Here is a 72,089-nt window from a genome sequence, read left to right as displayed (position 1 = left end):
ACTGAGTAGTGAGACACAACTAGTGGCATAAATGATTAAAAAAACCAAATTTTTGCGACACAACACAAGTAGCTAGCAACAACGAATTTCAATCACCGGATTCCTGATTCTAATCGTTCTCTTATTCCAGTATTTTATGGTATGATCAAACACAATTTTCTTTGCCAACGATTTCATCTGCTAACTGTTTTTAAAGTTTACAACTGTGGAATATTGTTTTGGATGATATATGAAGCTAACATGTGGGTGTACCAATGAGCCATGATTTTGCAGCACAGACACAACGATTGCAATGTAAAGATACGCCGGTATTTATGATCTATGTGCAAGCTGGCACCATCTTGGTCTTTAAAAGGCGCCCCTCCTTCTCCGATGTCTCTTCACAGATGTTTTCACATAGATAGGGCCCAAATATACCACTGTGTGTAGCATGGAGCTGATCATCATCTAGATTGGTTATATAATCTTCAAAAACCTTGTATGAGATCTTAAAATTAAATACCCAGGACATGAGTTTTTCTCGTTCTCAGTACATAGGAGTAGGAGGCATGAGGAACTTTGTAAAATCGAATTCAAGACTACGAAGTGCAAAATCCTGCCGTGATGGATTTTCAATCGGTGCGTAAGCTACTGAACAGAACCTTGTGTCGGGCCCAATGCCCCTGCACAATGGCTCAACAATTTCTCCTGGTCCGACTACTCTCCTCCATTTTGCTTGACTAGCAAAAAGGCTTGTGCGTTGCAATGGAAAAAAATAAAAAAGTACTCCCTAAGTCTAATGGCTCAAGACTATATTTTGCTGCTTCACTAAAATACTCTCTCTCTGCGCGCGCGTCACCGAGGCATTCCTCATAGCATCAGTTATGTAATTTATTTGCCGACGGTCTTAAACATACAAAACGATGTGTATGAAGTGCTACATTTCAATTATAAAATAATGGAACAACTGACCTCAAAGAAGTGGATTTGTGTCGGTGTCAATTACAGTGTCTTTTTCTCTGGAGACATGTTCATCCCTTCAGAAATAGATCAACATAAGAAAAATATGAACAACTATATTCATAGCGCATTGTTTATAAATGAAATGTTCATTACCATTTTATAAAGAATTGAACAATTTAAATATTTAAAGCGTTTTTATATTCACAGAATACCAATTTACCTCGACTGCTGATGTAGAGCTCTGTGGAGTGTACTTGTCATGGATCGACGGTGCATTCACAAAGTAAATTGCATGCTAAATCTCCTCTCTCCTTACTTACCTTCTTAGTATGATCCTGCCTACTTAGGTTGTGCTTGAGCGGGCAACTTGTTATATTTTCCTTCAGATTGCAGCTCGATCGGTTTCCCTATGGGAGGTTGTCGTCCATGACGGCATTGCCACATGACGGGAAAAAAATCTTATGAAGCCGGGTTTTTTTGCTTATAACATGGGACCATGTACATAATACGACACATGTTTAGCACACATCTCAATGCACTTTCTTCCCTGACTTCACATCTCCTTCAAATTCCAGGCTAGCGCGAAGGACGTTGCGCTGTTAGCCTTCTCTCCAATCTCATCAGCTCATCGTCTCCATGTATAGGAGGTTGGCTGATTAATTCACGGCGGCCACGTCAGGTCGGCTAATGACTAATTTGCTTCTACATTTATGCGTACATGGTTTGCTTTGGCTAGTTAACTACTTCCATGCAAAGGAAAAAATGCAGTAGAAATCAAAAGGGCCAGTTGGTTGTTTAAATGGGCCATGCAACCAGTTATTTGGCCCCATCGAGCACCAAGCCAGTACACCATGAGTTGCTAAAAAAATAGGCAGTACGGCATGAACCGATCGAGCAACCAGCCAGGAGCCAGCCCCCAGCGAGCTACTCACGCCAGACGCCATGAATCCTAGCTAGCGGCAGCAGTGCGGCTGCCAGACGGCGGACATCGAGCAAGCGGCTGCCGTGACGGAGCGGTGAAGCAATGAAAGACAGACAGTACGATGTACACCCCCGTTAGAGGCCCCAAAAGAAGGTCCACGGAAGTATAACACACCTGCTCTAACCTGACGTTGATGTACATCATCATCGATGTCCTTGTCGGCATCGTGTTCTACTTGGCCGTCCGCTACAGCCAGTCGCTCTTGTGCGAGTGGCGGGAGCTCCATGGCACCAGCCACGGCCCGCCTCCCGGAACCCACCTCGGGCTGAGGACATCACCGCACTTCTCACCTTCACATACAGAGACGAGTGGCGCCAACACCGTCACCCCTCGCCATTGGGAAGCTATGGTGGCTGCCGGAGCACCAATAGTAAGAGGAGGAGGGGCAGCAAGGGGAGGGTGATGTCGGTGGAGTGCGTGGTGTGCCTGAGCACGGCGACGTTGTGCGCATGCCGTCGGCGTGTAGGCAATTCTTCCTGGGCAGCTGCATCGGTACCTGGCTGTGCGAGCACTCGTCGTGCCCGGTGTGCAATCGTCGTCCCGGACACTGCCAGTTGTGTATCCACCTGGGATATAACAAGATTTGTGTGGATTTGTTCCCTATTCTTTGATATGTTTCGGTCCTATGCTTGTTGTGTGTCCCCCGCCAGGGTTAATAAGATTTATGTGGATTTGTTCCCTCTTCTTTGATCTGTTTCGATTCTATGCATGTTGGCTTCTGATGCAACAAGGCCGCTGACATATAAAAGTAGATGGAATCGGGTGCAAAGAAGCGGGGTGGGACTATTATTACTTTGTACATGCAGCGCGTCCTAGCTGGCTATACATGTTGGACGGGCAGGTATTCCCCTAGCGAGGAAGATTTAACCTTAACTGGGATAGTTGGGCCTGATTTGGTGTGCCAGGTCATGGGCTGTTTCGTTTGCTAACGAAACTGATGCAAAACTGAGGTACGAAGGGTGGTGAAACGGTGGACGGAGACAAAATTTAGTACCACCTCGAATATGTTTTAAATTCAAACTGAAAGCGTAAAATCATGGGGAAAAATGTATTGTGACGGTGAACCCACGGAGTCAATCCGTGCTTTATTATTATGGAGAGATAATAATATACAGTACTATTTTGTGCGGTGCATATCTTTTCATCCGTGCATGTATGGATCAATAAAGTTGTTCACAAGAAGAAGCGCAGTTCCCTTGCTTAGAGCATTTCCAGCCGCGCCCCCAACAGGCCCTCCCCAGCCGTTTTTGCCGTGCCGGCGCCAAAAAAAGGCCCAGTCCCGTCCCAGAAGCCCTTTTTCGCCGGCTCGGGCCAAAACTGGTGCCGGCGGACCCAGGCCGAACCCGGCGCCCTAGGGGGCGGTTGGGGAGCCGGCACAAGTGAAAAAGGCGCGTGGGTCCACCCTGGCGGCGACCCGAGGGCCTTTTCCCACCGTTTCTTGACGCTTTTCCCTCGCATTCCTCCCGCTCGCTCGCCTTCCTCCCGCCATTCCCTCCCTTTCTCCCGCCAAACCCCCTCCCGCTCGCCTTCCAGTCGCCGCCATGCCGCCGAAGAAGTACGCCATGCCGCGCGCGGCGGCAAGCACGACTGGCACCATGGCCCATCCGAAGCAGAGGAAGCGGAGGGCGCCGCCATTGAAGTCACCGGGCATGTCGAACGCCGAGTGGAGGGTGGAAGTTCAGCGACGCAACGCAGTCACCGCCGACCGGCGGAACAGGGCCATCGCCAAGAAGGCCCGCGACAACGCGGCGCGCGCGGCGGCGTCCTCCTCATCGGTCGACCACGCGGGGATGATGAATCCACCTGTCGTCAGCCACGCCCAGTACGCGCCCTGGGGACAGCAAGGCGTCGGATCTCCATGGGGATCGTCGTCGTCCGGCTACGCCGACGGCGACGCGCACGGTAGGTTCAACCCAAACGTAACCTTCCCCCATGGCCACCCCGCGACGCGCACACCCTCGCCCGCCTTCGTCGGCGTGCAGTACCCTCCATACAACTACTCGCCGCCCGCCTGCGCGTCCACACCGACGCCCCATCTCTGTCGTGGACCGCTGCCCTTCTCGCACCTCGGCGACACCGACGACACAGGAGCCGACATGGACGACATCATCGCGACAGGATCGACCGCGGCCGCCGCGTCTCCCGGATTCGCCACCCAGGACGAGGTAGTGGATCTCAGCGGCGACATGGAGGCCGAGGTCGGCTACGCTACGGCGAGGACGCGCACGAAGCGCACGAACCCGAGGAGGAGGAGGAGGACGACGAGGAGGAGGAGAACGAGGAGGAGGAGGAGCCGGCTCCTGATCCGACGAAGGGGCGCCAGAAGAAGAAGTGGGCGGCTAGGCCAGGCGATCCGCGCATCAAGTGGACGTCCAAGAAGGAGGAATGCCTCGCCGAAGCATGGAAAGTCGTCTGCCTCGACCCGACCACCGGCACGAACCAGAGCTTCGAGACGTACTAGGACCGCATCAAGGCCGAGTTCGACGAGCGGAAGCTCGTCGACCCCTACTTCAAAGGCGTCTACATGCAGCGCGGCTCCAAGGCGATGGCGAACCATTGGGGGCGTATCCAGGGGCCGTGCAACAAATGGCATGGAATCGTCGAGGAGGTCGCGGCTTGCCCGGAGAGCGGCGCCAGCGTTGAGGATCAGGTACGCACGACGTTCGCCCGCATCTCTTCGTCATCTACGCCCGCCGCCCGCCAACTGTTTGTTCCTCCGCGCAGTTGCTGCGCATGTTCACCATGTATCGGCGCGACAACCTCGACGCCGACTTCAAGTACCTCCATGTCTACAAGCGCATTGACAAGTGCGAGAAGTGGGCGGAAGTCCGACGTACCCTCGACAAGGCCAAGGAGACATACAAGCCAGACACGACGACTCCGGGCGCGTCAGAGGGGCGGCCGGACGGCCACAAATTTACAAAGAAGGGGAAAAACGCCGACGCGGCAACCGCGCGAGTGCAGGAGTCCATCAAGCATTGCCTCGCCGACGCCCAGGCCCGGACCGTCCTACATGAAGAGAAGACCGAGGCGCGGTGTAGGGATGGCAATGGGTAGGATATGGGCGGGTACAACCTCCTTCTACCCAAACCCATACCCATAGAAACTTTTTATACCCACCCATTTCAATACCCATGGGTATAAACTGACACTCATGCCCATACCCATCGGGTATCCTATACCCAATGGGTATCCATTGGGTACAATATATAGCATTCAAATTCTTAAGAGGTAGAGAAATGAGTTCAAAATTCAAGTGATCATGATAGAGTAGTATAGCATGTATGTGGCCTCCTCCAATGGGTGGCCGCTTGGAGGCATCAGGGGAGTATGAGCAGCGGTTGGTGGAAGGCCGACGTAGTGGAAGGCGGTGGTGGGAATTGGGGATCGCTGAATCGAGTGTTCGACAAGAGTCTGGTAGCGAAGAGTCGATATTTCTTATTTTTGAGGAGTCACATGGGATGTATGAGGAGTGGCGAGCAGGTGATTATAAGCCTATGAGCTATGACTTGTTTAAGGAATACAAGATTCAGGGTTGGACCATATGAGTTGAATGTTAACCCCACATGTTATAGGAGTTATTTTCATTTATTAATTTTTATTGGGTATTCATTGGGTTACCCATGGGCACAATATCTTACCCATGCCCTACCCATATATTTTGTGGGTATGGGTACCCATTACCCGTGGGTAGAAAATCTCTTCAAGTCTTGCCCATACCCAGTGTTTTCGGGTAGGGTACCCATACCCATGGGCAAAACTGCCATCCCTAGCGCGGTGGTCGTCGCTGATGACGAACAGCGCCATCAAGCTCGACCTGCTCCGGACCAACGTCGACCTGCTCCGGACGAACGTCGCCGCGAAGAAGAGGAACACCGACATGGTTTTTCTGATGGGCGGGGCGGACATGCTCCAGAGCAACGACGAGCAGCTCAGGGCGTGGTACATGGCGGAGCGCGGCCTCATCCTGAACCAGATGCAGGCGGCAATACCGACGATGCCGACGACGCCAGCTCCCGCGCCCACGGCCACACGGACGCCAAGCCCGAACGACGCCTCTACATCGCCGCCCAGCAGTACCGAAGCCGCGCCGACACAGCCCAGCACCGAAGCAGCTCCGACACAGCCGAGCCCGCGCACGACGACTCCGCCAACGCCTGGAGCCGACCCCGCCGAGTGATTCGTTGCGCACGCGAACTTGCGGCATGCGGCGCTTTGTTTTTTATAACGCCAGACTACGTCCAATCGCCGAATTTATGGCGCCTTTTATGAGCGGGAACGACCTAGTTTAAATTTCCCACATCCTGAGATCGGCGTTTGGGGACGTGACTGGGAGCTAGCGCCCCCAGACCGCTCTATTTAGGCGTCCTGGGGGCCGAACAGCTGAAGATGCCCTTAGCTTCTCCGTTGGCGACGCCTGAATGGTTGTTTTGGTTTTCTTGTTGGCACATCTTGTCGGCTACTCTGTCAGTGTTTGACCTGGTCTCGCGAGCGGAGGTGAAAGGAGTGGCTCAGCTCCACCTTCCATTTGTCGCAGCGCCGGAGACGGGCAGGTCGCGATCCACACCATACCAGCAAGGTGATCGGGTCACGTTAAATTTATCGTCTCCTCGATCGACGCGGGCGTGAAGCCGGTGGCGCTCACGGCCACACCACACGGCGCTGCGCTCGGGGCCAGCAGCCTCGACCCACACAAGACGACGCGCTGGCATGGGAAGGAAAGAAAGTCTGCATCCAAGCCAAGCCGAGCCGAGCCTCGTTGCACCAGCCAGTTTTGCCGTCGCCTGATGCGCATGGGCCACGCGTCACGCAAGACAAGGCTCGCTTTGTTCTGTGCCAACACTTGGAATCCGTCGAGCCCGGTGATGCAGTAACAACAACACCGTGCAACTTAAAACTACTACTAGTCTACTACTCCCTTCGTCCGAAAAAACTTGTCTCACGCGTAAGTATTTTTAGGAGTGAGTCATGCGGGAGCTATATCTTGCCTAATCTAAAACTAAGCAAAATCAGATGGAAAACTTTTATAAATGGCGCGCCGGCTGAACCGTTCCGCCGGACGCCTTAGGCACTCACCGCTGCTTGCGGGCCCATGCAGCTACTCGTCATCGCCCCACGACCTTATCCTCTTCTGCCGGACCACGACCCCTTCTTCTCCCCTGCTTCCGCACCATCGACGACGAGGTCTCGAACATGGCGCATCCTACTGCAACTCCGACGATGCTTTTTTTGAAAGCAGGACTGCGGGGGACACGGTGACGTCCTGGGAAGCTTGATGTTTCCATCGGTGGCAGGGAAACGGAGACCTCCCATGGTAAAAACGGCTATGGTCAAGAAGGTACGACGACGGCTATGGCGGAGCTATCACCGGCGACTTTTTGCTGGAACCAAGACTATGGGTGCTACAACCGACTATGGCGGAGCCACGGGCGGATTTTTTTTCTACAACCATTTAAGGATTAGCTGCAATCGGGTCGGCGGCGACGGCGATTTGCTGCAACTGTAGTCATTTTTTGCTACTACCGGTGAAGTGTTTCTCTACATCCATCAAGCAGAAGCTGCGATCCGCGACGGCGGCGACGATGATTTTGCTGCAACCCGTAATTGGTTGTTGATGCTACCGGTGAACTTTTTTGCTACATCCATCAAGGCAGAGCTGCGATCTCGCGACGATGGCGATGGTGATTTGCTGCAACCGTAGTCGGGTTTTGCTACGACCGGCGAAGTTTTTTGCTACATCCATTCAATGGCGTGATTGGCTGGTGGGAGTTGTCAATGCAATTCCGTTTAGCTAGCATCAAAGGCGAGGGGCGGCGGCAGAGCTACAACCGGAGCCGGTGAGAGCTGCAACTGCAGGTGCATCTGTTGCATGGGTCGAGACAGTGACGAGGACGACCGGCGAGGGTGGGGACTAACGACGAGGACGACCTGCGAGGGTGGGGGCCGACAACGAGGAAGGCCACCGAAGGGGAGCTGCGTGAGACGGCGAAGATGCGGGGAGCTGCGTGAGCAGGAAGAAGATCTGGGATAAATCTTTTTTTTTCCGCTAGATCAAACGGCCAGGACAAATGGCATCCTGCGGCTAGGGTGTGACCGGCCCAAACTTTGGGCCGGTGCGTCAGCGCAGATCACTCGCCAAACCAGATAGCCTATTGGGCCGGTCATCTGGCGATCGCCTGCTGCGAGGCGGTACTTTGTGTCTTTCTTATGCTTCTTTTCTCTTTAATGCACATCTGCCTTTCTCCATACATGTTGTACATTGTTTATACATTTTAAATTTTTTTTGATAAAATTTCAATATTTTTTAAAATACATGTTTTGAACTTTTTTGAATGCATGATAAACATTTTTCAAAAACACGTTGAACATTTTCTTTAATGGCACGAAACATTTTTTTTGCAAAATACGGAACGTGTTTTCAAAGTACTTAATTTTCCTAAAAAGTATATAAATATTTTATTTAAATCTCACGAACATATTTTTGAAACACGTGAACATAGCTGAATTTTAACCAGCGAGACGACGATGCTGCTTAACCCTACATGTCACTACTTCCTTGATGATTTCATCACGGTGCCTCCCGCCTTAAACCGCACTCAAGCGGCCTGACGCATCTCCTGCCATGCTCTGTCTCCTTCCATAATCATTTTCCGTCAAAATTGGTTCAACTTGATTGAATGATGAAGTTCTGATCCAAATTGAAAATAACATCAGATTCCAATTGTAACCAAATTAAGGAACCAACGTTTGTAGAAAATATAAAATCTATAATATTCGTTATATTGATTTGACCCTTGTGTAGGGTATATATAGAAATACATTTGAGGGGGAGAGCCTTGAAGTAGAGGGCAAGTCATACATGATTTAATATATTATATCTCTATCTTAAATACAATATACTTCTAACATCCCACCTCAGTCGTAGCGGGAGTGAAGCGGACGATGACAACTGAATCTAAAGTCTTGTGATTTCGTCGTCTTCTCCACTGCGCCATCATCAACTGCGTCTCTAATGGGTTGGCACATAGGGCGGTGACATCACCGTCCCCTTCTAGTGCCTCCCTTGCCTTTTCTAAATTCCCTCCCGCAGTCACAGCAGGAGTGGCGTGGATGCTGGTGACGACATGGACGTTGTTGGCTGGAGTTGTTGCCGATGTGTTGCTGTAGACATAGTCGTGTGATCGATGTCGAGGTCACCGATCGTGATGTAGCCATGGTCGTAGTAGTCATGATCGATGTGGTAGTCGTCGTGGATGATGCGGTCGATGTCGTCGTCTTGACGCGGTCATTGCCGTTGTCGTGGTCACGTCTTGCAGAAAAATCTGTCAGAGGATGCTAGTTGTTCATCTTGTGGACGAGACGGCGGCGGTGTGTCGACTTGATATTGTGAAGACCACGTACGTTGATGAAGACCTTGGCGATGAAGTGTCGGCGATGACGTAGCAGCAGCGTGTCGACGGTGATGCGTCGCTTAAAGGCGTCCCTCGCGGCAACCAAGTGTCTATGCCATGTCACGTTGGAGAAGTCGATAAAGAATTGCATCGCTTTTCACACCGGCCTGAGGTGTGGATGATGCATGTTGATGTTGTTCTCGACGAAGATTTTTTTTCCTTGGGCGCGATGTAGATGTACAGCTTGATGTCATGGCGTGGCTCGGCGTAGTCACTCGCCGTGCAGATGGTGTCGGTTGGCTCGATGAAGCTGCGTAGGTTTCTGATGTAGTGCTCCTGCCGTCCGCACTGCAAGCATTAAAATCCTTGCATAACCCATGCACGCACCTTTGGCTGGATTGGTTTCTCCTTGCTGCACATGCATGGAGAGTTGAAGTCTGATTTAAACTTTGATGTTGTAGAGGGCGACACAAATAAACCCTGACGTCGAAATCCCTGAAATCCATACCCTGACCTCATTGATCCCGGTTGTTTCTGACCTTGAGGCATTTTTAGGAGTGGATTTGATGACGTGGCACAGGGAAGGCTGGGATTTTGACTTTGACCAAATAAATGACTCCTATGTCAGCACTCCGCGCGGGCGTCGTCTTCTTCCCCGGAAGCAATGGCTTGGCCTCCGCCGCTCCGCGTACTGCATGGTGGGAACGCCTCGGCCACCTCAGCGACGAGCCCGTTCGTGGCTTGCCGCTGCTCGAGAAGCTGGCGGCAGGGGCGGAGTTGAGTGTGTTGGTATGCAGTGGTGCAAGTGAATGATGGAGCCCCGTGCTGTGGCGTTGCCGGCTACGCGTTACTGGCCGGCGCTTGTTCCATCCTTGGCGACCGCGCGCCTCGGAGTGTGCATGGACGACGCGCGCCTCCTCCCGCGGATGAGGTCACGGGGTGCACGCTTCTCCTGCGACGATAGCTTGCGCGATGGGGTGCCCGCGGAGGCTCTGGTCGGCGGTGTGCTCGGCGAGACGAGGACGCCAAAATGCCACTGCTTGCTGCCATGCTGATCCCGGTGTACATGGACGCTCGGGCAAACAAACGCTACATGCTCGTTGCTCCACCCCGATCGCCTGCGTAGCCAAGAACCCGAGCCCGGTGTACTCCAAGGCGGTGAAGCTCGTGGCTGAGAGCCCGAGACTACCACATCTTCTCCCACATCTTGTGTTCAATGCCGCGTGCGAGGCACCCTGCCGTGACCGCCTTGTCGTCGTCCTGGACAATGTTGGAGCATCTTGTTGGAATTGATGCCTCTTGTTGCATTGCTGAACGAGAAGGAAAGCCATCAGCCATGTGCATGCATGGCCCATGGTCCATTGCAGGTAATTGACTCACTCCCCTGATCCCAGTCTTCCCCGAGCCTCATGTGAATCCCCCTGTTTGGATACACACCAAAGGTCAAAAATGACCGGGATCGTTTAGATCAGGGTATGGACTTCAGGCATTCAGACGTCGTCGGGGTTCATTTGCGTCGTCCTCATCCTCAAGGTTTAAAATAGACTTCACTCCTTTCAAAAAAAAATAGACTTCACTCCATGCATGCATGCATGCATGGATCGGTGGGATCGTCGCTGTCGCGCGTTGCGCCCGGAGATGACGCTTGCTCGGAGATGGCGAGTGTCCATCGTCCGCGCAGGCTGCAGAGGGAGGAGCGTGGTCCTGCTGCGCGCTGCGGCCGGAAGAATGCGTGTCGATCGTTCAGGAGATGTCGGGCTGATGCGCTTTTTTTTTTGGAGCTAAAACGCCCTTACGGCTCTTTATTCATTAGGCGCTAGCATGTCTGACTGCATAATTTCAGTCAGCCACCCAGGGATTACATTGTACATAAGCATAGATACAGAAAGCTTTAATGCATGCCTAGCTACACGGTGGGCTGCCGAATTAGTCCGACGGCTAGCATACCGAAGCTTGAATCCCTGAAAGAAATTACTCATATCCCGCATCTCTCTGATGATATGGAAACAACTCGACTTCTGTGGGGCAGCCCATAAAGTCTGAATTTGCTGACAGTCCGTCTCCATTTCCACGTACTCAAGGCCAGAATCATGCGCTGTTGCAAGCGCATGTCTGCAAGCGAGAAGCTCGATCGTGAGGGGGTCCGAAACTCCATCGTAGCGTGAACACCCTGCTTTCACGAACGCCCCCTGGTGATCCGGGATTACGAAACCTGCACCACCTCTTCTATGCTCTGACCCCGTAGCTCCATCTGTATTGATTTTCATCCATCCTACATCCGGTGGCTTCCACCTTGGTTGGGTAGTAGATTGAATCCTGCCGGTTGCTGGAACCTCCAGAGCTCGAACAATCTCTTCTATGGTTATCATGGATTGCATTGGTTGGTACTGCTTCTCACCATGTGTGTAGCTATTTCTTGAATGCCACACTGCCCACATCACTGTTATCATGATTGCCGCTGCCTCCTTCTTTATCATGTTATGGTCCAGTATATCCCGGGACCAAGTTATTGGGTTGAGTCTTGGCATGGCTACATCAAAGAATCGCTCTGCCGCTTCCCAGAAGCGCCTAGCATGGTCACACTCCATCAATGAATGAACCAGGGTTTCATTATCATGGCCACACATTGGGCAGTTTGGTAGTTGCTTTATATGCCTCCGCTTAAGTTCTCCATAGCTGGGTAGGAAACCCTTTAGCACTCGCCACCAAAATACCTTAATCTTGGGCAGAACATTAAGTTTCCACAGAGCTCGCCATGTTCCTTCCTCACCAGCCGATGAGCCCTCTGTCACCGTCATCTGCCGCTTTTCTTCCATTGTATGCCTATACGCCGAGCGTACAGTAAATAGGCCGGACTTCTCCCACGCCCATGCCCAGCAATCTGCTCGGCCGTGGCATAGCCAAAATGGCATCCACATCAGGGGGTAAGAATACCGACCTGATCAGCTCAGTCTTCCACTGATTAGAAACAGGATCGATCAAGTCTGAGACTAGCTGAATGGAGTTCGGTTTCAGCGCTCCCAATGGTTTCATGGAACAGCTTCCATCGATCCAGTGATCGTGCCAAACCTCAGTCGTAGTCCCGTCTCCCACTCGCCGGATCAGACCCGACTTGAGCATCTCCCTTCCTTTTATAATAGCCTTCCAAGTTTTTGATGCACTCGTGGGGCATCCGGCTGTAAGAAACTCCTCATTTGGGAAGTATCTTCTCTTTAACACATGAGCACACAGGCTGTTTGGGTTTTCAAGTATTCTCCATGCCTGTTTTGCTAGCATTGCGTCATTGAAAGTCTCAAAGTCACGAAAACCGATCCCTCCTTTTGATTTTGCAATGCACATTTTCTCCCAAGATTGCCAATGCATTCCCTTCGTATCTAGTGTTCCAGCCCACCAATATTTTGACATGTTTGCTGTCAGTTTCTTGCACAAGCCTTTTGTGAGTTTAAAACAACTCATAGAGAAGGCCGGTAGAGCTTGGACAACAGATTTTAAGAGAACTTCTCTTGCAGCACAAGACATCTTCCTTTCACACCACCCTTGCACCTTCGCCCTCGACCGCTCATTGATATGTTCAAAGTTTTGCTCCGTAATTCTGCCCGCCGCCGTAGGAAGGCCAAGATACTTTTCCGACATAGCCTCGCGATGTATCTGAAGAGCGTTTTTAACACCCCTCTTAACAGAAGCCCCGCTGTTAGGACTAAAAAATACCGAGCTTTTCATCTTATTGGCACTCTGTCCAGAGCCCACACTATATTGTTCAAGTATATCATTCAACCTTGTGGCACTTCTGGAATCAGCCTTCATAAAGATCAAGCAATCATCTGCAAATAACAGATGTGAGATCCATGGGGCAGTGTTACTAACTCTGATGCCCCTATCAATCCACCCTCCATCATAGTTTTGCAACATACAAGAGAGGCCCTCCCCACAAAGGAGAAATAAGTAGGGCGAGATGGGATCTCCCTGTCGAAATCCTCTAGAGGGCGAGAAAGCCGGCAGTAGCTCACCATTCACCTTCACTTGGAAACTCACGGTGGTCACACAAGACATAACAAGTGATATCCAGTGTTCATGAAAGCCAAGTTGATGCATAATTCCCTGTAAATATGCCCATTCTACTCGGTTATACGCCTTGATCATATCTATTTTAACCGCACACCATCCCTGCTTACCCCTTTTCCTCCTCATGGAATGAACACATTCATAGGCGACTAGGATGTTGTCGGTAATAAGTCTCCCTGGAACGAATGCACTTTGCTCCTCTGCAATTATCTCGTCAAGAATCTCCCTTAACCGGTTAGCTAGCACCTTAGAGCAAAGCTTATAAAGAACATTGCACAAAGAAATTGGCCTATACTGTGTGATATTCTGCGGATTTCTCACCTTGGGTATAAGCACAATAACCGTACTGTTCACTTCATTCGGCATTTGTCCTCCATTGAGGAAATTGAGGACAGCCAGTGTAACATCTGGGCCAATCAGCTCCCAATGTTTCTGATAGAATCCAGCATGAAACCCATCACATCCGGGCGCCTTTGTAGGTCCCATAGCAAACAATGCAGCCTTCACCTCCTCCTCTTTGAACGGTCTGACAAGTCGTTCATTCATAGCATTTGTAATTTTATGTGGCACATGATGAAGAACTGCTTCAACTTCTGTATATTCTTGAGCCGTGTACAATTCCGTGTAAAACTGTTGTACTTCGGCATGTATCGCTTCCTTGGTTTCACATAGCGAACCATCCGCAGCTTGGAGACTGCGTATACGGTTCCTACTCTTGCGGGCTGCCGCTCGCGCCTGGAAAAAGCCCGTATTGCGGTCGCCTGCCTTTAGCCAATCAGCCCTCGATCTCTGTCGAGCCATAATTTCTTCTTTGTGCAAGAGATCAGAGAGCTGTCGTGCTAAGTCTTTGTCTCTTCCCGTCGGCCCCCTGAATAAGGAGTTCGATCTCTCTTTCTCATATTCCTTACGAATCTTTTTGATCTTGCGTTTCACATCACCAAACTTCTTTGTTTTCCAATCTGTAAGACGGATCTGCATTGCCGATAGGGCCTCTCCTAGCCCATGCAAACCTTGCGACCCCGCTCCCCGGGGCCAACCCTGGACCACTGTATCATTATACGTTTCATCCAGCTGCCAGGCCTCCTCGTATATGAATCTGCGTCTCCCTTCCCCCGCCCCCTGTGGTGAAACCAGCAATTGCAATGCCAGCATACAATGATCCGATTTTGGGGAAGGAACATGCTTAACAAATGATGCCGAGTACAAGCTCATCATTGCCGGGTTCGCTAGAAATCTATCTAGCCGTACCTTAACATTGCCGTCGCCTTGCTGCATGTTATCCCAAGTGAACGGGACCCCCTGGAAACCCAGGTCTAGTAATTCACATTCATCAAGACACTGACGAAAACCATCCATCTGCCATTCTGGCCGATCATGAGCTCCAAAATACTCAGAATTGTCTGTGATCTCATTAAAATCACCACCACAAATCCACGGAACATTATGCTGAGATTTAAGCCATCTCAACAGGTTCCAACTTTCGACGCGTTCACTTCTTCTAGCCTTAGCGTAGAAGCCCGTGAGCCGCCAAACTTTATTATCACTCCCGACGTTCTTAACCATTACATCAATATGTTGGTTCGAGTAATTATTGAGGGTTACATCAATATCTTTTGACCAAAACAAAGCTAACCCTCCACTAAGCCCATCGCTACTCACTGGGCAACACCCTTCAAACCCAAGCCTGGTCGTAAGCTCACTAACACGCTTCCCCTCGATCTTCGTCTCACACAAGAAGACCAAGGCGGGAACTTCCATCTTCACGAGGTCGTGAAGCTCTCGAACTGTCTCCGGGTTCCCAAGCCCGCGACAGTTCCAAGATAAGCATCTCATTGCGGCCCGCGGGGCTGATTATCAGCCTCCGCGAGAATTCGTGCAGCCTCTTCCTCTGCCTTCTTTTTCTTTGAATCACGACTATCTTCTCTTGAGTCCGACGACTCGTGCTCCTCACTTTGCCTCTTCCTTAACACAGTTTCAGAATCTTGCAGAAGCAACTTGTTGTGTCCTCCACCATGTGTGGCCGCGCTATTCATATCAACCCTCCGATACACCCTATTGTGGCCACGTCCCGTGCGCCCACCCCTTCCATTCGAGCCTCTTCCTCTAGCATTAAATTGGTATATCGCATTCCTCACCTTGCCCCTCCCTGTCTTTTCTGGTGAAGTCACCTCATCACCCGGTTCCACTTCTTCTTGCACATCTTCTGATGCATTGTGCCTCCCTTCATCTCCGGTGGCCTCATACTTATAGGTTGGTACATTGCCCCAACTCTTGTTCTTGTTTGACAAATACCTCAAGGCCTCACGGTATGGTGGCCTCCCATACTCATCTCTCCCTGCCGGTGTAGGGCATACCAACTCTGCATGCCCCAGTTTACCACAGGAGAAGCAAAAATAGGGCAGGTTCTCATATTGGATGTCAAAAAACTCAGTCTCCTTCTTTTTAGCTTTCTCCAGTTGCACCCACCGCATCAAAGGCTCATCCACCTTAATCCACACTCTGAATCTGAGACAATCTCCAAACGCAAAGCCCTTCCCATCAGCATCCAGAGTAACAACATCCCCTACCATGGCTGCAATGCGCTTTGGCCATGGCGGGCACAACAGATTGAACGGGAGGTTAACCACCCGCGCCCAAATCTTGATCCTATCGAACTTGAGTTCAGAGGGCCTCGATCTGATGTTAAACCTCTCCAACACCACACAGTGCTTTCCAACCATCCATGGACCTCCCTCCAAGATCCGATCGCTATCTCTTTTGTTCATGAAACTAGCCACAAAAACGTTCTCCCCGACGGCCTGAAACTCAACCCCTTCGGATTGCCCCACGCTGGGCGTAGCGCATCCCCGATGGTATTCACATGGAGCACCCTTCGGTGTAGTACCTTGCCGATCAGTGCATAGATCTCCTCCTCCGTCTTCTCTTCCTCATCATCAATGACTAGCTTTGTTCTCTCTTTATCCGTCAGCTCCAACCGATCCATCATCTGCTCCACCGTCTCCGTCCCCTTGTTTTGATCTCTCTTTCCTCCCATGGCGCTAGACTCCGCCGCCATCTTCGCCCGGCCTTCCAACCCTGACCCCTCTCCTATCGCGCCACCAAGGGTGGGAAAGGACGCAAGGTCCCCCCTTGATCACCCCGAGTAGGCGAGCAACAGGAACAGGACGAGCAGGATAGATGATTGCCGGCGATCTTGAAACCCTAAAACTTGCGCCCTCGAGATCGCCTCGTGCGCCGCCCTGCCACTCGAAACCCTAGGAAAACGTTTCGGGGCCCCTCTTTCGGGCTGATGCGCTCGTTTCGCGTGAAGTCGTGGGTGGCTTGAAGTGAAGGGAGCGGTCGCTCGTGGGCCTGCGTGTGTGGCGTCAACTCTTGAAGCCGGCCTCATGGAGCAGCGTCTGGTGTCGCGTAGCCGCGTACGCATACGCTTGATTGGAGCCAAGTCCATGACTGCCTGCACGTGCCGGACGGATGATGATGGAGTGCCTGACCACGCTACCTGTTGTGCATCGCTGGATCGAAACAGCTCTAGGCGTGCTAGAACCATCGGCTTTCGAGTAGATCGATGTCGATATACGCTTGGGAATTGCTTTCCGCTGTCGGGAGAGGAGATTAAAGTCCGAACTATGGAAGAGGGCCGGACATCATACTCCGGCACTTCCCCTCACGGCTATGCTTTTTTGAAGTTATATATGACGTGGGCAGCGGAAGCGGGGGCAGGCCGCAACTAATTATTGCGTTTATTGGGTTTTGAACCGTGAACCATTTGGTTGTAAGTTTATGCACCTAATCAGTCCATCCATCAGTCCGAATTGATGGAGGAATGTGGACAATATATTTCAACACTCCCCCTCACGTCTAGGCTATTTTAGTCCTTAGATGTGGGATTAATATAGGCCGCATAATCATTTTATTTAATACTGCGTTGACAGGTTCTTGAACTCAAGACCTCTTGGCTCTGATACCATATTGAATTCATACTCCAACCAACTCATCCAAAAGTCCGAACTATAGAAGACGGCTAGACATCATACTCCAACAACGTTGTGAGAGGATTTGGTATCATCCATTGGTACCGAGAACGAAAAATCATAGCCGTTGTGCAGGTTCAATTAAGAAAGGGAGAAATTCAGCTATGCATCTTCATCACGTGAGAACCTCTTAGTCAAGCTTGTTTGACTTAGAGTATTATTGGGCACCAAAGTGTGCTGAAAAATATTTGTGTTGTCATGCGTAACTACTGCCAATTTGTAAGTAGTCGGGGAGCTACACCATTGCATGGTAACCGTCAAAAAATGTGTCTACGAATTTTGCAACATAAGTCTAGGTAGCAACAATGAATTTCAATCATCGGATTCCTGATTTTAATTGCTCTCTTCTTCCAGTATTTTACCCTATGATCAAACATACCTTTTTCTGCCAATGACTTCATCAGCTAATTCTTCTTAAGTTTGTAAATGTGGAATATTCTTTTGGTAGATATATAGAGCTAACATGTGGGTGTATCAACGAGTCATGATTTATAGCCCTTATAGCACAAACACGGCGATTGCAATGTAAAGATTCGCCGGTATTTATGATCTATGTGTAAACTGGTACCGCCTTGAGGTGCCCCCTCCTTCTCATGTCTCTTCACATATGTCTTCACATAGATAGGGCCAAAATATTCCACTTCGTGTGTAACATGGAGCAGGTCATCATCTAGATTGATAATATAATCTTCAAATTCTTGTATGAGATCTTAAAATTAAATACCATGACTGGATTTCCTTTCGTTCTCAGTACATAGGAGTAGGAGGCATGAGGAACTTTGTAAAATCGAAGCCAAAGCTCAGATGTGCAAAATTCTACCATGATTTATTTTCAATTGGTACGAAAGCTACCAAAAGAACCTTGAGATCAACCTTTAGGTCCATGGACAAATTTAGCTAGTACTAATAAGATGCATCTTCTTTTCTGGAAGCAATCACGTGAACTCTTAGTTAAGCATGTTTGATTTAGAGTATTATTGGGCACCAAGTATGCTGAAAAAGATTTGTGTTTTTGTACGTAGCTACTACCAATTTGTAAGCAGTTGGGTTGTTACACCATTGCACGGTCACAGCCAAAAAATGTGTCTACGAATTTTTCAACACAAGTCTAGCTAGCAACAACGAAGTTCAATCATCGGATTCCTGATTCTATTCGCTCTCTTATTCCAGTATTTTATAGTATGAACATACATAATTTTCTTTGCCAGCGATTTCATCAGCTAACTCTTTTTTAAGTTTATAAATGTGGAATGTTGTTTTGGTTGATCCATGGACCTAAATGTGGGTGTACCAATGAGCCATGATTTATAGCCCTTGCAGCACAAACGCGGTGATTGTAATGTATAAGGACCCACGGGTATTTATGACCTATATGCAAGCTGGTACCGTCTTGGTCTTTAAAAGGTGCTCCTCCTTCTCTGATGTCTTTTCACATATGTCTTCACAAAGATATGGCCAAAATATACCACTCTGTGTGTAACATAGAACATGTCATCATCTAGATTGGTTATATAATCTTCATAATTCTTGTATGAGATCGTAAAATTAAATACCCAGGACATGATATCTTCTCGTTCTCGGTACATAGGAGTAGGAGGCATGATGAACTTTGTAAAATCGAGGTCATGGCTTAGAAGTGCATAATTCTGCCTTGACGGATTTCCAATTGGTACGTAAGCTACCAAAAGAACCTTGAGCTCAATGTCCCTGCATAGTGGCTCAATCTTTTTCTTGGACCGACTGATAGTGCCGTTAGGGCCGAGGAGACGCAGTGTAGGAGGTGGGGCACAGACACAACGCCGTCTCGTATCAGACATCATATTCTTCAAACCCCGCAACTTCACTTTTCCGAAGCTCACAACCCTTGAGCTTGTCAGACATGGAGAAGACAGGATGTGGAACACCGATGCCTGCACGGTCGTCAATTCTTTTTAAAACTAGATTAAAAAAAGTGTCTTTCACTTTTGTTTAGTTGACTAGGACAATGCCGTGCGTTGTAACAGGATATAATATTCTAGGACATTAGCTTGTGATTTACCTGTCCATATTACTATGATCATGTAAATAAATATTTATCAAATACCACTCGTGATTTACCTTATATTTTGATGAGAAATTTGATAAGTAAACTAAAATGGAATTGATTCAGAAGGTAAATAAAGTAAGATGATTGATTATCATGTGGGAAATGTAGGACGAAGAGATGGTGGAAAGAAAAGTGAAATGTGAAACCTTACAGTCTTTTTAGAGTAATAATGCATTTTCATCCCTCAACTTATCACAAAGTGTGGCTTCCGTCCTGAACTTTTTCTTCATGTAACCTTCATCCATCAACTCTTAACACCAGGTATATGTAGTGCTTGCCACGATATTCCTCAGCCAAACTCGGGTTTGACTTGATGTGTCAGAGTTTTCAGCATATTATGGCGCAACCTTTGTCCCTCAACTCTTAATATTGGGCAGAATTAGTCCCTAACAAGAGCATTCTCGGCCAAATCCAGTTTTGACTTTTTATGGCACTGGCTTGATCACATCTCATCACTGTAAGGTGGAATAGGACATCGTTTCTGCTCTCGGGCTCAGCTCCACTCGTGTTGACGAAAAAAATCAAAACAAATATTAGAAAAATTCAAAAAAATCTAATTTTTTGGATGGTAGATAATTTGATGCGTGAGGTTCGTTGCAAATTTCAACTCATTTGGACATTTGAGTAGCTCTATGCAAAAAAGACAAAATCAGGGTTTGTAAAAAGGTTTACTGTTCACACACTGTTTTGACCCGATTTGTCTTTTTTGCTTAGAGCTGCTCAAATATCCAAATGAGTTGAAATTTGGAATGGACCTCACGCATCAAATTATCTGTCACATAAAAAATGGATTTTAAAAAAAATTCTAATATTTGTTTTCAATTTTTTTCTGGCCAAGAGCAGATGAGCGTGGGCATCGATTTGGATTTTCGCACATATCTCTCTCGCGCGCGCCTGCGTGCACCGCGCTGCGCTGCGCCACTCGGGCCAGCAGCCTCGACCCACATGGCACAGCACGGCACGCTGGCAAGGAAAGGAAAGAAAGTGTGCATCCAAAGCCGAGCCTCGCTGCTCCAGCCAGTTTTCCTTCCGCCACCTGACGCTGGAACCGGCTTGCCTGCTCCCTCCCTGTGCTCCCATCTGTGCTCCCACTTCATCCTACGGCTGTCTTTTTTCCTTTTTTCTTTCTAATCTAATCATCTTCCTGATTTTAAGGGGGTGAAACCGGGCCTTATTTTGTTCCAATCAAATCAAGCCACGTAGACGGGAGCACGGATGGGCATACGACGAGGGAGCAGGCAAGTCTCGTCCCCTGACGCTCGGGCCATGGGCCACATACAGACAGGGATCCGTCGAGACAAGTGGGAGCAGCGGCACCACCGCTGCATATGAAACTACTAGGTACATCTTGCCTACTGTGAGATGAAGTTAAACTGGATCCTCGTGAATCCATATTGTGCCGGCCATCTGGCGGTCGTCTACTCTGAGACGGTACCTTGTGTTTTTCTTACATATCTACTTCTTTCGTTTCTAAATATAAGACTTCATAGAAATTCCACTATGGATTACATACGGATGTATATAGATGCATTTTAGAGTGTAGATTCATTTATTTTGCTTCATATGTTGTTCATAATGAAATCTTTATAAAGACTTATATTTAGGAATGGGGGGTATACTTTTCTCAATACATGTTGTACATTTTTTAATACATCTAGAATTATCATTGTAAGGTGGAATAGGAACACATCCCCCACCCCCCCCCCCCCCCCCCCCACCAACTTTCCTTTTGTCACAGCGCTGAAGACGGGCAGATCGCGATCCACACCAACAAAGTGACCGGGTCATATTAAATCTCTTGTTGACCCGGGCGTGAAGCCGGTGACGCTCATGCCACGGCTTTGGTGCGCCGCGCTGCACTAGGGGGCCGGCAGCCTCGACCCACACGGCACTGACGACACGACGTGCTGGCAAGGAAGGCAAAGGAAAGAAAGTTTGCATCCAAGCCGAGCCTCTTTGCTCGTTTTTCCGTCGCCTGACGTGCTCAGTGGCACTTTTAATTTGGACTGGAGAGATATTGGAATCCGTCGAGCCGCGCGGGAGCAACGGCGGCATGCAATTATAGAATCAGTGACAACATTAAGAAGCTAATATGTTTTCCTAAATACTTGTAAGTGCAGCTGCACTATTTGGTTGCAGCGAGTGCACGTGTCTAAGTCGTCCAATCCCATTTTTCTTAATGCGATTCCATTGCTACTAGTCCCCTGCGTTTCAAAAGATGATACCTGACAAAATAGAAAAAGTACCTGGTCGGTTGGTCCCCTCATGTCTTCACGTTCCCCTCTGTCCGCTATTCAATAAGATCCCACGTGCATGCATTGATTTGGAGCTCTAAAATTTTCTAAAATCTGTAACTTTTGACTCGAGCGTTGAATTTCAATTCTGTTTTCACCATTGTGTTTGTCTCGATGAGTTCTTCAAAATTAGATCCCATATTGGTATGTTTCGATAAATTTTTTTTGAAAGCAACTTTGGATGCTGCTCAGGCAACTTTAGTGCTATAAAAAGCAACTTCTTATTAGTATGCTTAGTATGATCGCATATCAATGAAAATCCCTTTGAAGTTGACTACCATGACTACCAAGTTAAGTACCTTCACCCTTTAAGTTTCCTACCATAACTAGCAAGTAGTCTATCATAACTAGCTTCGCTGCTAAGTTCATAGTATTCTAGGCAAGTTAGTTTTCAAGGTAGGCTAATAGTACCCTAAGGTGGCTACTATGACTAGCTAGTAGCTTAACATCATCCTTAGTTGTATACAACTTAGTTTCATATATAGGCGACTTTGGACCTAAGTTGCTAATGCTACTGAGCGTGCACTTGTGGGCTAGCCAGGTCGCGAGTGTTAGATGAGAAGTTGCATAGGGGTAATGACAAGGGGACGGATTAGACAATTGCCCACAAACCTATGCAAGTTCTTAATTTTCGGTCAAGTAATCTGTGAAAATCATTAAAATCTTCAGATATAATGATGCAAAACACACATGAGTTGGCTAGTCAGGTCAAAACTAAACCCTATATGGATATGTTTCTTTGATTTTTTTTCTTTTAAAAGCAACTGTAATGCTGGAGGAGGCAACTTTAGTACTAAACAGAAGCAACTTCACTCCTAAAAATAACTAATTAGCAACAGTAAGCAACTAACTAATAATACAAAACAACTTTGAATCAGAGGTGGATAATATCACATCACCTTCGTAAGCAACTTTCCATTGATAAGAGGCAACCTTAGTGCTAAAAGCAGGCAACTTTACTACATTTTGTGTCCTAGTGAATTTTATGTAATATTCTCCTAACTTCCTCGGCGGTACTTCTAAGTTGCCTATTGTTCATCCTTGTATGTCGTCATTGTTTCTATATGGCCTATAATACTATGATGTCGTCTACCGATGATGCTTTGGTGTCTGCTATTGCTAGTTATGGTAGACAACATGATGGTGAATCTTGGCCACTTCAGAGTGTTTGTAGGCAACTTAGAAAAACAATGATAAAGAACTTCATAATATTGTAGGCAACTGTTTTTGCAGAGTTAGGCAACTGAGAAGCAATTGTAGGCAACTAATTACCAATAGTATGCGACTAGGCATCAATATAGGCAATTTATATGATTTATATGCAATTGAACATCAACCGTACGTAGGCAACTAAGTATCAACAATAGGCAATTTAAGCTACCATGATAGACAAGTTGGGATAATGTTATCAAACTCACAGATACACATAGTGTAGTGAAATTGATTTGTATGTAGCACTAAAGATACCTTATATTTTCTGTGTTTTTTCTCGTTTTTATGCAAACCAACCTAATAGTCAGTCCAACTAGGCGAAAAAGAAGAAGTTGCTTCCCTATAGCACTATAGTTGCCTCAATTGCATCCAAAGTTGCCCTAAAAAAAGTTTGACGAAACCTACTCATATGAGATCTAGTTTTGAAGAACTCGTCGTAAAAAACCTGACGGTGAAAGCGGAACTAGATTTTGATGATTGAATCAAAAGTTATAGCTTTTACAACTTTCTAAACCTCAGATAAATGCACTTGGGGACAGGATTTAGGCTGATTCAATCGGCACCCATATGCGCTACGGGATGTGACCAAACAATTTCCTTTTCTAGCGTGGACAGCTGGACACAAGGACATGCACTTACTATATATGGCGATGCGCTCCAGACAGCAAACGAGCGCATCGGCGCTCCCTAGCCACGTCCATATGTTTTTTCTTCGGAAAACAAATTACGATGCTATGTGTCGCACGCGAGATAGAAGCCAGCGTCGCCTCCAGGAATACCCCAGTAGGATGGCCCAGTAGCACTCTTCACTCTGTTTTTAATGTTAATTTACTTTCTCCTTTTTTATTTTTTTTATTTTAAAAAGTCTAGAATACATATATTTCCTAAAGAATTACTTAAATTTTGAAAACAAATGCTTGTGCAGTGTTGAAAAAAAAGTTTATGCAACTTTAAGAATGTTTTGAAAAAATGTTTCAACGGGTATTTGAAAAATGTTTACCATGTCTTCAGGAAAAAACTTCAAAACATGTGCTTGAAAAAAATATTTAACATGTATTTGAAAAATATGACATGTATATAAAATAAATGTTTCAGATGTATACGAAAAATATACAATGTGTATGAAAAAACTACTAGATATGAAAACATGTATTTGAAAATAATGTTAATCATTACATTTGAAAATTTTAAATATGTATAAAGAACAAGTTTACAACACATATGAAAAGGTCAGACTTCATTTTAAAAAAATAACCATGTATTTGAAAAATGTTAAATGTGTATAAATATTATGTTTCATATGTATACGGAAAATGCACAACATGTATGTAAAAAATTAGACATCATAAACATATATTTTTGAAAAATGTTAATCATGTATACAAAAGATGTAGACATAAAAACATAAAATTTTAAAAACGTTGATAATGTATTTGAAAAATGTTAAAGATGTATATTCTTGATGTTTACAAAAAATGTACATTGCGTGTGAAAAAAAGTAGACATGTGTTAGAAAATAATAAAATAAAAAAGAAAAAACTCGAAGTAAACCAAAGAAAACAGTGGAACAAAGTGAAATCATAAGAAAAACAGGAAAGAATCGGCTGTTGGGGCTCCCAGCACGGCGTTTTTAGTTTTTGGGCAGCTGCTAATGGTGATGCAAATATCTATCACTTGTAGCAATATTTTTTGGCAGGACCTAATTTCTTTTGGGAACCATATAGCTATAGTGCTACTGTTGGAGGCGTTTGTTTAATTGCACCAAAAGACCGAAAAGACAGTTTTTTTGGGCATTTGGAACGGCCATGATTTTAGGAATGATGCTGAAGATGCTCTTCCTCCTAATAAGCACTCCCTTTGTTTTTATTTAGTCCGCATATTAGCTTTGATTGAAGTCAAACTTTATAAAGTTTGACAAAGTTTATAGAAATAATATAATAATTTAGAATAGCAAATATATGATATGGAATAATATTCATGATGAATCTGATTGTATTGATTAGGTATTGTATATATTACTTATCAGGAGAAAAAGGTATTGTATATGTTACTATTTTTTTAATATAAATAAACTTAGTTAAAGTTTGATAAAGTTTTTTTTTGTGAAAAGACCCCCAGATCTATTAACCATAGACTAGTAGTACAAGACACCCCTAAAAAAGAAATTACAACCAGGTCCCTAAGATGTCACACTTCTCCAACCTCCAAGATAGGCCGATGGCGCGCCACCGCAACCGCTCCGGCAGCCCCGCTGCCAGATTGCAGCGAACCTTGAAGAATCATGCGGCCGGGAAGTCATCACTGCCAAACATCTAGAAGACGAAGTCATGGTCGCTAGATCCGAAGCCAAAGAACTGAGAGCCCAAACGGCCGGCCAGGGGTGCTACAGCCGCCGCCGCCACTACAACACCAGACCGAACTCCCACTGATCCATCAATGTCGATGCCAAGATCACCGGCGAGAGGGAGTAAGGATCGGGGATACTTTATTGCCTTGCACAACGTTGCCGCTCCCATGAAGATGCCGCCGCCAGGAACACAAACCAATGCCCTATTTACACACCGGGCACCTAGATCTGGGGTTCCCCTGCCCTTCCGCCACCAAAGCGGCCGGAGAAGGGAAAGGGAACCCACGGCGACGCCGGGGAAACGGGAGGGAAACCTTGTCGTCGCTCTCTACGCCTTTCTCTTCAGTAGCGGTTCCCTGCCTCCCTTTGTGAGGAGTTAACCCAGATTATCCGGAATTTTTGATGGGGAGATGAGGAAGATCGAAGAAAAACACATTGGTTAGCATGGGACAAATTAACAAGGTCTAAAGGTAAGGGTGGTATGGGATTCCGGGATCTCAGATTATTTAACCAAGCCCTCTTAGCCAAACAAGCATGGAGGTTATTGGTTTATCCGGATTCGTTGTGTGCTAAGCTGATGAAGGCAAAGTATTATCCTCAGGGACATATTCTTGATACAGTGTTTCCTCAGTCTGCATCACTCACTTGGCAAGGTATTATACATGGTCTGGAATTACTTAAAAATGGCGTCATCTGGTGGGTGGGTGATGGATCTAGTATTAATATTTGGAGGGATAATTGGTTATCCAGGAGCACTGGACTTAAAATCTCAGCTAAAAGGCATAATACTAGATTGAGATGGGTCTCTGATTTGTTCTTGAGCGGGAGAAAGGTATGGGATGAAAATTTGATTAAGTACCTTTTCTATCCCCATGACGCAGAGGAGATTCTTAAGATTCATATTCATGCTTATGGGGATGGGGATTTTATTGCGTGGCACTACGAGAAAAACGGTATATTTTCTGTTAAAAGTGCGTACAATTTAGCGATTAAGTTAAAGGATAGTCAAGATAAATTGGGTCAATCTAGTGGAGATCCATGTGGAGAAAGAAGGCTCTGGGATTTAATTTGGAAGGCTAATATCCCTCAGAAGATAAGGATTTTTGCCTGGAGAGCAGCAACCAATAGATTGGTAGTCCAGACCAATAGAGTTAAGCACCATCAGATTACTTCAGGTATGTGCTCTATTTGTGGAGTAGAAGATGAATGCACTTTTCATGCCCTCGTTAGTTGTTCTAAGGCTCGTGCTCTGCGACTCGCCTTGAGAGAATCGTGGAATATGCCTGATGAAGAGTGGTTCAAATTTTCGAGGCCAGTTTGGCTATTGATTCTGTTGGATCTTTTGAGCCTGCAACAGCGAGAGCAAGTTTTATTTCTTTTATGGCGAGCATGGCATCTGAGAAATGATTTAATTTTTGGAAAAGGGCAGGAATCCATTGCTGCTTCTGCAATTTTTGTGGTAAACTATTGGTCTTCTTTTACGTCCTGTCATCACACTGTCGAGGTTATTCCTAGTAACAAAGGTAAAGAAAAAATGGGAGGTGCTACACCAGTTTTCGCAACATCACAACAACAGGTGGGATGGAAACCTCCACCAGAAGATTATATCAAGATCAATGTCGATGCCAGTTATGTGGAGAGTATTAATGCGGCCAGTGTGGGGGTGGTTGTGAGGAACTCATCTGGCGAAGTTATTATATCTTCGTGGGACTTTCTGGGTCAGTGCTACAGCGTGAATGAAGCCGAGCTGCGTGCTTGCCTGGCAGGCTTTTATATAGGTATTACTCTTCACCAGTCCATTATTTTGAAGACTGATTGTGCTTTTGTGCGTTCTTTCCTTGCAAATGAGGATCTTGACAGGTCCTCGCTCGTTGATCTGAAGAAAGAAGCCTTGAGTATTTCGAAGATGCTTAAGAATTTTAAAATTATGAAGATTAATCGGAACGCCAACAAGGTGGCTCATGAGATTGCGAAGTTTAGCTTTATAAGTAAATCTGATGGGATTCTTCTTAATAGCGTCCCGCCCTGTGTGGCGAATTTTGTAATGAACGATTGTAATAACATTATTAATTAATTAATGTATGGGTTTTTTTTCAAAAAAAAATGAGATAGTACAAGTACTCTAGAACAACTATTTAAAAAAACTAAATTCAGAAGAAAGTTTGACTTTAGACAGTACACTTGCAGGTGAGGAGTCAATGATGCGTACTCAAAGGCACCTTAACTAAATCCATTCAGTTCAGTATGGTGCGTAATCACGTGAGTATATTTTGGACACACCGATTACACACGACGATCGACGCGGACGCCACACCAAGACGCACGGTACATGCTCGGTTATTTCTGCAGAACCTAAAACAACAAAGAAATACTGTAATCAAGCAACGACTCTCTGTATGTGTACGTTCTTCATAGCAGGTACTAGCACCGACATCTTGATGCCATCAGCAGCGATATCGCCGGCCGGTTAGTCGCAGCACATCTCGCAGATCCAGCAGCAGCAGAGCGCCGCCATGCTGAAAAACGCGCCAAATTCAGACCATTATCAGGCCCGAAATCAACAGCGACATTAAGCAAGTAAGAAAAAGACGTTGTATCGATGGATGGTGCCCTTCTCGCCCCTGGATTTGGTGCTCCCCCGGCGCGACGTCTCCCCGCCACCACCGGCTTGACGTTGCTCCGCAGCCGCCGACGGGTAGTAGCCTGCACACGCACACGAACACGGCACAAGCATGAGCAAACAATCCAACGAGTTGGGGTACGTGCTATGCAGCCTATCTGATCTGAAGTTCTGAACTGAAGACGACACTTCAGCTAACTGAATCGATGCAGCGAACCCAGCGACAGTTTCAGTCATAAGCATGGAGGTCGAAAATGAGGATCGAGATTGATTAACCTGGGGGCGGTGGCGGAGCCTGGTTGTTCCTCTCGTTCTCCATCACCTATATATCTACCGATCAGCCTCGGACGTGCTCGCCGTCGTTTGGAGAACTGATGCTGTGGCCGGCGATCGATCGATCGCTCTATCCACGGGATCGTCTGCGCCCCAAGGTCCTATCTATATATACACACCACCCCCACCGCCAAAGAGATGCTCATAGACAACAGGGACGCGGAGATCACATAGATAGAGCATAGTACACAAGGCTCTCTCCCACTTTTCACACCACGCCACGAGGTGGCAGATTGACCATTAGCCGGATTCGATTCGGAGTGACTCAACAGCACGTGTCTTTACGAGCTTGACAAATCCAAAAGTGTGCTGCTCGAATCAATGGCCGAGGTTTGTTTGGAAAATAGTGAGACACACTAGCAGGCTAGCTACTGATCGACATGGTAGGCAGGTACAAATACAATGATCGAGAAGCTAGCCGGCCATGCACGGGTTAGTGCAAGGGATGGACGGTTCGGGTCGCGCCGTCGCCGGCTGGCTGTCCGGAGAAAGCTAGCTAGAGATCAGATGCAAAGCAACCATGCTCCGGCGCCACTTTCTGACTGATGTTTCCGGCTCGGCTGTTTGATATTCGCTCATGCCGTGTCTGAAATTTTGGTGATGCGACCAGGAAAAAATTATCTTGCTAAATGGAGCGTTCTTTGTCGAAAGGTCAAGGTGCTGTAGAGATATAAGATGACACTATGGTCGCAAGGATGAGGTGAGATGTCGTTCAGCCACTGAAAGCCCGCTACCTTGAGCTTGGATTGCAGCCTTGCTGGCTGGGTAAATACGATATCCCGAGGAAAATAAAAATCGCAACGCTGGCCGGCGACATGCGACACGAAGACGCTGACCCTCTCCGTGTTAATCTAGTGCCCTACATGATACCCTCACTAATTCTTCTTGTGCGTGCGTTGGCAGATTATGATTGTGGCTCCTCAACCCTCTGGTAGCTGGCCCAACGTGGCGACCAGCGATACGATGGCACCGCTCAACCCCACACGTCACTACTTCCTCGACGATTTCATCACGGCGCCATCCTGCCTTAGACCGCACTCAAGCGGCCCCGCACATCTCCTGCAACACGCTCTGTCCCCTTCCATAAGAGATTTTTTAGGTACATCATACTATCTAAAATAATGAATAGTATTTAGTTGATCCAACGGTCAGTATGGATCGATTATTTTTTCTTTAGGATATATTGGTTATTCCCTATTAGAGGTAGATTTGATCTTTAATGATGATAATCTAATTAACTAAATTAATCCCATCCCACTCGACGTCGTGTGCGTGTGTTCACATCAGATCAGCGGGTTCGCGTACGGCTCTCTTGCATCTCCGGCCGGCGGAATCGATTCTTACGTGTAGTGTGTACGTGCTTGCCCTTCGGAAGAATCCATCCAGCTTCTTCACCGGCCGGAGATGGACGACAATAACGAGGAGGAACTGTTTTGTATGAAGGCGTTGGGCCTCATTGAGCTGACAGATGAGTACATGACAGGGTGAGTCCAGCTGGAGATTGATGCCAAGCTAGTGTGTGGCCTTGAATGCCCCTAATTAATGAATATACTACCGAAAATCTGTTGTAGTATTGGCTCATCTGGGCCCTTCAACTACATAAATGGACGGCCCCAATAGACTTGATGTACCGTATTCTGTCAAAATTGGTTCAACTTGATTGAATGATGAATTCCTGAATCCAAATTGAAAATAACATCAGATTCCATCTGTAACCAAATTAAGGAACCAACGTTGTGAGAGGATTTGGTATCATCCATTGGTACCGAGAACGAAGAATTGTAGCCGTTGTGAAGGATCAATTAAGAAAGGGAGAAATTCAGCTACGCACCTTCAATCACATGAGAACCTCTTAGTCAAGCATGTTTGACTTAGAGTATTATTGGGCACCAAGTGTGCTGAAAAATATTTGTGTTGTCATGCGTAACTACTGCCAATTTGTAAGTAGTCTGGGGTGCTACACCATTGCATGGTAACCACCAAAAATGTGTCTACGAATTTTCCAACATAAGTCTAGCATGCAACAACGAATTTCAATCATCGGAATCCTGCTTTTAATCACTCTCTTATTCCAGTATTTTACCATATGACCAGGCATAATTTCGTTTGCCAATGACTTCATCAGCTAATTTTTTTTAAGTTTATAAAAGTCGAATATTGTTTTGGTCGATATATAGAGGTAACATGTGGGTGCACCAATGAGCCATGATTTATAGCCCTTGCAGCACAAACACGGCGGTTGCAATGTAAAGATTCGCCTGTATTTATGATCTATGTGAAAACTGGCACCGTCTTGGTCATTAAAAGGTGCCCCCTCCTTCTTATGTCTCTTCACATATGTCTTCACAAAGATAGGGCCCAAACATACCACTTTGTGTGTAACATGGAGCTGGTCATCATCTAATTTGGTTATATAATCTTCAAATTCTTGTATGAGATCTTAAAATCAAATACCATGACCTGATTTCCTCTCGTTCTCTGTAGATAGGAGTAGGAGGCATGAGGGAGACCTGATCTTAAAATGCAGCGAGATAAAACCCTTCGCTTCTTTTAGTTTGGGAAGCTAGATCTCCTAATTTCTGGTAAACCACGATCACTTGATCATCCTTGTATTTTCTGTTGCTTTCTTCTAAATCAATGAAGCCGGTGACCCTGGATCTTTCAAAAAAAAATCAAAGTCAAAGCTCAAAAATGCAAAATTCTACAATGATTATTTTCAATTGGTACGAAAGCTACCAAAAGAACCTTGAGCTCAACGTCCCTGCTCAATGGCTCAACAATTTTCCTCGTCCATTGCTAATATATTGTGTGTGGTGCCTACGTATTCATCCGCGCATGTATGTATGGATCAATAAAATTATCCACAATAAAAAAACGTAGTTCCCTTGCTTCTAAACAGGGCTTGAAATGTGTAGATTTTGGCATGAAGTTAGGGTGTGTTGGGTGAACGTGATCTTGGATACTACGGTCAATGTTTTTCATGACACTTGTTTTCTCTCTCCCGATTTTTAGCTTTATCTTTTCAGCCATAAGTTGGCCGATGTATCAGGTAAAAACTCAAATTCAATGAAAATCTGAAAACTTCGAGCTCTAAGAACCAGATCGACAGTATGGATGCGAGGCGGGAAGCCCTCCAGCCATTGAACATTCTTTTGCAGAAAGCCCCCTATCTTCTCCCCATACTACAGAGAATAACTACGTCTCCTACCCCCAGCTTGGATTACAGACTGGGTAGATCCAATCTCTCGAGGAAATAAAATCCCAACACTAGCCAGCAACCAGCGAGCGGCGAGACGACAACACTGATCCTCCTTTGTGTTAAGACACCCTCATTAATTCTTCCTGTGTGTTGTCAAATCGCCACTGCGGCTCCTCAACCCTCTTGTAGCTAGCCCAATGTGGCGACGATCGAGACGACGACGCCGATCAACCCCAGGTGTTGCTACTTCCTCGATGGTTTCATCACGACGCCATCTCACCTTAGAGTGCACTCGAGCAACCATGCGCATCTCCTCCCACGCGCTATGTCCCCTTCCATAAGCATTCTCTGTCAAAATTGGTTCAACTTGATTGCACGATGAATTTCTAAATCCAAATTGAAAATAATATCAGTTTCCGTTTTTAACCAAATTAAGGAACAAACATTACCAGAGGATTTTTCATCAGCCATGGGTACCGAGAACCAAGAATCGTAGCCGTTGTGAAGGACCAATTAAAAAACGGGACAAATTTAGCTTGTACTAATAGGATAGGATGCATCTTCTTTTCTGGAAGTACTCGCGTGAAACTCTTAGTTAAACATGTTTAAGTTAGAGTATTATTGGGCACCAAGTGTGTTGAAAAAGATTTATGTTGTCGATCATGTGTAACTACTAGCAATTTGTAAGCAGTTGGGCTGTTCCACCATTGCACGGTCACCGCCAAAAACCGTGTCTAGAATTTTTGCAACACAAGTAGCTAGCAACAGGGAATTCCAATCACCAGATTCCTGGTTCTAACCGCTCTCTTTATTCTAGTATTTTACCGTATTATCAAACACAATTTTATTTGCAAACGATGTCATCTGCTAACTCTTTAGCTTATAAATGTGGAATATTGTTTTGGTCAACATGTGGAGCCAACATGTGGGTGTACCAATGAGCCATGATTTATAGCCCTTGCAGTACAAACACGGCAATTGCAATGTAAAGATCTGCCGGTATTTATGATCTATGTGCAAACTGGTACCGTCTTGGTCTTTAAAAGACGCCTCCTCCTTCTCCGATGTCTTTTCACAGATGTCTTCACAAAGATAGGGCCGAAATATATACGTACCAGTTAGTGTGTAACATGGAGTTATAATCATCTAGATTGGTTATAATCTTCAAAATTCTTGTATGAGATCATAAAACTAAATACCAGCACACTTTTCTTCTCGTTGTCAGTACATAGGAGTAGGAGGCATGAGGAACTCTGTAAAATCGAGGTCGGGACCAATAAGTGCAAAACTCTTGTGTGATGGATTTCTAATTGGTAGGTAAGCTACAAAAGGACCCTTGAGCTGAACGCCTCTACACAATGGCTCAATTTTTTTGCTGGTCCGACTACTAGTGCCTTTAGGGCTGAGGAGACGAAGCGCATGAGGTGGGACACATAGGCATCCGTCTCGTGTCCCATGTCATATTTCCCCCCTCCTGCAGCTTCACTTTCCAAGGCTTATAGCCGTTGATCTTGCCAGGCATGAGGAAGACATGACGTGGAACACGGACGCCTCCACAGCCGGCAAACTTTTTAAACTAGGTTAAAAAAAGTGTTGTCCATTTTTTGTTTAGTCGAAATGTGTCAAAAATAAAAATAATTTGGTTCAGTTTAAATGAAAATCATCCGATTTACATGAAATCCGTCTGGTTTGTTAAATTACGCTTTGAAATGTATGCAGACACGATTGAATGGTCGGCTTCCGTATCACCACCGTGGACACGAGGTCAGCATTAGAGATGCTCTTACCTTCTCCATTGCTAATATATTTTGTGCAGTGCCTATCTCGCGGTGTGATGGATTGGTTGATGCGTGAACGGTTGGTTTCACATGACACCGCGCTGCGCCAAACCACACGGCGCTGCGCTCGGGCCGGCAACCTCGACCCACACGGCACGGCAAGGCACGACGCGCTGGCAAGGATAGGAAAGAAGGTTGTATCCAAGCCGAGCCTCGTTGCTCCTAGGGGTGGGCATAAAAACCGACAAACCGAACACCGGACCGAAGCCGAAACCAAATTTTCATTTTTTTTATCAATAATATAGAAAAATTCGGTTTCTGCTTGTACTAACCGAACTAGGTTCGGTTCGTTCGGTTTGTAATTCGGTTAGCCGAAACAAAACCGAACAGAGTACGCGAGACACAGAGAAAGTATGCAGACTAGTAGACTGCCTGTGCGTTGCCACGGGCTTTTGAAAATTTGTATTGGTTGCATATCAAATTTTACATAGATAGAAAGATAGGCAAGAACATTTTTTTTTGAAATAATACGCTTGCAATGTACTTTGATAAAAAAAATGTAATTCGACCCTATACACCTGATGCACAAAATAAAGGTGGTACACAAACAATAAACTCTTTATTCTGCACTGCATTACAAATGATAATAACACTTGAATGCCTTTTTTAATTCTTAAAATCATTTTTCTCATGAAAGCATGTGCATTGTTATTATCCATTAATTAAAAACAAAACATGAAGGGTTTTTTTCCTTTTATACAAATGTTCCAAGATGTTACAACTAGAAACTTCATCACAATATGCGATTGGCTGGCAAACTATTACATAATATGGATTTAGGTGCTTTACGATAAAGAGTTTTCCCCGCTTTATATTATAAAGCAGCCATCCGATACAACCAGCTCACTGCACACTGGGGCCTGCAGCACAAACAAGCCCAAAATAAAAATGAGAGAAAAAAAAGAGAAACAAATCCCGACATCGGTAGATCAACGAAACAAAGATGATCGGTAACCGGTGCACCCTCCGGCGAAGTACCACCGCACTCCTAGCACCCGAAGCGTTGCGTACCGAGTAACACCTTCAAGAAGGAATGCGACGACCACAACACTGCTGCCCGGAAAAGTCCTAGGGTTTCCCTCAGTACGCAGAGGACAGTGGGGAAGGTGTATACCCGACGCCCTTTAGGAAGGTCTGGCGGCGCCTGCAGGCGTCACCACATTGATGTCGGACGAGCCCTAGGGATTTCACCGACCCAAACAACCACCACCACCTCGGACGATCTGAAGTGCACCAACCAACCTGCCACCCACCAGCCTTTGCCACCACGGTCACTGAACCAACTTCGTCGTCTCCTGAGGCCACCGACACGAGACCTGGAGGAGGGAAGAGGATCCCAGGGGCTCAGGGGCATCCGCAACTCAGCCTACGAGAGAGGACAACCTTCGTCGCTGCCACGAAGCCAACCGAACGTGACGGCAGGGGCCTAGCAGGCCCCTACTGGCCCGACCAGGCCCAAATGGGTCTGGGCAACTCCTACTGCCACACTGCAGCACATCGGCCGACAAAAGCCGCCACCACCCACACCCCTCGATGCCTCGCCATGACTACCAGGGAACCACACCGCCGCGCATCGGACCGTCGGCCCGCCCCAACCCAGATAGGGCCCAAAAGGGCCCAGATCTGGGCGGAGTGGAGGCCGCTAGCCAGCAGCACCACCACGCGCCCCGCAGCCAACAGTCGCGCCGCCGCATCAGGGGCACCCACGACCGCAAAACGCGAGCGGGGAAAGAATGGACCGCCTCCGCCCGAGGAGCACCACCGCCATCAGGAGGCCCCCACGCCCCCAACACACGAGCGGGGAAAGAACGGCCCGCCTCCGCTAGCACCGCATGGGAATGGCCCGGCGGACCATGCCGGCAGCGGCAAGGGAAAAGACGGGGAGGGGATGGAGGAGAGGGGGGGTCGGGGATTCGCATGTCGCCTGCGAGGAGGGAGGCGAGCGAGCGAACAGATCGAATCAGTGTAGACGTTTTTCTTAGGTGCTTGAAACCATACAATTTACCATTTAGAAACTATTACAAAAAAACACATCTTCTAGAACATGCTACTCCTACCTCTCTTGTGATAGGTAGATAATAACATTTATTGTTTAGAATTTTATTGGCTTTTATCTTTATTTTTATCATAATTTTCTAGTTTTGTTTGAGTCATGTAACTTCATATTTGGTGTATCGGCTCAAAAGAATTTTCACATAAAACCCAAGGAAATGTGTGTGTGTGTGTGTGTGTGTGTGTGTGTGTGTGTTGTAATACGAGCTATTACATAAAAGGGAAGTGAGCAACCAACCCTAATTCGACATAAACTCAGACATTAACATCAAATATAAGGGTGAATGACATGCAACATCAATTGCAAATAAGAGGGCTAAAACTTGCCCAGAAAATATACTCCATATATTCCTAAATTTAAGTCTTTTTAGAGATTCTAATACAAACTACATACTTATGTATATAGACATATTTTAGAAACGAACTACATACTTATGTATATAGACATATTTTAGAAAATGTAGATTCACTCGTTTTGCTCCGTATGTTAGTCCGCATTGGAATATCTAAAAAGACTTGTATTTAAGAACGGAGGGAGTAAGGCACAACTCACAAGTTTACAACACATTTTTCCTGTGTTAGCACAAAAGTCAAAGAATACATGGTAGGATTGAAGAGAGAAGGTCTATAAGATTAGTCTTGCCGGTTGTTCATAATTCTATTAGTAAGAGGGAGAGAGAGAATTGGCACCCCCAAATTGTCTTCGTATGTCTTGCTATCCCAAAACCCAGGCCATATGTGAGGAGAAAATGGAGTAAGGATGTCTATGAACAGCATGCCACAACAGGCCGAAAAAGGCACAATTTTCTAAAATATTACTCCCTCTGTAAACTATAATATAAGAGTGTTTAGATCACTACGCTCTTGTATTATTTTACGGAAGGAGTACAAGGCACCCCAAAGATATTGATGGTATGAATTGCTATGAAATTAAATGCTTAATACAATCAACCAAAAAGCTACCAGCGTGCTTCTCCATTTTGAGCCAGTCCACCTATTGAGGACTTCTTGATTAAAACTTGCAATCATTCAAGATAGCCTGCAAAACAGGAGTTTTATGTTAGTAAATAATGTAAAAATAATAATTTCAGTTGAGTTGAAAGGCTTAAATTGAAAACCAACAAATATATGCAGGCTTATTTCATACTGCTATTTTAATGAGCACCAATAACCTCCTAGTCAACATCATAATATATCATCCAAAATCATATTAACTATTTTGAGCCAACTTTATACTACTTATGAATATAAATAATATAATTAATTAACAAACATTGGATTGTAACAAACGTGAAAAACACTTCATGTTTCAAGAAATAAGAATAAGTTGTTTAGTTCATCATCGTTACATGTATAAATGGCGAAAACACGCTATGAATAAGAGAAATAACAAATAAGGATAGAGAGTTGTTAAGTTCATCAAACTGTTTATTTGCTTTAATGTAGAAATAAGGCAACATCCCCTGTAAAAGAATAATTTTATCGACAAACGAATTCCCACCAGTTCTTAAAAAATGGCTATGTGGTTGACTTGGAAGGCATTTCATAACATGTATTTTTTTTGAGGATGACTACCTAAAAAAAGGACCAAACACATCACTTGGTACATTCAGATAGCATCAGCGAACGAAGCTCCTCGGGCACGTCCGCAATTCTCAGTGAGTCCTCATGCCGTCCAGCTCTGGCAGCCAAGCTCATGTGCTAGACAGTTTTGTTCCCTCTTGATGGCCTTGGCCTGAACTGAACTGAACTGAAGATCCGGCTTGTGTTTTTTATCTCACTGACAACCCAGAAAACAATCCGATCGGCTTGATCTGGCTTATCCCAATTCATTTGCAATCATTTTGATGTCAGTCTCAATGATCAGTGGGCCTTGGTACAGTCTCGACAGCGATACCAGACCCATCAGGATAGCTTGCCCCTCTGCCTCTTCAACTGATCTGCATTTATTCATCGATTTACTCGCCGAGAAGACAACATGCCCCGTATGATCCTGTGCGATCACGCCAGCCTAGGCTTGGCCCGTGCCTGACAAAAAGGCAGTGTCAGTGTTCAGTTTTACAACACCTTCAGGCGGCTCTTTCCACTGGGCATTTGGCTCGGCGTTCGGCTGATTCCTAGGTGTGGTGTGTCTGCATAGATGCAGACAGGGACCGGCAACTCTTGTTTCCCTGTCCAACAACAGATAGCGACAAATTCCTGATTTCCTCCTCATACTGCACAAGGAACATCACCGATCTCGAAATGGTTTCTTTGCCATCACTGTGGATACAGTTATCTCGTAGAAACCAGGCTCTCCATAACAACAGCAGATTTTTCTTTCTTATCTCTGAATCATACTTGTCCGGTAGGATTTGTAGCCAGTCTATTCCAGTGTACCAGAACTCCTTTTCTTCTGGAAGCCTCCACTCTTTCCTCGTGGCAAATCTCAACGCCATACTTTTTGTGCATGATATAACAACATGATATTCATCTTCCTCCCCGTTCCCACATATGTCACACACACTATCTTGAACAATAGTACGCCTGCATAACATGTATATTTGCCTCAACATCAGAATGGATGGTAGAATTACATAAGAGCACTTTATACATTTCAGAGATACAACTTTCTGAAGGAACTGTGTCAATGATTCCCACAAAAAATATAGCGTCTGATACTGGGAAATGTAATAGCACACTAAGTCATAATTCTGAATGCTTAGGAATCTGGAGAGTGTTATTTCTTCGAAAAAATGGACAAAGCAAATGAGCATGGTCCAATGCAGGTTCCGCAACTTCTGTTTTACGTGTGTTTTTATAAATAATTTATCGGAAACACAAAGGAAGACAATATGTTTGAGTAGGTAACAATATGTTTTAGAAGATGATGGCTTCCTAATATTTAAGCACATAACTGAAATTTTCTGAACCGTGGGAGATGGATCGGAGGTACAGTAGAAGAATGAACAAATAGATTTTATTTCTGTTTTCCACAACCTACATGTACAACAATGAGAAGTTCCTCGAGAACCAAGCTTACAACAGTGAATAAGAGGGGAAAGCAATATGGCAATTTAATGTCTCATCGACCCTGCAAGTTGGCAGCATCCCAAGTGATGATCAATTTTAAACATAATCTTTAACTGCAAGAATGACTACACTACAATTCTATTGTTAAAGATATATTCCTAACACATGAAGAAGAGGGAAAAGCAATTTGGCAATTTAATGTCCCATCGACCCTGCCTGTTGGCAGCATCCCAAGTAATGATCGATTTTAAACATAATCTGTAACTACAATAATGTGTACAATACAATTCATCATTTCTTTATTCTAGGCATTTTTTTACTCACTCCGTCCCAGATAGCATCTCAAACAGTGAATAAGAACTCCTATCAGACACTCCAAGTTTTATGTTACCATCTAATTAAACAATAGTAGTATAGTAATAAACTGTGAACCTGAGAAACGGTTAGGAGCCGGAGAGGTACCTGGAGGGAGGAGGCCGGAGAGTCCTGGAGGTCATCAACATGCGGGTATTATGCGATCGTGGAATTGCTGGTGCCGCGACGATGAGCAACCTTTCCCCATCGCATTGCCGTCATCGCCACCGCTGGCCTCCTCCGACTGATTGCGCTGCCAACGTCGCATCAGGTCGTGATACTGAGGAAAATGGGAGATGGTGGTCGGGTGTGGGTGTGGGTGTGGGTCTAGGGATACAAAGCAACCCTCCCGACTGTTATTATGTTTTTGTGCTTCACAAATCAATTCATAATGTCAATGTTATGACCATGCTAGAAAATCAACTTACTGGGAAATTTATTTGAATAAACAACTAAAGTACAAATGTACTTAAAATAACAGTTTTGATCAAATTCACTAAAAAATACCATGCACCATATTACTATGTATATTATACAAGGTCAAGGCTGATTCGAGTAAGGTTGTTACCTAGTAGTATGACAATTATAACCACTTGCAAACTCTACAAGCGAGAGACAGTGTTACTTGCAGGAGCCCAAGTGTGAGACTTTTTCAGGTAACTCCATGTATATGTGTGCAGTAATTTGCACAAGAACGTAACATCACTCTATATGCAATATGATTTCAGAGTGAAACATATGATTATTTGCTATTGGACCAACCAAGTGTGGTTTCAACTCCACATGAGAAATACCATGTAGGAACTGAAACATACATCCGAGCATACAAAACCAAAAAGTCAAGCAAGAATTTGATAGGGCATCTAAGGCACGATAACATTCAGTCACGTTGGTACGGAGTGTTGGTAGAGCGAAATGTGTCAATGCCATGATAACATCCACATGTCCACCGTCATGACTCCCCGGCTCCTCCTGTCAACCACGCGCCTCTGCCAGCAGCAGTGCCAGCAAGAATACCCTGTGTGGTCATTAGAAATCTGTGGGGTCTCCCTTAACCTATTCAGCAAGCTACCATCGACCTTATTGAAGTCCATAAGACAAAGAGACGAACATCTTGTTCTGCTGAAAAGCAACAATATGCTGGAAGACGGCCGCAACCGTCATGTGCTGGAAAACTCCCAGTTCTAACTTCTAACAATACTAACCTCATTCTCCATGCATAACCAACCTTCATGTACTGTATGTAGTGGTTATCTATGCTAATCATTTTTTTGGATTCACAAAACTCCACATTATAAAACAATTCTGGACACCTTAATGCAGGAGTTCAGTTTATAAAACTGGAAGAAATTCTTGAAATTTTCAATAAAAGTTACATTTGAAAAAGTACAGAACCACTCAAAACTCTGTTTTTTGACACACAAAAATTCTGGTAGCTCGCCACTGTAAATTGCGTGTGTGATTGACAAACTATATTTTATGGTATTGTTGGGGAACGTAGCAGAAATTCAAAATTTTCCTACGTGTCACCAAGATCTATCTATGGAGAGACTAGCAACGAGGGGAAGGAGAGTGCATCTACATACCCTTGTAGATCGCTGAGCGGAAGCGTTCAAGTGAACGGGGTCGATGGAGTCGTACTCGTCGTGATTCAAATCACCGATGATCAAGTGCCGAACGCACGGCACCTCCGCGTTCAACACACGTACGGAACGGAGACGTCTCCCATGCCTTGATCCAGCAAGGAGGAGGGAGAGGTTGATGGAGATCCAGCAACACGACGGCGTGGTGGTGGATGCAGGGCGTCACAGTAGCAGGGCTTCGCCTATACTACGTGAGAGAGACGTAACGGGGAGAGAGGAAGCACCAAAGGCTGTGGTATGAAATCCCTCCTCTCCCCCACTATATATAGGAGGGCCAAGGGGGGGGTGCGCAGCCTAGGAGATCTGATCTCCTAGGTGCGGCGGCCAGGGGAGGGTTTCCCTCCCCCCCAAGGCACCTCGGGGTGCCTTCCACCACTTGGACTCCTCCTTGGTGGAAACCCTAGGCGCATGGGCCTAGTAGGGCTGGTGCCCTTGGCCCATGTAGGCCAAGGCGCACCCCCTACAGCCCATGTGGCCCCCCGGGACAGGTGGCCCCACCCGGTGGACCCACGGGACCCCTCCGGTGGTCCCGGTACAATACCGATAACCCCGAAACTTGTCCCGATGGCCAAAACAGCACTTCCTATATATAATTCTTTACCTCCAGACCATTCCGGAACTCCTCGTGACGTCCGGGATCTCATCCGGGACTCCGAACAACATTCGGGTTACTGCATACACATATCTTCATAACCCTAGCGTCACCGAACCTTAAGTGTGTAGACCCTACGGGTTCGGGAGACATGCAGACATGACCGAGACGTTCTCCGGTCAATAACCAACAGCGGGATCTGGATACCCATGATGGCTCCCACATGTTCCACGATGATCTCATCGGATGAACCACGATGTCAAGGACTTAATCAATCCCGTATACAATTCCCTTTGTCCAGCGGTATGTTACTTGCCCGAGATTCGATCGTCGGTATCCTTATACCTTGTTCAATCTCGTTACCGGCAAGTCTCTTTACTCGTTCCATAACACATCATCCCGTGATCAACTCCTTGGTCACATTGCGCATATGATGATGTCCTACCGAGTGGGCCCAGAGATACCTCTCCGCTTACACGGAGTGACAAATCCCAGTCTCGATTCGTGCCAACCCAACAGACACTTTCAGAGATACCTGTAATGCAGCTTTATAGTCACCCAGTTACGTTGTGACGTTTGATACACCCAAAGCATTCCTACGGTATCCGGGAGTTGCACAATCTCATGGTCTAAGGAAATGATACTTGACATTAGAAAAGCTATAGCATATGAACTACACGATCTAGTGCTATGCTTAGGATTGGGTCTTGTCCATCACATCATTCTCCTAATGATGTGATCCCGTTATCAACGACATTCAATGTCCATGGTTAGGAAACCGTAACCATCTATTGATCAACGAGCTAGTCAACTAGAGGCTTACTAGGGACATGGTGTTGTCTATGTATCCACACATGTATCTGAGTTTCCTATCAATACAATTATAGCATGGATAATAAACGATTATCATGAACAAGGAAATATAATAATAACTAATTTATTATTGCCTCTAGGGCATATTTCCAACAATTATATATAGTAAGAGTCGTCGAAACCATCAAAGGAACAGAGGAAACAATAGAAGAAATGAATACAAAAAGAAATCTAATCTATATCACACTCCACTATAAAACAACAGTGCATCATTTAATGATGATATACTAATGAAGTATTTTCACAAAGCATACCTCTGGAGCAACTGGTGAAATTACAATAGCACAAGCAACTCCATAGATGATATATACTGACACTCGCATCATTTGACATTATGTGTAGTCAGTACGAGTTTATGAAAGTACAAAAGAACAAGCTATGACATTTTAGACCAGAGATTACATCAATTTTCAGTTAGCATGGCAATATGGCAAATGCCTAGAAATCTATGATTGTTATTTTCCAGCACAAGATTATAAACAACTTGAAAAAAAGCTTACGCTATATCAAGTGCTAGGAGTGTCAATATAAGAGCTCTCTTTCCCTACGTACATCTAGTGAGATAATTCTTTGATAGGCTAAATAAGTAGCTCCCCCATCCATGTACTACACAACTATCAACTGCCACAAAATGGAAAAAAGGAGCCACCTAAGAATGATGAGGTGGCACCTCAGGAAATTACAAGGGGTGACTTAATTAAGATCCATAAGGTAAGCCACAAGCCTTGATGTAGAATCTGAACAATAGTGAGCAAAGAATGAGTCAAAAAGATACTCACGGTGAGGTGAAACAGTAAAAGAAAATACAACATGAGAGTTGTAGTTACTAAACAAGGATCAGAGGAAATAGAAAAAAGGTGTTCTTTTTATCAACACCGAAGAACCAAAAAACTTTGTGACTATATTTGTCATCCTGAGTGAGCTTAAAATAGGTATTGTGATTATCGGCGTGGTTTTGGTTTATGAAATAAGTATGGATGGAGAAGGAGATTGTTGGAGAGAGCTTCAGGTACAACCAGAAATGCACGCATCCAGAGAGTGGTTTTCTGCATATGTAGATTGAGCAGCTAAATGAAAAGGCCTCACAAAATATCAAGAGTCCAGAACATGGATCTGGGGTCAAGCCATTTGAGTACGACATTTTGGAGTTCAGAACTGAAATATGGGGATTCAGATTTACTCAGGGTAGGAGGGTATGTGTGGGCTGTGCTATATCGACATACACCAGATGATGAAAAATCATATGTCTGGACAAAAATGCACTATAATGTCATCTTAGAATCAATATGGATTCTACCATAGAATTTAATAAACATGGTCACCAGAAAACTGAACTTTACCTTGCCGGAAGAAAGAGAGACTCGAGGGAACTCAGCAGTCAATGAGCTGCAGGTCATCTTCTCCACAGGGAAGAGAGGAAGGAGTGCTGCTCGCCGACCTCTCATAATCCTTGCCAACCATCTCACTGTCGCCATCATCCACCAGCATACCACGCCGATTGCGGCACCTCATGTTGTCATGCACGCAGCGGCAGACCTAGCAGCATATATCAAAGAGTATTATATAAAACTGTAGCAATTCATATCTAAACCATTATTTTTCAATCACACACACATATACCCAAATGGAATCGATAACAAACTTACAAAATATAGCTGACACCACTAATGTAGTAGGCTACTCAATGCCACAATAAACAAAACCAATCAACCAGGTACTCAAGTAGCATTATTTACAACAGTAGTCACTTCAGATTCAAAAGGTGTAGACAGAATGGACAAGCTTAATATCTAGTCTTTCTTGTAGTCTAACCTCACCCGACATTGATGCTAGATAGATGGAATTGCACATATTTAAACTTGGTTCTCCTTGTATCGAAAATCTCCACATGCATCAACTAATTAATCAGTGGCAAAAAGGAGCTTTCGATGGAAGAGAAAGAAATAAAAACCCTGCAGAAAATTGACTGTTGGCAGCAGTGGACGGGAACGACCAACAATAAAACAGCAGAAGCTTGTGTAGTTAACCTGTGTACCATGACCTGGCTCATCGTAATACCATGACCTAGCTAGTTAATTGTCCGTCGCCGATGCTCCCAAATCCTCACGATACACACAAGGAACATCAGGCCATATGCACTCCTCACGATACCTTGGTCTCTTGACCTTCGAGTTCATAAAAGGAAGGTAGTCTGACAAGCAACTTCATCAGATCAGGTTCAGCCTTTCAGGTACCTAATAAGAAATAAAAACAGATTCGTTAGGTGGCAACTTGAATACCAACGATGACTGGATCGGCACCATAGCGCCTGCAGCCGCCTCTCTTCGCCAAAAAGAAAATCCCCGCCGAGAAGGCCGAGCCGTGCGGAGCGGGCCGTGAGGAGTGGCGAGAAGGGGAGAGATCGAAGGACCGGAGGTAGCGGTGGTTTCCACAGGCGACCTTGTCCTCTGTGGCAGTGGTGGCTCCCCTATAGTCGGCTCGGATCATAGACGGGGGTGGTTGGAGACGGCGGGCCGATGCGCTCAACGGCGAGATCCGGCAGGCAGCGTGTGGTGGAGGGAGGGGAAGGAGGCGGCCGCGCCACGGATGAACGCTCTATTCCTGAATCGTGAAACTTGTAGTAATAAATGAGATAAGAGTACTTGATCATCAATTCTAAAGCTGCCGTCTTGCTCACAACCTTGGATTTCTTGGTGAACTCTATACATCCACTACAAGACAGTGTCTAGTTTCAGTTATCTGAACATGAGTACTGAATTGATTCAGGCAAGATACGATTGTCAAGAAAAAAAAGATAGTAAAGACTGTTCTAAGTTTCTCTCACAGCAGCATGAGGTTCTTAACTGTGCACTTTGCCTGAAGCTGAAACAAAGTTGCAAGATAGGAGTACATTTTTTTCCTAATCCTGGATATTGATAAACACTGCATGAGATAATCCTGAATATTACAACTTGTAATGATCAATGAGACAAGAGTACTTGATCCTTAATTTTTAACCTATCATCTTGATCATAACCTTGGATTTCTCAGTGAACTCTATACATCTATCATTTTATATTACCAACAAACACCTAATCCTCACAGTTACTGTAGAAAATAATAGACACTAAATGGTAACTGTACGAAGACCTAATTCTGAAAGATACAACTTGTAATGATGAATGAGATAAGAGTACTCAATCCTCGTATTGGTCAAAACCATAGATTTCTCAGTGAACTTCATTTGTCTGTCGGTACAGTATTATTTCCAACAAAGACTACACACAACAGCGTCTAATTCAGTTATCTGAATAATGTCTACTTATTTCATTTAGGCAAGCAACAACCAAAAAAGTTGTGACAACTAAATTCAATCTACAACTTTACAGCAAAAGGTTCAAACATTTGTTCAAGGAAATGAATGCAACCTCGGAGTTTAGCAGGAAACGAAATATAACATCACACACTGTGATTCTTTAACATGGTTCTCCTCTCAGTACACGTATATATATATCAATCAAAAAGGTATTTTGATTGATTCATGTGCCTGCTAACATGCAGACTGCTTGCCTACAGAGACAAGATGGGGGTGAGAGAGAAGGAGGGAGAGGGATATGGCTTACCACCTACAGCGGGGATGAGGAAGAACCTACAACAACATCAGCTTCTCTTTGTCTGGGCCCCTTCACGCATGCAAAGCAGATCGGAGGGAGCAAACTGACTGCATATATAGACCACACACACGAATCAGATGTGGAGATGAAGAAGGCCAGAAGAAGAGAAGGGATTCATGGCATACCCTTGCGGAAGTTGCCGCTCTTGCTCTCGGAGGAGAGGAAAATGCTGCGGATCCTGAGCTCGGTCACCATGGCCGCCCGTGGGCTAGGGTTTCGGGCGCGAGCAGGGAGGGATGGATGGGTGTGGAGGTGAAAGGAGGAGGGCGCGGTGGTGGCGGCGGTGGTGGGAGGAGGACTCCTCTGCCGCTGCGTGGTCGTGGTGGCGCCGATGCGGGAACGCCGGTGCGGGAACACCGGTGCGGATCTGGTCATGGCCGGCGGCTGGGATGTAGGCGGTCGGCGCGGTGAAGTAGGTGGTCGGCATCTAGTGGAGGGAGGCGACCGGCTATGAGGGGCGAGAGGTGGCCTGCGATGGGGGAGGGAGGCAGCCAACGCACCGGCGGCGGCGGATGCTCGTGCAGGAGGGAGGGTGAGATGCGTGAATCGGGTAGGGATCGTGGAGAGGCGTGCGGGGATGGTTTTCTCTGCACTGTAAAACCAGTGGGAGGGGGACGAATAAAAACCGGCGAAAAAAAACCGACGAAAAAAACCCAACAAAAATAGAAGGTGGGAGCGGGGGAATTCGAGGTGGGAGGGAGGACGAAAATAAACCAGGGGAGGTGGGACGAAAATTAAACCCGAAACGCGACCTACCAACTGAAACATTAGAAATAGAGACTACCCAAACCAATAAAGAAACAGTAGACAGACGCAAAAATGAAGTGCGCGCTGTCCATCTTTCGTGTACGCACTGCGCGGCCTGCCACACTTCGCTTCGCTGAAGGCCTCAAGTTGATTTTTTTTAATAGGGCAAGGCCTCAACCGTACACCAAGCCAGTAGCCAGCCACTAGGCATTAGCCCACAGGCAAACTGCGACGTGATTTTTTTTGACCATGGGCCGATTGCGTGCATGCATGCTAGCCCGCAAGTGAAGACAACCAAAGACACTTTATATTCCTTTAGTCCCACCTCGCCTGGCCGATGACACGAGGCAAGGATTTTTGGTTATCTAAGAGTGTGCCGCTATAATCCTTTAGACTCAAAGCAAGGTATATTCGGTGTAAACCGAAAACCGTACTGAATTGTCGGTTAACCGAATTTTGGTTAGTTATTTTGAGTGACCAATTTTGGTTTCTGGTTTTGCAAACCAAATTTAAATATAAACCGAATGGTAGAAACCGAAGTTTCGGTTTATCCCGAACGCCCACCCCACTTGCTCCAGCCAGTTTCCCTTCTGCACGGGCCACGGGCCACACACAAGACAGGGGAGTAACAGGGACACTTGTGATGCTTTCGGTTACCTGCATCATTTTGTTACCACTAGAAAAAAAACCTGCATCATTTGCCTCTACGCACCGTGTTTGGTTGCTCGCATTGGTTGTGCTCATATTAGTGAACGTTGTTTGGTTGCATAAACTGGACATGATTAATAGTTAACAGCTACATATAACACACAGTGTTACACTAGAGTGGTTCGGCAACAGTGGTGGGCGGTGGTCGCGGCGCCACGTCCTATACGACGAGCACGGAGTCGCGGGCGAGTAATCCCATCGGCGGCGCGGTGAACTAGTTGCTAGCGCCATCACCACAGAGATAGCATGTGTGGAGTAACGAATAGGAGGGCGTTGAGGCAGAGGGTGATGAGGAAACATTGCAGTGTGCGCGCCATGGGGCGTCGGTGTAGTAGGGCGCGGAGGAGGAGGCCGAAAAGAATGACGAAGGCGACGGCGCCGGTGTAGTAGGACACGAGCGAGGAACGACGCCGATGATGGCTTCAGTGTACCGGGACATGGGAGAGGAGACTGAGAGGAACGACGACCGCACGGGTGTAGTAAGACATGAGAGAGGAGGTTGAGAGGAACGACGCAGGCGGTGGCGCTAATGCAACAACATGCGAGAGAGAACGACGATGGCGACGGCGCCAATATAGTAGGGCTTGAGCGAGGAGGCTGAGAGGAACGTCGCAGATGACGTCTTCAGTATAGCAAGACATGGAAGAGTGCAGAGAGGAACGACCCAGGTGATGCCTTCAATATAGCAGGACATGGAAGAGTGCAGAGAGGAACGACGACCGTGCGAGTGTGGTAGGACATGGAGAGGAGGTTGAGATGTTGGCCGTGGCGCTAGTGCAACAGCATGCGGGAGAGGAGGCCGAGAGGAGCGATGCCGACATTGACGCCAGTGTAGCATGACTCGGGAAAGAAGACCAAGATTATAAAGTGTCATTAACACAAATGATACCAATACGTATATACATACTTTTCACCAGAAAGAAGTTAGATCTACTCGTCTATAATCGTTGAAACAGAAAATGTGCAACACAAAAGTCTTGTGAAACTGTAAGATGAAGCTACCAGTTAAAGGAAATTTCAAACGGTCGTGTGCGCTATGAATTTGAAAAAATTCATAAAATAGCTCTAAACAAGAGCACGGAATTGAATATTTACCATAAAGGAAACTACGAACCAATAGTAAAAATGAAACCATAACATCAATCACTAGTAGAAAACAGGGCTTTGGTCCAGGCCGGGTCAGCCCATTAGTCCCGGTTCAGTCCAGAACCGGGAGGGGGCCCGCTGGGCCACGTGGGCCATTGGTCCCGGTTCATCTGGACCTTTTGGTCCCGGTTGGTGGGACGAACCGGGACCAATGGGCCTCGCTCCTGGCCCACCACCATTGGTCCCGGTTGGTGGCTTGAACCGGGACCAAAGGCTCCCCTTTAGTCCCGGTTCATGCCACCAACCGGGACCAATGAGGTGCCTATATATACCCCCTCGCGTAAGAGCAGAGCACATTGCTCTGTTTTTTTCTGGCCGAGGGGGAGAGGGCTTGGTGGTGCTCTAGCTCACCTCCTATGCACACAAGGTGTTCGATGGAATGCCCGAGCCACACTACTTAAGCTTTCTCCTCTCCAAGCTCGACCTCCAAGCTCCATTTTCCACAATATTTGTCTAGGTTTAGCGGTCCGTCACGCCCCGTCCCCGTCTTCACCGCCGTCGATCACCCGCGCCGAGCTCATCGCCGGCACCACCATGGTGAGCCTCTTGTTCTTATCTTCTTTCTGAAAGGAAAAATGTTCTTACTTGTATGTTTACATAGATACTTGTATTATTTTCTTACTTTTATTATTGCATCTTATATAGTGCGATGGTTTTGGTATCCGCTCCCGTCGGCCCTCGTCCTGTCTATGATTCGGATGTGGTATATATATTATCTTTATAACTATTGGTTCATTTATTGTTTATGAAAATTATGCCGACTAACGTGACATAGATTTTATTTATGTAGGATGTATGTGAATCGGAAATGCCAACCGACCCTATTGTCGAGAGGTTAAATTTAGTTGAAGAAGAAAACAATTTGTTGAAGGAAAAAATAAAAAAAATTGAGGAGGAGAAGATGATATTGGAGTTGCATGTTGCGGATGTCGTCGATGATCACAAGATCAAGATGGATGCAATGCGCTTGAAGATTAGAAAGATTAGAAAATATGTCATTCATACCGAGGCTTGGTATCATTATGCCGTTGGATCAATTGTTACCTTGGTTGTGATTATGATCATATTTCTTTTTGCATTGACGTGTTTTACATAGTTTCAATGTATGGTTTAATTAATTTGATGCTCTGGAGAGCTATATGTTGTTAGATGAGAACTATTTATGCACTTTGGTTTTAATGTGATGATGAACTTCTATTAATTTGGACACTTAATTATATATAATGCACGCAGATGAACCGGCAATGGATGTACGGTGACAGACACACCTGCGAGTACATTAAGGGCGTGCATGAGTTTCTCGATGCGGCTGAGGCAAACAAGCAGAATGGTTTTATGTGTTGTCCATGCACTGAATGTGGGAATACGAGGTCTTACTCTAACCGAAAAATCCTTCACTCCCACCTGCTTTACAAGGGTTTCATGCCACACTATAATGTTTGGACGAGGCATGGAGAAATAGGGGTTATGATGGAAGACGGCGAAGAAGAAGAGTACGATGACAACTATGTGCCCCCTGAATACGGTGATGCTGCAATGGGGGGAGCTGGTGAAGATCAAGAGGAACCAGACGATGTGCCCAATGATGATGCAACGGGTGAAGCTGCTGAAGATCAAGAGGAACCAGACGATGTGCCCGATGATGATGATCTCCGCCGGGTCATTGTCGATGCAAGGACGCAATGCGAAAGTCAAAAGGAGAAGCTGAAGTTCGATCGCATGTTAGAGGATCACAAAAAAGGGTGGTACCCCAATTGCGAAGATGGCAACACAAAGCTCGGTACCGTACTGGAATTGCTGCAGTGGAAGGTAGAGAATGTTGTGACTGACAAAGGATTTGAGAAGCTACTGAAAATATTGAAGAAGAATCTTCCAAAGGATAACGAATTGCCCGACAGTACATACGCAGCAAAGAAGGTCGTATGCCCTCTAGGATTGGAGGTGGAGAAGATACATGCATGCCCTAATGACTGCATCCTCTACCGCGGTGCATACAAGGATCTGAACGCATGCCCGGTATGCGGTGCGTTGCGGTATAATATCAGACGAGATGACCCTGGTGATGTTGACGGCGAGCCCCTCAGGAAGAGGGTTCCTGCGAAGGTGATGTGGTATGCTCCTATAATACCACGGTTGAAACGTCTGTTCAGAAACGAAGAGCATGCCAAGTTGATGCGATGGCACAGTGAGAACCGAAAGAAAGATGAGAAGTTGAGAGACCCGCTGACGGGTCGCAGTGGAGAAAAATCGAGAGAAAGTACTGGGATGAGTTTGCAAAGGACCCAAGGAATGTACGGTTTGCTTTAAGCGCGGATGACATTAATCCTTTCGGGGAGCAGAGCAGCAATCACAGCACCTGACCCGTGACTCTATGTATGTATAACCTTCCTCCTTGGATGTGCATGAAGCGGAAGTTCATTATGATGCTAGTTCTCATCCAAGGCCCTAAGCAACCCGGCAACGACATTGATGTGTATCTAAGGCCATTAGTTGAAGAACTTTTACAGCTGCGGAATGGAAACGGTGTACGTACGTGGGATGAGCAGAGACAGGAGGAATTTAACCTTAAGGCGTTGCTGTTCGTGACCATCAACGATTGGCCCGCTCTCAGTAACCTTTCAGGACAAATAAATAAAAGATACCACGCATGAACGCACTGTTTAGATGACACTGAAAGTATATACCTGGACAAATGCAGGAAGAATGTGTACCTGGGCCATCGTCGATTTCTTCCGACCAACCATCAATGTCGAAAGAAAGGCAAGCATTTCAAAGGCGAGGCAGATCACCGGAAGAAGCCTGATACGTCTCCAACGTATCTATAATTTTTGATTGCTCCATGCTACTTTATCTACTGTTTTGGACTATATTGGGCTTTATTTTCCACTTTTATATTACTTTTGGGACTAACCTATTAACCGGAGGCCCAGCCCAGATTTGCTGTTTTATGCCTCTTTCAGTGTTTCGAAGAAAAGGAATATCAAACGGAGTCGAAACGGAACGAAATCAACTGGAGAAGTTATTTTTGGAAGGAAACCTACTGGATAGACTTGGACCCTACGTCAGAAGATGAAAGAGGAGCTCACGAGGGTAGGGGGTGCGCCCCCTGCCTCATGGCCCCCCTTCGGTCCACCGACGTACCTCCTGCACCCATATATACCTACGTAACCTAAAACTTTCAGAACAGAGATTAGATCGGGAGTTCCGCTGCCAGAAGCCTCCATAGCCACCAAAAGTCAATTGGGACCCTGTTCCGGCACCTCGCCGGAGGGGGAAATCCCTCTCCGGTGGCCATCTTCATCATCCCGGTGCTCTCCATGACGAGGAGGGAGTAGTTCTCCCTCGGGGCTGAGGGTATGCACTAGTAGCTATGTGTTTGATCTCTCTCTCTCGTGTTCTTGATTTGGCACGATCTTCATGTATCGCGAGCTTTGCTATTATAGTTGGATCTTATGTTTCTCCTCCCCCTCTTCTCTCTTGTAATGAATTGAGTTTCCCCTTTGAAGTAATCTTATCGGATTGAGTCTTTAAAGACTTGAGAACACTTGATGTATGTCTTGCCGTGGATATCTGTGGTGACAATGGGATACCACGTGCCACTTGATGTATGTTTTGGTGACCGACTTGCAGGTTCCGCCCATGAACCTATGCATAGGGGTTGGCACACGTTTTCGTCGTGATTCTCCGGTAGAACTTTGGGGCACTCTTTGAGGTCCTTTGTGTTGGTTGAATAGATGAATCTGAGATTGTGTGATGCATATCGTATAATCATACCCACGGATACTTGAGGTGACATTGGAGTATCTAGGTGACATTAGGGTTTTGGTTGATTTGTGTCTTAAGGTGTTATTCTAGTACGAACTCTAGGGCTGTTTGTGACACTTATAGGAATAGCCCAACGGATTGATTGGAAAGAATAACTTTGAGGTGGTTTCGTACCCTACCATAATCTCTTTGTTTGTTCTCCGCTATTAGTGACTTTGGAGTGATTCTTTGTTGCATGTTGAGGGATAGTTATGTGATCCAATTATGTTATTATTGTTGAGGGAACTTGCACTAGCGAAAGTATGAACCCTAGGCCTTGTTTACCATCATTGCAATACCGTTTACGCTCACTTTTATCACTTGCTACCTTGCTGTTTTTATTATTTCAGATTTCAAAAACCATTATCTACTATCCATATTGCACTTGTATCACCATCTCTTCGCCGAACTAGTGCACCTATACAATTTACCATTGTATTGGGTGTGTTGGGGACACAAGAGACTCTTTGTTATTTGGTTGCAGGGTTGCTTGAGAGAGACCATCTTCATCCTACGCCTCCTACGGATTGATAAACCTTAGGTCATCCACTTGAGGGAAATTTGCTACTGTCCTACAAACCTCTGCACTTGGAGGCCCAACAACGTCTACAAGAAGAAGGTTTTGTAGTAGACATCAAAGCCCGCCATGCGTACCGGTGATCACGTACTTGCTATGGTCAATGATTTACACGTAATCTTTGGAAAGGGTCCCGGTGGACTAGCTGTTCCGAATGACACTGAGGGACACACACCCATGTGGAAGACGAAATCTATATTTTGGGACCTACCCTACTGGAAAGACCTAGAGGTCCGCTCTTCAATCGACGTGATGCACGTGACGAAGAACCTTTGCGTGAACCTGCTAGGCTTCTTGGGCGTGTATGGGAAGACAAAAGATACACCTGAGGCACGGGAGGACCTGCAACGTTTGCACGAAAAAGACGGCATGCCTCCGAAGCAGTATAAAGGTCCTGCCAGCTACGCTCTTACGAAAGAAGAGAAAGAAATCTTCTTTGAATGCCTGCTCAGTATGAAGGTCACGACTGGCTTCTCGTCGAATATAAAGGGAATAATAAATATGCCAGAGAAAAAGTTTCAGAACCTAAAGTCTCATGACTGCCACGTGATTATGACGCAACTGCTTCCGGTTGCATTGAGGGGGCTTCTACCGGAAAACGTCCGATTAGCCATTGTGAAGCTATGTGCATTCCTCAATGCAATCTCTCAGAAGGTGATCGATCCAGAAATCGTACCAAGGCTAAGGAGTGATGTGGTGCAATGTCTTGTCAGTTTCGAGCTGGTGTTCCCACCATCCTTCTTCAATATCATGACGCACGTCCTAGTTCATCTAGTCGACGAGATTGTCATCCTGGGGCCCGTATTTCTACACAATATGTTCCCCTTTGAGAGGTTCATGGGAGTCCTAAAGAAATATGTCCGTAACCGCGCTAGGCCAGAAGGAAGCATCTCCATGGGCCATCAAACAGAGGATGTTATCGGGTTTTGTGTTGACTTCATTCCTGGCCTTAAGAAGATAGGTCTCCCTAAATCGCGGTATGAGGGGAGACTGACTGGAAAAGGCACTCTTGGAAGTGACTCAATAATATGCAGGGACGGATATTCTTGGTCTCAAGCACACTACACAGTTCTACAGAACTCTACCTTGGTGATCCCGTATGTCGATGAACACAAGAACAGTCTGCGCTCCAAACACCCGGAGCAGTGCGATGACTGGATTACATGTGAACACATCAGGACTTTCAGCAGTTGGTTGGAAACACGTCTCAGATGCGACAATACTGTTTGTGATGAGTTGTACTTGTTGTCCAGGGGACCATCTTTGACTGTATTGACTTACAAAGGATACGAGATAAATGGGAATACATTTTACACAATCGCCCCAGATCAAAAGAGCACCAACCAAAACAACGGTGTCCGCTTTGATGCAGCAACCGAGAGCGGAAATGACACATATTATGGTTACATAGTGGACATATGGGAACTTGACTACGGACCTGATTTTAAGGTCCCTTTGTTTAAGTGCAAATGGGTCAATCTGTTAGGCGGCGGGGTACAGGTAGACCCACAATACGGAATGACAACAGTGGATCTGAAAAATCTTGGGTACACTGACGAACCGTTCGTCCTAGCCAATGATGTGGCACAGGTTATCTATGTGAAGGACATGTCTACCAAACCGAGAAAAAGAAAAGATAAGGAAGCGAATACATCATACGATGAGCCAAAGCACCACATAGTTCTTTCAGGAAAAAGGGACATCCTGGGAGTGGACGGCAAGACAGACATGTCTGAAGATTATGAAAAGTTTCATGAAATTCCACCCTTCAATGTCAAGGCTGACCCAAGCATCCTGATAAACGATGAAGATTATCCATGGTTACGGTGCAATAAACAAATGACACAAGCGAAGAAAAAGTGAAGACTTTCTCCCGCAACTATTATGATGATACCATGCCAACTTTGTAACACACGAGTATGCTATGCCAACTTTTTCAGAGTTCATTTGAAAACTATGAATTTAGGTCGAATTTTCTCTATAGGTGCATCTATGTTCATTTTTTAGTAAAGTTAATCACAAACTTGTGATTCACACAAATTTCAAAGAATTTAAATTTTAACTATTCAAATTTGAAAACTAATGGCACAAACAAAAAGTTTATAATTTTTCTAAAACTAATAACACTAACAGAAAGTTTATAATTTTGCTACGTAAAAGCAAAAAAGAAATAAAAAATAAAGCAAAAAACAAAAGAAAATAAATAATGTAGAAAACAAAACAAAAAATCTGGAAAACAAAAAAGTAGCAACAATAAGTATTTTTTTGTAAATAGAAACAAAATAAAATAAATAAAGCAACAAAGAAAACTAAAAAACTAAAAAAAGTGTTTTCAAATTTGAAAACTAATGGCACTAATAGAAAGTTTATAATTTTTCTAAAACTAAAAGCAAAAAGAATAAAAAAATAAAGAAAAAAGCAAAAGAAAATAAATAATGCAGAAAACGAAACAAAAAAACTGAAAAAAATAGCAACAATAAGTATTTTGTTGTAAGTAGAAACAAAATAAAATAAATAAAGCAACAAAGAAAACAAAAAAAGTGTTTCCAAATTTGAAAACTAATGGCATTAACAAAAAGTTTATAATTTTTCTAAAACTAAAAGCATAAAGAATTAAAAAATAAAGCAAAAAACAAAAGAAAATAAAATAAATAAAGCAACAAAAAAACAAAAAAAGTGCCACCTACTGGGCCCCCACGGCCTGAATACGACTAGAAACCCATCCAAGGGCCAGGATTCAGGCCCGCAGGAGGCCCAGTAGGCACATAGGCATAGCAGTGACAATTAGGCTCGTAAGCCTGCAATGGAGAGAAGCTCGAGAGGGGTGCGGCAGTGGGGCTTATAAACCACTGCGCACCCCTCTCAACTAGCGAGGTGGGACTAAACTTTCGACGCTGCAGCCGCACAAGGCCTTTAGTCCCGGTTGGTGCCAGCAACCGAGACCAAATGCCTCTTTTCAGCAGCCCAAAGGGCGGGAAGCGGCGGCCTTTGGTCTCGGTTGGTGGAACCAACCGGGACTAAAGGGGGGCATTGGTCACGGTTTGTGCCACGAACCATGACCAATGCTCCGTCTATATAAGCCACCCTTGTGAAAATTTTGGTTCAGTTCTTCAATCCCGCCCCGACGACGCCGCCAGGCTGCCCGTGCTCGCCGTCGTCGCCCCGTCATGTCATCGCCCCGACGACGCCCACGTCACTTGTGGGACGTGGATGTAGTGTCCGACACCGACGGCCACATGTATCTCACACCCACGATACTTGCTATTTAGGGTTTCCTCTACCACTCGACGACCCTCGACGACCCTCTTTCCCGATAAAAAAAAGAGGAAGAAGAAGAAAAAAAGAGGAGAAGAAAGAATAGAGGAGTTCTTACTCCTCTATTCTTTCTTCTCCTCTTTTTTTTCTTCTTCCTCTTCTTTTTTTATCCTTGAAGCGTTGTCGAGGCCACCCCAAACCCTAGAGAAGCAGCATCGAGGCCACTAATTAATATTAGTTCTACGTTTGCCACTAATATATCCATCTGTCATGTTTGAATAATAATTGCCATATTGTCAATATTTGTAGAAACTATGGACACCGTCCGAGACGAAGTACAAGAAGAGTTGTTGGGGGACATAATCGCACGAGGAAGTGATGCCGTCTGCTCGTTGTTTCTCAACGACACCGATGGTCTGGAAGCAGCTGGCTATGATTATGATGGCTCCGGTGACCTAATGCCGGTGCAAGAAGGAGACCGTGAGGACGGCTCCGGTGACCCAATGCCGGTGCAAGAAGGAGACCGTGATGACGTCTCCGGTGACCGAACCGAGTCCGGCCAGGTATATATATTAGTTAAGCTTCTGCTGACTAGCTAATTGATGCATTCATTGTTTTGGTGTGTACACATATTAATTAAGTCTTTGTTCTTTTTTCTAGCCCTCCGGATCGAGCACAACTTCGGTAAAGAGGCGAGGCCCGAAGAAAAAGTTGAGCTCGGATGAAAAGTTTGAGATCATAGCAATCGCGCCCGACGGCCAACCGATTGAACCCCTCCGGACAAAGAGCGCATTTGTTGCTCAGTGCGGGGTTTTGGTTAGGGACAAGATCCCAATCAGCATCCAACAATGGTTAAAGCCGGCTACAGAAGACCCTGAGGTGTCTTATGTCAATGATATGCAGAAAAATGATCTTTGGACTGAGCTGAAGTCAAATTTCACCCTACCGCCAGAGGATGATCCAGAGAAGCCAATTAAAGAGCAATTAATCAAGTCTTTTGCTCTTAAGAGGATGACAGAACTATTCAGGAGGTGGAAGAAAGAGCTGAATAAGTTTGTCGAAAATAAAGAGACACCAGAATTCAAGGGCAGATATGAGAAGATCAGAGATCACTGGCCCGCATTTGTGGCCCACAAGACATCGGAAAAGAGTAAGAAGATGTCGGCGACAAACAAGCAAAATGCTGCGAAGAAGAAGCATCACCATCGCACGGGGTCAGGTGGCTACCTCGTAGCCCGGCCTAAGTGGGCCAAGACTGAGAATGATCTGGTTGATAAAGGGATCGAACCAGAGACAATTAACTGGCCAGACCGTTGCCGGACTTGATTCTTCGGGGCTGGCGGAACCTTGGACCCTGTAACAGGGAAGTGCATTTGGACGAACGATCAAATGGACATACCAGTCAAGAAGCTTCAGCAATATATCGAAGCAGCGCAGCAAGGGACGTTCTTTCCAGACAGAGAGAACGACGAGCTCACAATGGCCCTCGGGAATCCCGAGCACCCTGGACGGACACGAGGCACGCCAGGCTCCATTCCGTGGAAGGTTGGGTTTCCGGACGCATGCGGTTACAAATGCCAGGAGAGGAGGAAAAAAGTGCAGCAGACCCAAATGCAGGCGCTGCAAGCAAGGGTACAAGCGATAGAGGAACGAGAAGCAAATCGCAGCAAACGAACTGCCGAAGCTTCCCCCGAAGCTACCCCGCCATCTCAGCGGAGAAGCAGTGTGGCTTCCACCGAGCTGCTTCAGCCGGAGCATGCCTTGACGGCTCCTGCCAGCTATCCCGTGGATGCTATCACGGAGTCTCAAAATTGCCACCTTATGACACAATGGATGAATTTGAAGGTCAAGGCGGCTGTTGGCTCTGTTTATCCTACTGAACCCGGCGCAACTTTTCACTGCCGGCCGATTCCAGAAGGATATGCTAGGGTGATGGTGGATGAAATAACGGAGGGATTTGAGGACCTCCAGCTTGACCACCCTACCGGTGAAGGGGAGACTAGGCTGGGTTCTACTCTGAAGAGTCCATGCCTATGGCGGAAGGAGCTCATCAACCTTCCGAACTGGACGCCTCCGCCTCCTCCTCCTCCTCCGGCAAGTCAGGGCACTCCGCCTCCTCCACCGCCTCCTCCTCCGGCGAGTCAGGGCACAACACCTCCTCCACCGCCTCCTCCTCCGGTGAGTGACGATCAGGGCACTCGGCCGGCTCCTTCTCCGGCGCGTGGCGGCACTCCACCTCCTTCTCCGCCTGCACCGGCGCGCCCGAGCAGCCAGCCTCCTCCTTCTCCGCCTTGTTAGCAAGGGCGGAAGAGACCTGCCGCCGCTCCGTCTGCTCCAGCGCGTTGTAGTCCTTCTCCTCCGCCTTGTAAGCAAGTAAAGAAGACAACCGCTCCGTCTGCTCTGCCGGCGTCTAGCAGTACAGCCAGAGGCGGGAGGACATACAGATTCGGTCCTTCTCTGAAGACTCCAGAGAAGTTACCATACGAGAGGACCCCAGAGGAGAATGCCGAGATCACGCGGGAAGAAGTGAGGAACTACTTTGAAGGGGTGAAAGCAAAGAAACATCCACCTCCGGAGCAGAAGGTAGATCCGGTGAAAGCGAAGCGCATTCTGGCTGCCCTGACAAAACCACCCAAGTCTCCGCCGAAAGGAAACTATGAGCGCATTATTGGAAAGGAATTTGTCCAAGCGGAGCGGTCGGGAAGTACTGTCAGTGATCAAAGGCTGAAAGAACGACGAGCTGGGAAACAAATTGCATAGCTCGGCGAACAAGCGAAGCAATCGTGCGAACCGCTCAAGGTGCCTAGCGACATCGTCGCTAATGATCCGAGGATGGTGCCCGGTTATAGCAATCTTGGAGATTACCTGCCCGACGATGTACATTATGATTTCATGGAGGTGCAGATACAAAGATACGAGTACGGGAAGCCTCTCGTCAAAGATGAAAGATCTCTATCAACGATGATGCGAAGATTGCATGATTGGTACTTGAAAATCTGCAAAGAGTCTGGGGGGAGGAGTACTTTGTATGTGAGAGTTAAAAAGGAGCATGACCTCGTTGGAATTGATCTGTTGCCTGTTCCATTTGAGTAGTTCTTTCAGTTTTTCAATCAATTGGCCCTCGATAAAGCAACGGTCACCTCCTACTGTCTGTAAGTAGTACTACTTCTGTCATTAAGTCTCTCTATATTGTTGGGGAACGCAGCATAAATTCAAAATTTTCCTACGTTTCACCAAGATCTATCTATGGAGTCATCTAGAAATGAGGGAGGAGTGGATCTACATACCCTTGTAGATCGCGCGCGGAAGCGTTCAAGAGAACGGGGTTGATGGAGTCGTACTCGTCGTGATCCAAATCACCGATGATCCTAGCGCCGAACGGATGGCACCTCCGCGTTCAACACACGTACGGAGCAGCGACGTCTCCTCCTTCTTGATCCAGCAAGGGGAAGGAGAGGTTGATGGAGATCCAGCAGCACGACGGTGTGGTGGTGGAAGTAGCGGGATTCCAACAGGGCTTCGCCAAGCGCTGCGGGAGGAGGGAGGTGTGTCATGGGAGGGAGAGGGAGGCGCTAGGGCTTAGGTTTTGCTGCCCTCCCTTCCCCCACTATATATAGGGCCAAGGGAGAGGGGGGGCGCAGCCTTGGCCCTTCCTCCAAGGAAGGGTGCGGCCAAGGGAGGAGTCCCACCTCCCCAAGGCACCTACGAGGTGCCTTCCCCCTTTAGGACTCTTCCTTTCCCTCATCTCTTGGCGCATGGGCCTCTTGGGGCTGGTGACCTTGGCCCATATAGGCCAAGGTGCACACCCCTACAGCCCATGTGGCCCCCCGGGGCAGGTGGACCCCCTTGGTGGACCCCCGGGACCCTCCCGGTGGTCCCGGTACGTTACCGGTAAAACCCGAAATTTTTCCGGTGACCAAAATAGGACTTCCCATATATAAATCTTTACCTTCGGACCATTCCGGAACTCCTCGTGACGTCCGGGATCTCATCCGGGACTCCGAACAACTTTCGGGTTACCGCATACTAATATCTCTATAACCCTAGCGTCACCGAACCTTAAGTGTGTAGACCCTACGGGTTCGGGAGACATGCAGACATGACCGAGATGACTCCCCGGTCAATAACCAACAGCGGGATCTGGATACCCATGTTGGCTCCCACATGTTCCACGATGATCTCATCGGATGAACCACGATGTCAAGGACTTAATCAATCCCGTATACAATTCCCTTTGTCTAGCGGTACGATACTTGCCCGAGATTCGATCGTCGGTATCCCGATACCTTGTTCAATCTCGTTACCGGCAAGTCTCTTTACTCGTTCCGTAACACATCATCCCGTGATCAAATCCTTGATCACATTGTGCACATTATGATGATGTCCTACCGAGTGGGCCCAGAGATACCTCTCTGTTTACACGGAGTGACAAATCCCAGTCTCGATTCGTGCCAACCCAACAGACACTTTCGGAGATACCTGTAGTGTACCTTTATAGCCACCCAGTTACGTTGTGACGTTTGGCACACCCAAAGCACTCCTACGGTATCCGGGAGTTGCACAATCTCATGGTCTAAGGAAATGATACTTGACATTAGAAAAGCTTTAGCATACGAACTACATGATCTTGTGCTAGGCTTAGGATTGGGTCTTTGTCCATCACATCATTCTCCTAATGATGTGATCCCGTTATCAATGACATCCAATGTCCATGGTCAGGAAACCGTAACCATCTATTGATCAACGAGCTAGTAAACTAGAGGCTTACTAGGGACATGGTGTTGTCTATGTATCCACACATGTATCTGAGTTTCCTATCAATACAATTCTAGCATGGATAATAAACGATTATCATGAACAAGGAAATATAATAATAACTAATTTATTATTGCCTCTAGGGCATATTTCCAACATATATAGCTCAACTCTTTCATTGCATGTATTTATAATTATCCTCACTATATTTTGCAGACTGAAGATCGCCAAACTGAAGAAAAGACAAGTCGGTGATATTGGGTTCATTAACACATATCTCATAGATGAAACTGAGGTTAAATTTCATCTCGCAGATACCGAGGCCAACTTGCTACGATCGTTGGTAATAAATGAAAACAAAGATATAATACTCTTTCCTTACAACTTCAAGTGAGTGTTACTGTCTTGTGCGTATTCGGTTTCCCTTATATATTAGTCAAGGTTATAGTAATGTAATTGATGAGTTATGCATGCGTGTGCAGTTTCCACTATATTCTCCTAGAGATTAAGCTTGAGCAGGGACTAGTAACCGTCTTAGACTCGAGACGAAAAGATCCCCAGGACTATGCGGACATGACTCAAATGCTCGAGAAGTAAGTTAAATCGATCATTATCCACCACATCAGCAACTTTGTTCATTTCCTGATATATCAAGTAATTGTTTTCTTTGTCTGGCAGGGTTTGGAAAAAATTCACCAAAAAAGTTCCGGGACTCCCGAAGAAGCTGCAGTTTAGACACCAGAAAGTAAGTACTATAGTAGCATGTTCCGCGCATCTCCTATTGATTCAAGCGCTAGTTTCATCAATACCATTTGGCATTCTTTCTTATCAGTTTGATTGACCTCTATTTCTTGTAAAGTGGTTGTGGCAGGAACAAGGGAATAATTTCTGTGGATACTACATTTGCGAGTCCATCCGTCACACGACCTGTGAGCGGGGCTACTCTGACGAACAATATGAAGTGCGTAAATAACAACATTCACAATTTTATTTTATTACCATCATTTGTGTTGAGTTTCATTCAGTCATATATATATATATATATATATATATATATATATATATATATATATATATATATATATATAATGTATTGACCCCCTTCTTCAAATTAGATGTTTCGGAAGCGGGATGAACTCTTAGCACCAGCTCGCATGCGAGCAATTCAAGAGGAATTGGCGGCATTCTTTCTTGACCACGTGATCGCTGAAGACGGAGAATACTATGTGGACCATGAGTCCGTATGTTAGGAGATTATATTTGTAAGAGATAATTATTGTATATATGTAGCCGGTAGTGTCGGATAGATATACGAGAACTTGTTGTTCGACCAATCTCTCAGAGAAGGAGAGGTGGTCGATATCACTTCTCTCTGTATGCATATATGTTCATGACGATCTTCTGTTTTCTTCGTTTGCTTACTAGCTAGCTAGCGTGTCTAGTCCTCTCTATACGTATGTATAGTACGTAGCGTCGACCAAGCACGGACATAAGAGAGGACACTTCTCTCTATTAATTATAGCTAGCTAACACGATATATGAAACACCTAAATTAACCCCCAAAACCCCCACCCCACCCCCCTCCCCTTCCAAAAAAAAACAAAAACCCCAGCCACAGAAATGAAGGGTCTCCTGCCTGGGCTCCGCGCACAGGCCACGTGGAGGCCCATCTGTCCCGGTTCTGGATTGAACCGGGACTAAAGGGACAGGGCATTAGTACCGACCCTTTAGCCCCGGTTCAGGAACCGGGACAAAAGGCCTTTACGAACCGGGACAACAGGCCCTTTTTCTACTAGTGAATATGCATTTTTTTCAGAGTTTATATCAATTTGATGCACTGTTGTGTAGATTAGAAGGGACTAATAAATGAACCAGGTTAACAGTTAAAACAATGAACCACGTGCAAACTCACGCATACTTGTGAAAACGAAAGGAGGCTGCATCCATCGAGCCACCCAAGTGCATTGCACGAGCCTGGCTCGCTGGAACATGTCAATTTAAGCATTTTCAGGACGCAGGCCTAGAGATACTTTAAAGTTTGTGCTATGCAGTCCATCAATAAATACGGGCAATCAAACAGGCTAAATTCTTTCTGATGGGTCTAGCATTCGCCTACTGCAAGACGGCACCTTGTGTTTTTTTATACAAACCTATACTTTTTTCAATATAGGTTGTACATTTTTTTATACATCTAGATTAATTTTCAGATATTTTTTTTCAAATACATGTTTTGGATTTTTTAATACATGATAAACATTTTTCAAAAATACGTGGAACATTTTCTTTAATGGTGTGTAACTTTTTTCTTACATTTTCTAAATATTTTTTGAAAGTGTCATGAACATATTTTTAAGCGCATGGACATTTTTTAATGACCTGCAATTTTTTTAATGAATTACACTAAGTTTTTTTTAATTGTCAAAACCTTTTTAAAAATGCCACCAACATTTTTTAAAAACTATCATCATTTTCGAAAAGTTGTGCGACCTAAATTTTACACTGTGTTAATAATTTTCTAATGTGTAGTGAACACTCTAAAAGAATTTCTAAAATAAGCTTTCAAATATACTAGTCATCAACCCGTGCAGATTGCACGGCCTAGAAATTACTCTTCTTCAACATTATTGCATAATTCCAAAACATTAGTTCACCATGCTTTAGGGTACTCAAAAAAAATATTTTTTTAGAAGGAGGGTAATGTTACATGATATGAATAGTTTACGAAGTAAAATATAAAGAAAAATCTCTCTTGTTTTGGAAATATTGCCATTGCTAACATTTATGTCCCCAGCCGTAAATGTGGTGTTATAGGGTATTATATCAAGTTTATAAAATATAAGATGTCGCAACCGTGACAATGAAAAATGTAAATAGGTTTGCGCAACATAAAATTTTAGAAAATTTGTGTTCCATCTGAGTAAGTCAGCAGCGAGTGTTATAGGGTATTCACAAATGATTTTTGTGACATAGGTTAATATTTGTCAAAAATAATTTGTTACCCATTGGTACAGCTATGCACAGCTGCCACTCCGCCATGCACAGCTACCACTCCGCCATGCACATAAATTAGCCTCTCATTTATATTCATAAAAATAATTGATAAAACCATAAGACTACATCCACTACTGTTTTTAAAACTCTCCAAAGATTTGACAAAGACAGGAATGATCAACATTTTCCAAATGCAACCCAGAACTGACAATGAATAATTGGTACGAAGTCCAGTACCTTCTTGTGTTGGATTTTAAGGACAAAGGCTAGTAGTCAGGTACCCTTGTAAACAATGGACGAAGTACTTTTCACTATGCTTCATATTTCATATTAAACCTGTTAAATTACAATAGATACTTATTATTCTAACTTCTAAGACGGAAGCTCTATAAAAGGCAAAGTGTGTGACTAACATGTCGAGGAAAATTGAAGTAATTGGTCATAAATGAAAAATATATTACTAGAGGAAAGAGGTAAAATTAAAAGAAAACAATTAAATAAGGGCTTAAAGACCATATATCTTGCAGCTTCATGAGTACCAACATACATATATATAGAGAGGGGGGAAAGTGCATTAGTAGATAGGATTAAGGTATGTGTTCTTCAGATGCATTATGGTCTCCTAGTAAATGATGGGAAATCCGTAGATATCCCTCATATGTTTTTTGTCTAGTTGGTTTTTCTCTACCAATGGAGAAAAGCAATATTTTCTCTTGGATTACTATCAACGCCTTCATGCTTTAATAGCATACATAGTCTCATGATGGCATGTCAGTATTATTGTTCAATATTAAGAAAATTCTGACGCTATAAAAGAGAAAATCAAAGAAATTTTTTATTTATCATCTAGCTTAATTCGTTCTCATTATTAATGTAGGTGGAAATTAGACTTCTGCTTATACACCATATCCCTCCTGCATTGGTGACATCAAAACATCTAATAAAGCCGTGGTAAGAAGAAGTATGAACCATCGCAGTTTAGGCCTAGTACACAGGCGACCCTAGGTTAGTATATCGAATATGAGCAACACACAACTCTACTCATGATCCAGGGAAGTATGTGAATTAAGCACAGAGGGAATTATGATTTTGGTACAACTTCGCCTCTGCGCTCGTTGCCGATCAGATAAATAATTGGTGATGGCTAGCTATCTAATTGATTCCCTTTATGTGCTCATGTGTTCCGGCCGGCAGCGAGAATCAATCAGCTGATGTGCTGGTACTGTTCGAAGCATCGTGCATCTGCAGTTCATGAATTTACCGAGTTTGTTTCATGGGTCTGTCTAGGACACATCTAGATGTGACATATTTATCTCACATCTAAACTGATGTTCACTCTATTTGTGGTCTTTTTTTCTTATCCTAGTTTTTTTGTTTCTTGTTGCCACATTATATATTTGTGAAAGCTTAGATGTGACATTTTTAAAAAATATCTAGATGTGAATTAGACAAACTGTTATTTTATCGTCCCACAATGCCGGAGCTGATGCGTGACACTTAACCCTCGAATAAAATAGAGAAAAGTCCACTTTTCATCCCTTAATTCTTCGGTTTGCTCACTTTTGGTCACTCAACTCTAAAACCAGATAGGTTGCACCACGAACTCTTGAAATCAGCCACTTTTCGCCCCTGCGGGGTTTCGCTACCGAGTCAACCCGGTTTTGACCACCAGATGAACAGTGCACTGATGAACAGTAAAATAAAAAAATAGCAAAAAAAATTAGAAAATCTGAAAAAATAAATACGACGGAGATAATCAGGTGCACAAGGTGCGTGCCAATTTTTGTAATGTTTGGACGTTTGAGGATCTCACGGCAAAAAAAAACTAAATGTACTCTGTGATGAACATTAACAAAAAATAGCAATTTTTTTTAAAAAAATCTGATTTTTTTACGTCGAAGATTCTCAGATGCGCAAGGTGCATGCAAATTTTCGTGCTGAAATGATATCCGAGGGTTTGAAAACCACCCGAAGAAGCACGCACACGTACACTATTTTGTATTTTTTTTTTGCCACGAGCTCCTCGGATGTCATTTCAGCACGAAAATTTGCACGCACCTTGCCCACCTGATAATCTTTGATGCCAAAACATTTCAGATTGTTTTGATTTTTTTTGCTATTTTTCTGAATTTACTGTTCATCACCGAGTACATTTAGTTTAGTTTTTTTTTTGCCGCGGGCTCCTCAAACGTCCAAACATGACAAAAATTCGTACGCACCTTGCACACTTGAGTATCTTCGATGTAAAAAAATTCAGATTTTTATTTTTATTTTTTTTGCTATTGTTTTCGATTTACCGTTCATCCGTGCACTGTTCATCCCGTGGTCAAAACCGGGTTGACTTCGCGAAGAAACCCCGCACGGACGAAAAGTGGCTGGTTACGAGAGTTCGTGGTGCAATCTGTCTGGTTTTAGAGTCGAGGGACCAAAAATGAGCAAGCCGAAGAATTGAGGGACGAAAAGTGGACTTTTCTCAATAAAATGTGATGATGTGTGTACAACTCCAAACGTGTAGAGATTGGACAGTTTTATTTATTCTTTCATATGCATACAACTGCAAACGTGTAAAGATAGGACTCTTTTATCTTTTTTTTCATCCTAACCGTAGAATTAAGATCGTAAGGTTATTTTTAGGAGGTTTTCTAGGATTAATGTGGAGGCTCGTATGGTGCATCCAATTAGTAAAAATAAAATATAAGATAAGATGTATTTAGAATATTTTAAGATAAACAAAATGAAAAAAAAGGAACAAACACACAGGAAGCTACTTGGCCTGCTCAATAGTAGTGACGGGAGGGCGGTCTCGCATGAAGCGAGACAAAGCCGTTCCCACTTTTTCATGGCGAAATTCCCTGAAGGATTGCAAATTTAGTTCGGGCCATCAAGAGTCCGTGGGCGATCAACGGTGCTACACATGCTCTCTCTTGCTGCCAAACGAGCAATCAGAGATAGACCCTGTTTGTTTAATCAGAGATAGATCCTTTTTTATAGGAGGATAACCCCACTCGATCTGCTTATGATGCATACAACTATATATTTCTCAAAAGAAAAAAGAAAAAAAAACCTCGATCCCACTACTAGTACCACCTCTGCACAAGTGAGTGCTGAACTGATTACGCCTTCACGACTTCCCCCTCTGCAAATAAAAGCTTTCATTTTTTTGCACGGCAGATGTTATCTTTAGTTAGAGGATCCTCAATAGTAGCCGATAATTTGGCGCCTTAAAATTGATTATAGGTGTGGCGCACGGTAGGACATGGACATCACACACGAACCCACGCGTTCTCGGTTATTTCCGCAGAACGTAAAACAACAAACAAACACTGTAATCAAGCAACGACTCTCTGTATGTGTACGTTCTTCAATCTTCATAGGCGCTAGCACCAACGTATTTTGCCGGCAGTGACCTCGCCGGCCGGTTAGTCGCAGCACATCTCGCAGATCCAGCAACAGCACAACGCCGCCAGGCTGAAAAAGACACACCAAATTCAGACACTATATATCAGGTCGGAAATCACTAGCGACAATTAAGCAAGTTACAAAGGAGGTGGTAGTGGGATCGATCGATGGAGCAGCTATCTGCGTACGTACCATCCCTCGATGAATCCCTTCTCGCCCTTGGATTTGGTGCTTCCCCGGCGGCCTTTCTTCCCGCCGCCGGCTTGCCGTTGCTCCGCAGCCGCCGACGGGTAGTAGCCTGCACACGCACACCAACGGGACACGCGTGAGCAAACAAGCCAACGACTTTGGGTACCTTCCCTTAGTTTATCTCATCTGAAGACGACACTTCAGCTAACTGAATCGATGCAGCGAATCCAGCGACAGTTTCAGAAATAAGCATGGAGGTCGAAAATGACGATGGAGATTGATTAACCTGGGGGCGGTGGCGGAGCCTGGTTGTTCCTGTCGTTCTCCATCACCTATCTATCTATCGATCGACCACCTCCGACGTGCGCGTGCGAGGAGAATCGATGCTGTGTTCGGCTCCGGCGAGCGATCGGCCGATGGTTTCAGCTGGATGATGATGGGTGCCTGTCTGCTCTTCTCGACGCCCAAAGGTCCTAGCTATATATACACGCCGCCGGCAAGCTGCTGGCCACCCCCACCGTCGCAACAGGCACGCGGAGAGTACATAGATAGAGCATAGCAGATACCCCCCCACCTTTTCACACCACGCTACGCGGCTGCAGATTGACCATTAGTCGGATTCGATTCGAGGTGACTAGACATCACGTGCCTTTACGAGCTTGACGAATGGAAAGTGTGCTGCTCGAATCAATGGCCGAGGTTTGTTGAGCGGACACACACACACACACAAGCCAGTGATCGACATGGTACGCATGTACAGTGATCGAGAAGCTAGCCGGCCATGCACAGGTTGGTGGAAGGGATCGACGGTTCGGTCACGCCATCGCCGGCTAGCTAACCAGAGAAAATTTATGGGTGTGTCTAGGGCACATCTAGATGTGCTCTAGTTATTACACATCTAAGTGAGTGAATCAAGCATAAAGAGAAAAAAAAAAGAAAGAAAATATTCACACGAATCTCAATGTAAGATCAACGACATATGACTTAGATGTACAATACTTATGGCACATCTAGATGTGCTTTAGCAAAACTGAAAATTTTATCAGATAGTCCAAGGATAGTGGCACTTGCGAGCTTGCATACTTTTCCTTTTGCGGGGCACTTTTGCCGTTTGGGAGAGTTAGTTTTAGAGTTTTGGACCTCCTACCTATCTGTTAGCATCGACTTAAGGTATAATTCGTAGCCATACGTGTTTAGATGTCGTGACCTTTATAAGATACAAAAATAAGTAGATTGGGGACTTCGTCGGGACTCCAACGGTATAGGAGGATCTTGGTCAAGGATGTCTGGTTGTTTGCTTTTGCAGGTGGAAGTCAACCATAATTCCTTTTTTTTCTTGCCTTGTAAAAGCATTAGAGAGTTGTGCCATTTTTCATGAGACCTTTTACGGTACATCAAGATAATTTGAACCGTTCATTTTTCTGGTTAGAGGGCCCAGATTAGCCAATACTACTGAAGACTTTCGGTAGTATATTGAATAGTTAAGGGCATTTTCGGTAGTTTATCAATCACATAGGCCGATTCAGGCAAGGCAGATTCATGTGTGCATATGTCAGCCGGAATCGATCTAGCGAAGGGAAGCGATCAACCTGCTGCTGTGTACGTGCACGTTCAACCAACATACATGGATTGCGTCGTACAGCTTGGGGCAGGAACAGTCAGCTTACTTCGTCGTCGTCGTGACAGCGCCGGAAGTAATCCATGATGGCCTGGTAATTTGGATTGAGGTCAAGGCTCCACGGGAGGAAAAGAAGGTCGGCACAGCCACCGCTGCTTGCTGCGTTTCTCATCTGGTGTGTCGTACTGTCGTGTCGCAGTTGTGGTCTGAGGAGAAACCTAGTCGTCCATGCCCGACGGGTCAAGAACGGCCTCTGCGTCGGCGGCGAACTCCATGAGCTCGGCCTCCGTCGGAGTCGGGCCAAAGCTGTTGTCGTGGAAGAACTGAACCAGCGCCGATGTCGCAGCTGGCTTCGTCGGGTTTCGACGATGTCGCTGTACTCATCACTTCAGCATCGACAGGAGGTGCTGATGCTCTTGGGCTGCGATCACGGTCCGCCACTTGCGTTTAAACCACGCCGGTACGACCTCATCGCTCCGGCAGCCCAAGCCCCAAGGATCAGTGGCGACGTGGGTTGTAGACGCACCCGTTCGTGCGTTAGAGCTATTTTGTGTCGTTTTGTGCAGGCACTGACTGCAGCGGCGTTGGCATGGCGGAGGATTTGAGCCGGTGCAGTGCAATATAGAATTACCAATATGTCCTAAAGCGATAATTTGTTTGATCCACATCAACTGTTGGATCAACTAAATACTACCCATTATATTGGGTAGTATGATGTACCGTAAAAATTCTCTTTTTCATAGAAGGATAGCCAAGCGCCTTTTGTGTGTGGGGGGAATAGCCAAGCGGCTTATACAATCACTTTCATCTAACAACGCTAATCTAAAATACTTAGCACCACTTAAATTGTGTGACCATAGTGACAAGGAATCATCTTGCTTGCTTGGCCAGATCATCAAGGTCACATCTTGACCAAGGTTGGACACCTTCGTCGCACAACCATATCTCCAGATTTTCGGGGTCGCCGTACCCCCGCCTATATCCAAGGAGTATGCGGTTCTGAGAGAAACATCCCCTAGGAAGGATCATCAACAACATGAATTGTGCCCTGGAGACTCTCGCCCTGAGCAGCGACCAGCACTAGCGAGACATTCCACCACTACTCTCCTCTTGCTAGCCGCACCACAACAGGCCATGTGCACACCAAACAGAGAAGTTATATCTCTAAAATGATGCGTTGGGTTATTACACCATTGCATGGTCACCGCCGAGGGATTCCGAACCCGAGTTCCAGGCCAAGAATTGCATAGATTTGCCATGAAGTTAGGATGTGTTGGGGAACGTGACCTTGGATACTATGGTCAATGTTTCTTGACACTTCTTTTCTCACTCCCAATTTTTAGCTTTAGCTTTTCAGTCATAAGTTAGTCGGTGTATCAGGTGAAAACTCAAATTCGATGAAAATCTGAAAACTCTAAGCCCTAACCATCAGATCATGGATGGACAGCCTTGATGCGAGGTAGGATGACGTTTAGCCACTGAACATTCATTTTTTGCAGAAAGCCCCCTATCTTGTCCCCGTAATGCAGTGACTAACTATGTCTCCTACTTTTGAGCTTGGGTTGCAGCCTTGCATCTTTGGGAAATCCAATGCCCCGAGGAAAATAAAATCGCAACGCTAGCCGGCGACAGGCAACACGACGACGATAACCCTCTCCGCATTAATCCATGTGCCCTACAAGACACCCTCAATAATTCTTCTTGTGCGTTGCCCAGTGTGGCAATCAACGATACGACAGCGCCACTCAACCCCACACGTCACTGCTTCCTTGATGATTTCATAACGGTGCCATCCCGCCTTAGACCGCACTTAAGTGGCCCCACACATCTCCTGCCACACGCTATGTCCCCTTACGTAATAATTTTCTGTCAAAATTGGTTCAACTTCATTGAGCAATGAATTACTGAATCCAAATTGAAAATAACATCAGATTCCATCTGTAACAAAAATAAGTAACCAAGGTTGTGAGAGGATTTGGTATCAGCCATTGGTACCCAAGAATCATAGCCAAGCATGTCTGACTTAGAGTATTATTGGGCACCAAGTGCGCTGGTAAAGATTTTTGTTGTCATGCGTAACTACTGTCAATTTTTTAGGTAGTAGGGGGTGCTACACCATTGCATGGTCACCGCCAAATAATGTGTCCACGAATTTTGCAACACAAGTCTAGTTAGCAACAAAGAATTTCAATCGTCGGATTCTTGATTCTAATCGCTGTCTTATTTCAGTATTTTACAGTATGATCAAACATAATTTTCTCTGTCAAAGATTTCATCTGCTAACTCTTTTTTAAGTTTATAAATGTGGAATGCTGTTCATCTATGGACCTAACATGTGGGTGTACGAATGAGCCATGAGTTATAGCCCTTGCAGCACAAACATGGCGATTGCAATGTAAAGATTCACAGGTATTTATGATCTGTGTTTCAAACTGGTACCGTCTTGGTCTTTAAAAGGTGCCCCTCCTTCTCGATGTCTTTTCACATATGTCTTCACAAAGATAGGGCCCAAATATACCACTCTGTGTGTAACCTAGAGCTGAGCATCATCTAGATTGGTTATTTCAAAATTCTTGTATGAGATTTTAAAATTAGATAGCATGTCTTCTTGTTCTCAGTACGTAGGAGTAGGGGGCATGAGGAAGTTTGTAAAATCAAGGTCGTGGCTCAGAAGTGCAAAATTCTGCCATGATGGATTTCCAATTGGTACAAATCCTGATGGTACTCGAACCATTTGGGGCTCCATATGGAAGTCTCAAGTACCACTAAAAATGCGGATCATGGCTTGGCGAACCAAGTGCACGATATGTAAATTCAGCGTCCTGTGTTGTTTCACTCATACACATGTACGACCTGATTTAACCATCGTCTGTGAATCGTCCTGATTTTATCGTGTGCATAGTATAGCTCATCACTAGCCACTAACTTGGCCAAGAATCGGCGTCATATTCCAAGTAACAGTACTTTCCCGGCGTGTGGGGGAAGGAGAGAGAAATTAGTTTCCATGCACTTGTTGCATGCATGCATGCTCGTCAAGTGTGGGAGGTCCTTCATATTGTTTGGCCACTACCAGATGATTCGATGCTAAGGGACACCGGCAAAGATTGGGTACTCCAGCTTTTGGCAAATTGTTCAGAGCAGGTTAGAGACCTTGTGATTATGACTATGTGGCAGATTTGACAGCTGCGCGATGACATTATGCATGGGAAGAGTGAGTGCACAGTACATGCAACTATTGACTACTTAGACAGATTATTAATCTCTGAATCTTGTGAAGAAGTATAGCATGGAGGATATTATCAAAGGAAAGATGCCACCTATTGTGCACATCCGAGTAAAAATTACCAACACTAACCAAACTCCATCTAAGCATTGGCCTCCACC

The 72,089-nt window shown here is 45.5% G+C and overlaps 2 protein-coding genes and 1 long non-coding RNA gene across 3 annotated transcripts; all 3 read right to left on the bottom strand.

Annotated features, from left to right (window-relative positions):
- Positions 1-36,174: 36,174 nt before the first annotated feature.
- Positions 36,175-37,128, bottom strand: LOC125546053. The gene is made up of 2 exons (XR_007300423.1): positions 36,965-37,128; positions 36,175-36,428 (listed from the first exon to the last, which is right to left on the bottom strand). It is a non-coding gene; the product is annotated as an uncharacterized LOC125546053 (long non-coding RNA).
- Positions 37,129-37,192: 64 nt separating this feature from the next.
- On the bottom strand, positions 37,193-38,939 carry LOC125546052. Its single transcript, XM_048710174.1, has 2 exons — positions 38,864-38,939; positions 37,193-37,915 (listed from the first exon to the last, which is right to left on the bottom strand). The coding sequence occupies exons 1-2, from the start codon at positions 38,902-38,904 to the stop codon at positions 37,507-37,509; spliced, it is 450 nt and encodes a 149-aa protein (XP_048566131.1). The 5' UTR covers positions 38,905-38,939; the 3' UTR covers positions 37,193-37,506.
- Positions 38,940-66,701: 27,762 nt separating this feature from the next.
- LOC125549305 (protein CYSTEINE-RICH TRANSMEMBRANE MODULE 13-like) lies at positions 66,702-67,607 on the bottom strand. Its single transcript, XM_048712748.1, has 3 exons — positions 67,374-67,607; positions 67,091-67,196; positions 66,702-66,967 (listed from the first exon to the last, which is right to left on the bottom strand). Exons 1-3 carry the CDS (start codon positions 67,414-67,416, stop codon positions 66,919-66,921), a joined length of 198 nt encoding a protein of 65 aa, XP_048568705.1. The 5' UTR covers positions 67,417-67,607; the 3' UTR covers positions 66,702-66,918.
- Positions 67,608-72,089: the final 4,482 nt, after the last annotated feature.

This window comes from Triticum urartu, chromosome 3 (genome assembly GCF_003073215.2).
Source record: "Triticum urartu cultivar G1812 chromosome 3, Tu2.1, whole genome shotgun sequence".
NCBI classification, from domain to species: Eukaryota; Viridiplantae; Streptophyta; class Magnoliopsida; order Poales; family Poaceae; genus Triticum; species Triticum urartu.
Note: the sequence above shows the minus strand (reverse complement) of the source record. Positions and strands in the feature narration are given on the sequence as shown.

Bases quoted from the DNA above. Each gene is read 5' to 3' on its own strand.
- LOC125549305 (XM_048712748.1), bottom strand. From the start codon at position 67,416: ATGGAGAACGACAGGAACAACCAGGCTCCGCCACCGCCCCCAG. The intron at 67,197-67,373 runs GTTAATCAATCT...GTGCGTGTGCAG, and splicing joins GGCTCCGCCACCGCCCCCAG to GCTACTACCCGTCGGCGGCT. The intron at 66,968-67,090 runs GTACGTACGCAG...TGTCTTTTTCAG, and splicing joins AAGGGATTCATCGAGGGATG to CCTGGCGGCGTTGTGCTGTT.
- LOC125546052 (XM_048710174.1), bottom strand. From the start codon at position 38,904: ATGTTGATGACCTCCAGGACTCTCCGGCCTCCTCCCTCCAG. The intron at 37,916-38,863 runs GTACCTCTCCGG...CATGTTATGCAG, and splicing joins CTCCGGCCTCCTCCCTCCAG to GCGTACTATTGTTCAAGATA.